Source organism: Pinus tabuliformis, chromosome 1_2, assembly GCF_031772625.1.
Source record: "Pinus tabuliformis cultivar Carrire ecotype Pingquan chromosome 1_2, CPIR1, whole genome shotgun sequence".
In the NCBI taxonomy this organism is placed as follows: Eukaryota; Viridiplantae; Streptophyta; class Pinopsida; order Pinales; family Pinaceae; genus Pinus; species Pinus tabuliformis.
Genome location: NC_142298.1, coordinates 93,025,019 through 93,097,107, shown reverse-complemented (window position 1 = coordinate 93,097,107; position 72,089 = coordinate 93,025,019). Strand labels below are relative to the sequence as shown.

Below are 72,089 nucleotides of genomic sequence, written 5' to 3'. Positions count from 1 at the left end.
CCCCTTTTTCGGGCTAGGAGGCACTATTTATGAAAAAGGTACTTCTTGACTGAAATGGTCAAGCGGTTCTCTCAAGTATTGTTTTCTACCTTTTCGCGCTCGAGAGACACAAATGTACGAAAAGGGACCATATGGATTTCTATTTTACGTGTCTTTTTCAAACTCTCTAAACATGAGAAAATAGAAATCCCCTTCAAGCTTGCGATTAAAAACAATTGGGGTACTCGCCAGAAATGGTGGGGGGGAAATTTGGAAATCTATCAGTCTTATCGGCAGCTCACTCTTTCACGTGACACTCTTTGCTTTGTGTCGGATTGGGACATCCTCCTCTGTACCGTTGACCTTCTTGGGTTTGGGCCATTCATTTTTGCCTTCCATTTGATCTCTGCCACGTCATCATGACCACCGATCCCATGGATCCAAAAGCTACCAAACTTCTAGTTGTGTCACCGATATGTTCAAGAGTTGTCCTTCTGCAGTTACACTTACCTCTGGTTCTCTGTATCATCCAAAATCATTTTTCAACCTCTCATCTCGTGTCGATGATGTGGGATTCATTATGGCCCTCCTTCGACATGAGCGCTTTTCGTCAACTTCAACTCATTATCCGGGAAGTTGACCAAGAGACTCCTTTCCAGTACCTTGGAACTTACATGCCCTAAAGGCAAGTTCTTTGCACTCAACTACAAGTTCACATCATTGGCTTTCGATCGAGTGATTTTGCAGGTGTGTTCGACTTCAGTTCCTGTATTCACATTCCATGAATTGTGCTAATTGTACCTTGAGGACCATTGACTAGTAATCAAGCAACTTTCTAGCATGTTCGACGTCAACACATCTATTCGCATGCTAGGATCTGTATTTTGATTGAGTTGTGTTGGAGAGCAAGACCCTGGATTTAGATCGCAAAAAGTCTAGGTTGCGAAGTGGTGTGACATGATTATGTTGATATGCATGTCTCTTTCAAATGGATGGCTACAACCAAACCATGAGTTATCATATGTGATCCTTCACATTTTTGGATGGCTACAACCATACCTTAGTTTCATTATGATCCTCTTTGACGGATGGATATGCACATACCTGGATCCATTTACATGATCATTCTCTAGATGGCTACGTCCATGCCATGATTCATTTATCATTTGACAGAGATCTCAGTCTATGTATATGTATCTGTACTTGCTTGCAGGTTTTCTGATGGCAAACCAGTTCCCGCACTGATTTATAAAGCATTTCATACCTCACTCTAGTTCGACCTTCACGCTTTAGCGGGCATCTGTTACACAACATTTCGGCACTGTCCCTATACTCCCCGTTCCTTGATCCTGGAGGACCTCTACAATGAACCCCACATGATTTTCCTTCATGAAGAAACTCCCATTGTGTCCCTCTTCATGGGTAGATCAATTCCCTTTTGCACCATTTCCCCTGAAACTTCTGTTTTGCCTAGTTTACAAGACCGGCGCTAATGTCCCTTGTCTCCCCCTCGCCGATGTGGAGAGATTAGCACTACTCCCTGTGCCGACTGGAGCGACTGGGCTGTGTCTCAGTCGCGCTGGTCCTATTATGGAAAGTTTTTTAAATTAGAGCCGAAGCTTCGAGCTCTAGAAGCTCCGTAACGAAAGTCTGGTAAATGGTTTGGCCGAATGGGGTCAAGGATGACAGTTTGGGATCCTTTCCCCTATAATGATGGAACTACCTCAAGGGATAAGTCCTTCCCCCATGAGAAGAGGATCCATCTCCCATCCATATTTCCTATATAAACCTCCCTTCTTCCCAAGCACAAACTAGTCACAGTTGATAGTTTTGGCTGAGTGTGAGAGTTATAGTTGCAGTCATAGTTTTTGGTTGAGTGTTGATGCTATATTGGTTTGGAGTAGACAAGCAAGATATTACTAGTTGTAGCTATCCAGTTGTGTGAAGGATAAGTGTAATTTGGTTTGGAGTGAAGCCTAAAGGGAAGAGCTTTAAAACTATTGTTGTTTGAAGCCATTGTGGAATGCTAGTAGAAGTGTGTGGGAACCTGGTCTTGTTAGAGGAAGATTGCAACGTCAGGACGAATGGTTGTAATCTATCTTTGATATTAATATATGCAACTATCGATTGATTTCCTACATGTTTTGTAATATTGCATATCAATTGCTTAATGTTTCTTGACTTGTTAAGTACATTGAATTGCAATTTGTCAATTGTTATGTTTGTATGTTGTTGTTTACTACTTGTTACATGATCTTGAAGAAGGAAGCAAGAGATTGCTGGAGCAAGCAAGCGAGGGCATCATCAAGCAGGATAAGTGACCAAGAGGTAGGCCCTCTTGATTGATTCTAACCTAAGGAAATCTTCCATAAATGTATCTGTTGTGGCTAGACCCATTATTGGGCTATAGGAATTCGTTCATGTCTGCACTTATAATTTTACTTCACCACAGGTCTACATACACAAATTTTCCTATGGCGTTGCCAATATCCATGAAAACTTTCTGAGTCTAGAATTTGATGGGTAAGCCAGGCAACTTAACCCATATCAACTTGTTTTGGGGAGTCTCCTTCAGAGGGTTGAAGCCAATGTACCAAGAGTGCAATGCCAGAAAACTTTGCCCGTTAATCCAAGGAATGGATTTTATTTTCATGAGATCTTCCTGGCAAAGGAAGTGGAAACTATACCATCCGTTAAGGAGGAAAACCACTATAGGCATATAGCCTAACAATGTTTTCCATTTGGTGTTTATCCAAACCCGCATATCAGTTTCACACAATTTTGCAAGATGCCACTTACCCACGAGAGCATGCTTCTAAAGACCAGTAACTCGGTCGATCAACACGTCATGGTAAAAAACCAGAGCAGGAGCAGGAGTAGAGATTTTGATAGATCTATTGGGGTGGCGGGATCGACATTCGTGAATCGTGTGGGAAAGTCCATGCAAAATCTGGTGTGCTTGTTGACCATCTGTAAGGTGCATCAATGGTTGAGACGAGTGCCAAGTGTCGTGGGTAGATGGGACCCTCCCCTCGAATTTAGACTCCGCATCCATCGTGGCACAGATGAATGCCTCGTGTGTTGAGGTGTCAGATTCCAAAATGTCCATAGCCACATATGTAGGAAAAAGACCCAAATACAACCGGGAGAAGGTGTGGGAAAGGAATGTGAATTTAATGGTTGATCAGATGGTAGGTCGAAAAATAAAGTGAAGCAACAGAGGATCACTGACGAGAATTTCTTGAAATCAGCAGAGTCTTAATCACAATGAACTGAGGCCACGGGGGATGTCACTCACATAAAGCCAAAAGTGGAGGGACGCCATCGAAAATAAATCCAAAAGAGGTAAGTAATGAGGGTTAGGAAAAGAGAGAATAAATGATATGATAAAGGATGGTGGGGTGGAGGTCCTAATCCAAATACTCAGATGGAGAATGACAGAGTAGTATGTGTGATGTAGACCCTTGTGACATCGCAACAGAAGTAACCAAACTACCCTAATCGAAAATTCAAACACTGCCGGAAAATAATGCAGACACTGGTGTTGGAAAATCGAACTAGTCTGAAACTGAACCAAAGCCGATCAAAAATCATGGAGAGAGCTTCCAAACAAGAATAGCATAGAAAGAAAAATAGTTATAAGCCTTCACAACAGCAGCAACAACAACATCCCAAGCATGTCCACCATCAATTACAAATCTGAATACCAAAACATTACATGGTTGTGAAATTATAAAAGAGCTATACCACCAATTATATAGAATTTTATAATTTGCAATGCTAAAACAAAATCCCTCCCCCAATGAAAAATGTTGACAAAAGAGATTAAGGAGCTCAGTCCAGTGGGGCATATGGATGTCTCGAGGGAGAAAGTATGTGAGAATGAAAAATAAAAATAAGTAAGTATGAAGCGATACAAAGGAGCACTATAATGTGGAAGATTTATGAGTGGAAGAATGAAGAAAGAGAATAAGGAGGTGAAAATGTCATGATATGAGAAGCAATGAAGTTAGCAGGAAAGGGAGTGTATCCAGTGTTAAAAGGATCTTTATGGACCAAGAAGCATCCATAATACACAAATAGGAGGGAAAATGTAGTGGATTGAGATTCACAGAAAAAATACCAAGAAGCATCCAGAATAAGCAAATAGGAGGGAAAGTGTAGTGGAACGGGTTTCACAGAAAGAAATAGAGAGGAGGAGATACAAACCATAAGGAAAATGAAGGATCATACCAGAATCACTTTGGGGCAATCTAATGGCAAATAGTGTAGGCATAACCCATCACAGAGTAGTAGTCGTGCATTTGTTGTTGTCGCCCCCCAACCATCATTTTTCTACTCCAAAAACCAACTGCAATCAACACATTTTCTTTTCTTCCATATTATTCAGTCATTAACAGGCATGTTGCCTGAGCCTTTTGTGTACTCTATCAATGGCTAAGAATTTTCTTCAAGCCCAAAAACAAATTGAGAAATTCTCATAGTAGCACTTTGCAAATGACATAAAAAGATCAGTAATCTTGGTCAGGCTGAAAGATTCTGCCAATTTGTTCGCGTGATCCTGTTTCTCTTCTGACAGCCGAAAATCTTGGGCAGTGCAATTCAAAGCATTATGGCTCTGCTTTAATGGGTGGATGAACATGATGGGAATCGCATCGGCCTCCTTCAACTAAAGTCGTTATATAGATTCTCGGTCTCTATCGAAAGAAGTTTTTACATCTATAAACTCTAGACTTATTTGGAAGAAGGGCTAGGCTAGGCAAAGACACTAACCATAGAACCTAGATTTGGTGCAATGTTCCAATCCCTCCTCCAAACTCAAGTGGAATTTCAACGCAACTGTGATTTTGATAGTTATTTCTGTGGGATTTCAATGTCATGTTTTGTGAGCGGTTGTTATCTGAATGAGAGAAGCCAAATGCATGAATTTTTAAAGATTTTCAGAGTTACATTGTTGTTGGATATGGATGTCACTCTTTGTGATGGGTTGGATATGATAACACCTTCTCCTATATTTCACATTAGATAAAACTTAAAAATTATTCTAAAGGATATTAATGTTTCCACTAATTTAGTCATGGATTAGAGTTTAAGTGAAATTTTTTTAATATTTTATTATTTCAAAGTTTCACATTATACATTGAGTTTGATAGTAAAAAATTGAAATATAATCTTAGATTTGAGTGAATCAATATTAAGTACACTATTGATCTACATTTATACTTAATTATGAAAACCATTAAATTTATTTATATTTTTTTATTTTATTTTCAAATTACAATTTTCTATATATTTCATCAATATCTACTTGATCTATTAGACTAGAAATAATTGGTTTAGGTAAAGATATGCTCTAAGTCAGAGCCAACCTCTCAGCTCACATTACATCTTATACATTAAACTAAATAATTGTCTAACTATAAAAATATTTATTTTATATTCTAAATTTACTCTATATTTTAAAAGAAATATAACTATATATATTAAATTACATATTTTATTAATTATAAGTAAATTTATCACTGGAAAAATTACAATATATTTTTTAGAATATTTTTTATTTAGAAAAAACAAAAATATAGTAATTAATTAATTATATATATACACAAGCATGCAGTTTTATTTCAAAATAAATGTTATTAACGAATAGAAAATTTGTGAAATCATATATATTTGTGTTAAAAAAATTATTTTAAATTTAATATATATAAATTTTTATTTATTTCAGTAAAATTATTTCTTAAATTTATATATAAATTTTAAACCAATTAAATATTATAAAATCCAACTACATTCCTAACATGTAATGTAACAATGAAGTGTCCCTACATTGCCAAGTATGAACAAGGGCTGCATGCAGTCGAGAGTCCCTGCATATAGTAGCCAACACAGAATGGACTTTGTCATACACTGAATTGATAACTAGGCCAGTCGGGTCTCGAATGGAAATAAATTTTAAAATAGGATTGACGCCGTTAGTTGATAACAATAAATTATCAGCTAAAGCCAGCTGTCTAACATGAATACCGATTATCAACTAAAGCTAGCTGTCTAGCACGAATAAATTATAGAATGGGATTAGGATACCGATTATCAACTAAAGCTAGCTCTCTAGCACGAATAAATTATAGAATGGGATTAGGATACCGATATAAATCCAGTTGGAAATACTTGGCATATGGCTGCATGCAAATATCTCGGGTTGGGACAATGTTTATATTTGTTTTCATAATTAGTAAAATTGTTTATAAACAAGTTAGGCAACAAGGTGACACATGGAAAATTACGAATACATTGAATGCCTTGACTGCTGGAATGGTTGTTTACTAGTGTAAATATTATGTTTATTTTTATTAGTGTTGATGGGTGGACTGGTTGTTTATTAGTGTAAAGATAATGTTTTTTCTTATTAACGTTGACGACTGACTGGTTGTTTATTAGTGTAAATATTATGTCTTTTTTTAGTGTTGACTGCCAGAATCGACTGGTTGTTTATTCGTGTAAATATTATGTTTTCTTTCATTAGTGTTGACGGCTGGAATGGTCGTTTATTAGTGTAAATATTATGTGTTTTTCTTACTACTTTATATAGAAATCTATATAAAGAAAGTTTTATAGGAAGGTGAGAAAGAAAAACAGAGTCTATATAAAGGAAAGTTTTATAGGAAGGTGAGAAAGAAAAACAGAGGCTACTTTTCGAATACATACTTTGGAACTAAAGACATACATAAACTAAAATAAGTATCCGGAAGTTATAAGGTAAGAGACCTATTTAAATAACTAATTTGTGAACGTAATTTTGGAGTTATATATATAATGTAAGAGATATATTTAAATAATTAATTTTTTATTGTATTTAATTAAAGTTTTATTAGTTGCACTAGCGCAGTAAAACAATACCTATATTAATTCAAGAACTACAAGATTCAAGAACTACAAGATTGGCACATGTCAGATATATGTTATTTAGGTTCTATTTGATAGTTATGCATCTATATTTATCATTTATTGTTTTTAATTGGTTTCATGTTTTAGAATATACAGGAAGACATGAAGTTTTTCTTTTCCACTCGACCGAGTGGAGAAGGTAGCAAAAAGGAAAGAAGGGAAGGCACTTCTGGAAATGTAGTATAAAATGTATATTAGATATCATTTTTGGGTGAATATTAGATATCAGTTTTGAGATTCAACTAAGTAAATCATTCATCATATTTAATGTTTATTTGGCAACTTTAAAGCTAAAGTTGCCAGAACATTAGAGCCGAAGTTTATTTGACAACATTAGAGCCGAAGTAAGTAGCAAGAAGTAGCATGATTATTAAACTAGGTTATAAAGACCTTCAACAATGTTAAGTAGCTTAGTAAGGCCTTCAACAACGCTTCTTAAAAATTTTCTTTCTTACTCTTTTATAAATCCCTATGCCAACCCATTTATGTGACATTGCATTTTAATGAGCACGGGAAACCCAACTTATTTAATAAAAAATTACGGTTCAAAAAATGTTTTGCGTATTTCAACATGTCGCTGAAATTTCTGGTGAGACAGTTGTGATGCACCCAGAAAAAACTATGTCGTCAGAGATCTCAACCGCACACTTGTCCACAACGCCATCGAACGGTGCAAAGAATACATTGGTGGTTTACCTCACCTTGCTCTGCCCTTCCTACCTAGGCTACCCATTTGCACAGCCTTCCAACAACAACGATGCCTGGAGATCTGCGTCTGCGTGTTTTTTCCACCAAAGGGTTTTTTCCCTTCATTTTCTTAACAAGGAGGCCTTTCACTAAACGTGTTTTCATCAGAGACGACCATTTTTCCCACTAGCAGCCCCTTCCTTGACAACAATACATGGCACCGACAGCTTGGGCGAGTTTCTTTGTAAAAAGTCCATCCTAGTTGCAACAATTTATTATCCCTTGTTTTAATTTTTCCCTCTTTCAGAAATTTAACTTGGCCATTTTTTCTTTCTTTGCACAAGGCCCATTGCCATTTTCCATGGACCTGTATATTCAGCCATTCTGCTCATCGCTGCGGCTAAGCTCTCAGCCCATCAATGTCGTGCCTAGATCTGTCTTGGTCGCCCCAAATTTTCCAACCGTTGAAACTCCATTCATGGGATCTCACAGCCACAACTCGATAATCCGGGTTTCGCACTGCCTGCAGGGTTTCCCGCCGAAGCACAAATACAAGATTTGAACAACGCCTCTATCAACCAACATTGACACTTAGAATTGGTTGCTTTTACTATTTTTCCTAGCACACACTGCAGTCATGAAATTATGAATCAACCCAATCATTAGTAGGGGCTCACAGAATCAAAAAGATTGTGACCCAATGTCATTAGTAGGGGCTCACTGAACCAAAAAGATCGTTCAGTAAATTCAAAATATAGCAAGTTTATATACTGAAATAAATTCCCCATCCCAAGAGTGTGAGGTGCCAAGGAGATTTGTTGAGCTCCCTCTGCTCCCCTAAGGTTTTAAAGATCATTCAGTGAAGTCTATATATAGCAAGTTTATATACTGAAATAAATTTCCCATCCCAAGAGTGTGAGGTGCCAAGGAGCTTTGCTGAGCTCCCACTGCTACCCTAAGGTTATAATGCGAAGTATTATCTTATCAGAATAGGCTTTAATTTGTGGTTAGTTTTAGTTATAGAAACAATGGCGGTTCACATCATGCACCAAAATTTATTTCGTTCAACTATACTTTATTGCATTCAAAGCATTCTTACGTTACATATTTTTGTATTCAAAGCATTCTTACGTTACATATTATTGTATTCAAAGCATCCTTATGTTACAGATTATTGCATTCAAAGCATTCTTCGATTAAAGATTTTGCGTAAGGTCAGTGGAAAGTATAGGTAAAAAGAAAATCATGTATTCTCAATTTGATAATGCTCTATATTAGATATTATTTTTCTCTCACATTTTCTTGTTTTTTTTTTTTTTACCAATTTGAAAGCTATCCTTGGTTGCAAGTCCCTGTATCATTATGACAACCATCTTCCATCACTGAGAAACTACTATGAGAGGCAGTTACAATATTAGGTAATAGAATTGGGCTAGTATATTACAATTTATGATTTAAATCATGTCATAGAAATTTATTTTTTCTAATGCATTAAGAATCAGATTTATTTTTTTCTAATGCATTATGAATCTAAAACATGTTTATTAGCTTACCTTCCATATATATCTTGAGTATATCTTGTTGGTGTCTGATTATTTTCAGCATAGTTTGTCAACATCGATTCTGCAATTTCCTACTATTTTAGTAGTATTTGTAACAACATATATAGCAAAATATGGTATACTATTTGTAACAACCTGACAATGCAGGTACAGTTTTTGTTTGTAACATGTCGATGTAGGTACGATTTGTAATAACATGTCAATGGACCTCCAGTTGAAGCACTAACCACAACAGAGGTGGCAAAATCATCAACGTAGGTAGCAGCTATGTTCAAAGTAGCTATGTTCAGAGTTGTTGTGGGTTCCCTGTCCATTGAGGTTCCACACAATGGAAGAAACAAAATGGAGAGACGCTAGCAAAGACGCATATGGTGGCAACGAGCAGTGGAGAGGTAGCCATTAGAGAGGTGGTGGAAGCTAACAATAAGAGAGGTGGAAACAGCTCGCAGCTAACAATAAGAGAGGTGGTGGAAACCAACAATTGGCAGCTAGTAGCTAATAGGTGGCAAGGTGAGGTGCAGCTAGAGACATTGAAGACAAAGGCATGTATATCTACTCAAACTTGGATATGCATAAATTATATGCATAAATTTTGGCTAAAAGCAGGTAAAAACTTTGGATGGGAAAAAAATTGGATTTGAAAAACTATGGAGAAAAGCAGCTAAAAGCTTTGGATAAAAGCAGCCAGCCAAGATGGAAAAACTTTGGATAAACGCAACAAACTTTGGGTAAAAGCAACCAGCCAAGATGGAAAAACTTTGGATAAAAGTAGCCAACCATCCAAGATGGAAAAATTTTGGGTAAACGTAACGAGCCAAGATGGAAATATCCTAAGTTTTAGGAAAAGTATACAGTCAAGCCGACAATAAGAGGTCCAAACAAAAACATTAGATAAAAGTTTGTTGAGCAGAATATTTTATTTAAAACATTGGTTTAAACCTGGAATGTATGGAAATATATTAATTGGTCAAAGTGATTTAATAGTAAGTCAATGCTTATCGAGCGCAATAGTCCCTGCTATGCCGAAGGCAGGGACTAATAAAGAGCTAATTAAATGTGGATGTTTTTGTTTTGACAGTGTTAAGAACCAACAAGAAGCATTTTTGTATGATTAATGAAATGAAAACTGAGTAGAGAGAAAAAACGCCATCGATAAAATTTGAGATATATGATTGGTACATAATATAAATGAGAAGGTAATAATAATAATGTTAACCGAAATTATACAAAATAAAAAAATTACACATCCATAATAATAATAATATCAAAATAATAATGAAGATGAAATTTGAACCTCTAACGAACAAAGCTACATGGAAGTTGGATGGGTGTCAAAAACTTAAGGTGGCCAACAGACCCAGTTTCCCTTCGGGGCGGGTTGAGGCCACCATGAAAATGTACTGGTTTCAATTCGAATTAATGGAAAAATTATGATCCCTCCTTAGCTTACAAGAAAAATATCAAAATAATAATGACGACCACTCACTGAAAAACCAATATCATATTATCAATATGTTGCCATGCACATGTTACGACAAGATTGTTAGAGAAATCATGATTACCAAATAAGGCTTAAGCCTTATTCACCACCTATCAAAACTTAAATAAATAAAATTTAGAAATTTTAACAAATAAATTATATTTATTTTATAATGTCGACCTTAGATATTGGTATTTTAATTTTTGGTCAAGCGACAATAAAGCCATCAGTTTGTGCGTGAAGCAACTCATCGTATTTATTAATTGATTTTTAAAGGATTGCATTATCGTGTCTGGAAGTTGTAAGAAGTGATATCATTAGCATTTAAAAGTCTCGGTATATCCACCCACTCTCACTTCCCAAGCGGTCGCTTATCCCGCTTAGTTCTTGACTTACCCTCCACGATTTCTTTGAATGCGTACAACTTATTGTGCAGCTTATTGCAAAGATAAATTATACTGATATATATATATTTCTCTATTTAATTCATTTTTAAAATATTACGTTTTTTTTTTTAATTTATAAAAATATAATTAAGAGGGGGTTATTTTCATTACGTTGTACGATAGCTGAACAAAGCTTTATGGCTCTATGATTTCTAGAAGAGATCTTTGGAATTCGATTGCCTGGATTGTGAAAACGAATGGGTAGGGTTGAGAGCAAAATAAGCAAGAAGTTTATAGCTGGATTCTTTTGCCTCAGTAATCTCATAACCAGATTTGAAAGCGGCACACAAGTGGAAAATTACTCTCTCATATATATATATTTCATTACATTATTATTTTTAAATTTTTGCTATCGGAATTTCATTTGCTGGAGATATGTGGAATTCTTTGTGTTTTTTTGCATTTGTGTAATAACAACTATGCATGCATTTATTAATTTTGGGTATTCATGAGAGATTTTTTTGTTTGGCAATATGATGATTTGGTTTCTGAAGATGGAGTTGTGATGTTATATTTAGTGGTTACCCATTTTACCACTAAGAATGTTAGGACATTTGCCATAAATTGGTGCTCAAGTTTGATGATGGATAAGTATGTTAGGGCATTTCCTATGTATTGGTGCTCAAGCCTAATGATGGATAAGTATGTGTAGTTTGTTTAAATGGAATGAAAATATTCATCATTTTTTGTTCATTTGAGAGTGTTTAAACTCTCTCAAGAACTACGTAATAGACATAGGGGAATTAGGTATGCTTAATTTTATAATTTTATGAGAGACTTTACCTATAACATTTTAATTCCATGAATTTCATGATGATGAGACATTGCTAACTCGTAAATAACTCTCTACTTTAAAAAGGAATTAATAGAGACACTGAAGGGAGTTTAATTTAAAAGAAGATTCATAGCAATTTAGTGACCTCATATCTTAATGTGATACAGAGCATTTTTTCCAAATAACTAAAATTATGTTGTAAAGAACAAATTCATAGTCAAACGTATTAATTACAGTTTGGAGGAAGTAGTGACTTAGTTCTCTAAGTGGTTGTATACAACTAGGAATTTCTCCAATAGTGAGAGATTGAAGTCTCTTGTTCATATTGAACCATTTGCAATTGGATTGGGGGTATAACTTTTCCATGAAGTCTCTTGGCATTTGGAAGAGGCTTAAGAGGGGTGGCACCCATTTCACCATTGATAATTAACATTCATCTCATGGAAAGCATGTGGAAAACCTAGATAAAAATGATAAGGGTTTCTTATCCAAGTGTAAAAGAAGGTAGTCGAGGAGCTAAGGAAAGTAGGTTCCAGTTACTCCATAAGGTAATAAACACATGCCATGAAGAAGCATCGTAAGGCTTATGACCATTGAACAATATTTGGGATTTATGTCTAACAACCATTGAAATTTGACATTCAACCTATATGTGCACTTTGGTTTAAGCTTTTTGAACTATATAAGATGGACGAAATCATCTATGCAGATTTAGCCCACGGAAAATGTGGAGCTATCAAAATGGATCTTTATACCACTAGTAAAAAGACAACGCATGATTATCATGGCATAAAAAATCAAAGGAAATTGGCTTAAATCCACAAGGTTTTGAATTAGTAATAGCATGTAGAAAACTAGGGAGGTTTAGTGCAAAACTATGCCAATTTAATAAATAATTTACTAAAAAGAATGTAGGGTGGCAATGGGGTTATCACTCCCTTGACCGAGTAGTTTCCTTGAGAATTAGAAAATCTTCATAATAGTTTTTTATTCTTTTAAAAATGGCAATGGGAATGTAATGATTCTTTTATTTCATTTGAGTATCACATGTAAAGTATGTAAGATATATTGGAATTATTATTATGATGATTTTTGTTTTTTTTTTCAAGAACGAAAAAGCAAAATATATTATATTGAGGCAATATAAAGTAGATATTACATCACAACCTTTAAGGTGAGCTTGAGAAAACATATAGGATACCCTGTGCCTCACAGATGCCAAAGGGCAGTATCACAAAGTAACAGGACATTCCAAGACAGCAGCATGTAGACAAAGACAGAAGTCACCACATATGAATCATGCTTGTACTAGAGATATAATAGGGATATCATTTACATCGATCACAAAAAAACAGAAACATACCAGGAAAAAATCAGAGCAGTTAGAAGCCAGGGAGGGAGAACTCCTGTATGGGCAATGAAACCCCCTCAGATAAGACCTTCATAGACCATTTACCTATGGGAGCTAGCAAACCTTCCTTGGATAAACAGTCAGCATGTTGATTCTTTGACCTGTAGATATGTTGAATGGAACAACCCTGTAACTTACCCCACAGGTACATAATTCTATCCATCCAGCCTGTAGATGAGGGCAACTGATACAACATTTACCCATAACATGATCAACCATAATTTTAGAGTCTCCATATATAGACATAAAGTGAATATCGAAAAAGATGCAAAAAGACAGAAGACCCGCCAAGGCAATCGCCTCAGCAAAACTGTTTGTTCCCTTTCCAGCATTCCAAGAGATAAGATAATGAAGATCCCCGTCCATGATAATGTGAACCCCGCATCCACAGGAGTCATTCAGGGCTGCGCCATCGAAAAAATCTCTTGGGGCACTCGAGAAAACAACACCTTGCCTGTTCCCATTGACAGCTTTGTATTTCCTATTCTTTGCCGGAAGCGCCTCATAATAGGAAACAACGTTTTGAAAAATAGCCCAAAAGGGCTCTTTTCTGGCTCTAAAGATAATATTGTTTCCGCACTTCCAGACAAACCAGATGACTATGATGATAATTGGTCTCCAAGATTCACGTTTCCCACTCCACCAGATGAAAGCATCCTGTACAGAGACATGAGATACAACAGGGAAACCAAAATTGACAGCCAGTTCACTCCACAGTAAACGCACTTTCTGGCACTGGAAGAACATGTGGAGTTTACTTTCCTCTACTGCTTCACACAGACGACAAAAACCCGGTCCATGCCAGTTTCTTTTTCGCAGATTATCCTAGGACAAATTTTTATTGTGAAACACCAACCACCCAAATAATATTATTTGTGAGGACATCCGGCTTTCTAGAACATGGAAGGAAAGGAAAGGCCAGCCTGTGATGGTTTTAACCCAATAAAGCTAATATAAATGTTTTTCACTCACACCAGGGAACTTGCATTTGGCACTGTCCATACCAAAACATCGTGAGGTAGAGAGCGATATATGCCACTGCTAATCAGGGAAAATTTTAAGAACTCCCCCTAAATTTATAAATATAATAAATGGGCGAATCTCCATGGTATATAGGAAAAATGGAAGGCGATTTTATCAATAATATAATATGTGTATATAATTTTTTGGCGAATCTCTCACCAGGCATGACGAATATTTTACTCAATTATAAAATCTTGTAAGATCTTGGCGAGTCTTTCACTAAATAATAAAACTTTGTAAAGTCCTAGTGAATCTTAGCATAGGCTACATGATGGTTTAATTCCCCCATTTAAATAGGCTACATTCCAGGTGAATACCATGGGTCAATACCATGTGCCATTTTGGTGAATACCATGGGTCAATACCATATGCCATTTTTATTTTTATTAATTCTAATATTAGGGTTAATAATGGTTTTTTGCATGGTATTAATAACAATCTAGTCCATGGTATTTGTCCCATAGTATTTTGGCCATAGGTTTCACCTAAATATAACCTATTTTTTGAGTGTTCTTAAATATAAGGGTATTTGTCCCATAGTATTTTGGCCATAGGTTTCACCTAAATATAACCCATTTTTTGAGTGTTCGTAAATATAAGGTGACTTATGGAGTAAATATAAAAAAATGTTTTATTTGTTTACCATACCTCTCGTTTATTTATATTTTTATTAATTTACCATACCTCTTTTATAAATATGGTATTTGGCCCATAGGATTTACTTAAATAAAACCTCTTTCTTGAGCCTTCATAAATAGAACGAGGGTTATGGACTAAACATAAAAATAGATTTTATTTATTTACAATACGTCTAGTTTATTTATATTTTTATTTATTTACCATACCTTTTGAGTAAGTATAAAAAGACGTTTTATTTATTTACCATACCTCCACTTTACTTATATTTTTATTTGTTTACACCCTTACATGTATATAAGGTGACTTATGGAGTAAATATAAAAAATGTTTTATTTATTTACCATGCCTCTCATTTATTTATATTTTTATTAATTTACCATACCTCTTTTATAAATATGGTATTTGGCCCATAGGATTCACTTAAATAAAACCTATTCCTGAAAATGGGCGAATGGATTCACTTAAATAAAACTTATTCTTGAAAATGGGCGAATGGAAGGTTGTAAGTCCTAATTTCAAGGGCTAAATTTACCTTTTTTACCCTCTCCCTTAAAATAAGGTGGGCTATTTGAGGTGATTTGTAAAAATGTACTATGATACAAAATATTCACCCACTAAAAATTTAAAACCCCTTAATTTCGCCAAAGGGTGAACATTCGCCCCTAAAATTATCCTTGCTGCTAATCAAACCACCTCTGATTAAGTTCCATTAACTAGCTAAAGAATCACACATCCCCATGGTGTCAGCTTCTCTCCACAGTGGGATTGGACCCTGCCACGCTATAATGAGTTTATCCCAGGTGAAGAAGCCCTTACAATGGAAAAAACTGAACAGATTAACAGGAACAAAAATTTGCTCACGCCCACTTATAAAAGAGTCTATTCCAATGAAAATCTTGTTCCCTGATTGAAAGCTCCATATCAGGTTCTTCAAAAAGTAGAATTCAATCTTTCGGAAGCTGAGCCAGATAGCAGACCCATACTTGGAGCCAATCCTCCCAATTAGAATTGTTGTTGTGCACAATTCTTGCATTTGAATTTAGATATTCAAAGCTATGACAACATTGGAGAATTTACAATATGTAATGAACTTATAAAGTTTATTTGACAATTAGCTCCATTATTTAAATAGAGAAAATTTACAATGATTAGAAAGATATTTTAGTGAGAAGAAAATTAAGGATTCAATTCTAATCGCTTATAGAAACCCTTATGATTTATCGATATAATAGAAATGACTCAATTTAAAATTCACAATTTTTTTATGATTTTGAAGAAAATGTTATGGGTGAAAACTTACAAGTTGGAAATTTAAGAAAAAAGTCCAATAGATGTAGGTATCAAGAGACACTTCTAAATATTAAAGATATTATGAGGAGCTTAATGGTAAAACTTCGAAATTGCACAGAAGAAAATGAAAAACTAATTAAAACTCACAAAGAACACAACTAGCTAATATAGACAACCCTTCTTTCATGTTGTACCCCTAAAAATAAAAATAAAAAATTCTACCTGCGTTGTGTCCCGGGTGGTTGGGACGGAGCAATATTGCCCTCCCCACCTGGGTTCGAATCGCGCTTACATGCTGGGATGCTATACGCATCATATGTTGACTATTGCTAGGTTGCTGTCAGTATGATGCAACGATTTGTAAGAATATTGATTGTACAAAAATTGTAAATAATGTAATATATAATGCTTCTTCTGCGAAGCCCCCTTTTTAATATACAAAGAAAAATGCATGAAGAATCACTTGTAGAAATTTCTGTTTTCACACCCCGGTTTTCAGTTTCTTCTTATTTCTCCCATATAGTTAAATGCCCTTTCCCATAACCATACATTTAACAAACTGAAAAAATAAATTTGCTGAAAACACAAATTCTGGAAATTTTACAGAATGCTGGAAATTGCAGAAATAAAAATCAACAGTAATAAACAGCCATTAAAACACATTTAAACACTGAGATTTTTGGTCATTGTGACCCTGGAAAAACCCCCTACAACTCTTGGGGAAAACCAGTTTGAGAGCTCTTCTTTATTTCTGAAATTTTCCTTTTACAGTGAGAAATTTTCAGCAAAAAATCAGCAAGAAAATTTACAACTTATCTCTTTTCCCATGCTTCACAGCAAACTGAAAATTACAGCAACCACGACAACAATAAATGTTGTACGGTCTCCTCGATTTTCGTGCCCACTTTCAGCATTAAATGCTGCTGTATGGCCCTCGTTTTGTGTGCAGAAAAAACAGCAAACTGCTCCTCAATTTTTGTGCAAACCTCTCCTCGAAATCGTGCCAAAATCTGCCTTTTACTCTGTGTTGAATCAGCTGTACAAATCTGCTCAACTGCTGCCTTGGAATGTGTGCCAAGCTGCTGTCTCCTTCTCCTCCTTGCTCATAAATCTCTCTTGCTCTCTTGCTCTCCTTCTCCCAATCTGCTCATGAAAGAATTGAATCGAATGTGATCTTTTCCTCTTTTTCCTCCCTTAATATAACTCCAAATGACTTTTGGGTGACCCAAGTGACTTTTGGGTGATCTCTAAATCGAATGGCTGAAATAGATTTAGATCAATGGTTGAGATTAAATGCTCATTTAAATCTCACTTTTTATTTTTTAATTCACCCCAATTTAATAAAGACCCACTTAGTCATTTATTTCCAAAGTCACTTTTCCTTTCTAATTTTTCATTGACTTTATAAAAGTCACTTTAAAATTAGACTTAGTAACTTTATCACTTAAAGTCACTTTTAAATTAGATTTAACTTTATAAAATTACAAAGTCACTTTAGGAGAAAAATTAAATTCTTTTAGACACTTTTCCCTAGGCCAAAGATCAAAGCCTAAGGGAACCACCTGTCCTCCGGTACCAAATTTCAACACTCCCTCTTACCGAGGAAGGTGTTCCTCACCACACCCATCTTGTCTCTGAAGTAGACATGCTTGCCCCGTGGTAAGGCTTTGGTAAGGATATCTGCAACCTGCTCATCAATGGAAATATACTCAAGCTTCACAACTCCCTTCTGAACATAGTCTCTGATGAAATGATATCTGATCCCGATATGCTTTGACCTATCATGAAATACTGGATTCTCCGTGAGTTTAATGCAACTCTGATTATCATAGTAAATCACTGAAGGTCTCAACGGTTGACCAAATAAGCCAAACAACATCTTGCGAAGTCAAATAGCCTCACAACTAGCTAGACTGACTGCCATATACTCTGCTTCCGCTGAACTTAGTGCTACTGACTGCTGCTTCTAGTTGAACCATGACACTACTGTTGAACCCAACCCAAAACAGCACCCTGAAGTGCTCTTCTTATCAGAAGCACAACCTGCCCAATCAGAATCAGTGTATCCTGCCAATCTCACTCCATCTCCCTGCCTGTAGTCCAGACCATAATCCACTGTCCCCTGCAAGTATCGCAAAATGTGTTTTGCAGCCACCCAGTGAACCTTCCTAGGCTCACACATAAACTGACTCATCGTGTTGACTGAAAAACAGATATCTGGTCTAGTGTTGACCAAATACATCAAGGAACCAATCAGCTGCCTGTAGAATGTGGGATCCACCAACTCGGAATCCGAAGCATGAAGCTTCTTCCAGTTGGTGATCATTGGTGTCGACATGGGTCTACAATCCTCCATGTGGAATCTGCTAAGGATGTCCACAATATACTTCCCCTGCCCTAGGAAGAAATGCCCCTCCTCCTGCCACACCTCCAAACCCAAAAAGTAATGCATCAAGCCGATGTCCTTCATCTCAAACTCCGTCGCAAGATCTCTCTTGCAGTGCTCTATGAGTCTCTCTGCACCTGTAATGATCAAGTCATCCACATACAGCACCATAATGAGAGGCTCCTCACCAATCACAATAAAGTAAAGGTTCGGATCTGCCTCACTCTTTGTGAAACCCATCCCCTGCAAATATGTATCTATCCTGGAGTACCAAGCTCTGGGAGCTTGCTTCAGGCCATAAAGGGCCTTCTTTAGTCTGCACACATGGGACTCCTTCCCATGCACCTCAAAGCCCTGCGGCTGCTCAATGTACACCTCCTCCTGTATGAAGCCATTGAGAAATGCAGTCTTCACATCCATCTGGTGGATCTTCCAACCCATCTATGCTGCTATCGATATAATGGAGTGGATCGAAGTATATCGAGCCATGGGAGCGAAGGTCTCCTCATAATCAACTCCCTCTACCTGGAAGAACCCTCTAGCCACAAACCTCGCTTTGAATTTCTCAATGCTGCCATCTGCAGCATGCTTTACCTTGTAAAGCCATCTGGAAGTAACCACGGATTTGCCCTCAGGCCTCGGTACCACCTCCCAAACATCATTCTTCATGATAGAAGAATACTCCTCCTACATGGCCTCTCTCCAGACTTGCTGGCTAGCTGCCTCCTCATAGCTAGAAGGCTCAGAGTCAAGGATGCTGGTAACTATCGCCATATAGCTACAAAACCTCTCAGGTGGTCTACTCTCTTTGACTGGCCTCTTCGGCTCAGCAACAGATGTGGCATCTCTCAAGGTGTCCTGAAGCCACTTGGGCTTCCTCTTCCCTGAGCGTACTTCTCCCACTACAGAATGAAACTCCTCCTCATCATCATCATTAGGAGCCTGAAATCCTGACTATCTGTCTGTTGTCCTCCTGCCTGCACCTGAACCTGTAGATGCTGAGGTACCGTGTGAACTGTCCATCAGTGGACTCCCTAGTGAACTGCTTTGTGAACTGCTCTGCATGCTGCCCGGAGCACCACCCCTCTGGATCAGCGAGCCACTGCTCACTGACGGACCTGACATCCTCCTGATCCCTATCCACTGGATCCCTGCGACTGACTCAACTGCTGCTGAGGGTCTGGCTGATCCAGATACTTTAGCTCCCGTGACCTCCTAAAGGCCCTGTCCTCCTCGAACTTCACATCCCGTCTGACAAAAACTCTCCTCTGTGCAGGAATGTAAATCCGAAAGGCTTTTGAGGTTTCACTGTATCCCACAAAGATACCCTTCTCTGCGGTGGGCTCTAGTTTGGTCCTCTTCTCCTTGGGTATATAGGAGTATGTAATGCATCCAAAGATATGAAGATGACCAATATCAGGCTTCTTCCCATAGAAAGCCTCCTCCGGAGTCATGTGCACCAAGGCACAATGCGGACTCCTGTTCTGCAAGTAAACAGCTGTGTTGCAGGCCTCTGCCCACAAGAACAATGGCAACCCCTGATCATGTAACATGGCTTTGGCAGCCCCTATGATGGATCTGTTCTTCCTCTCCGCAAACTCATTCTGCTAGGGGTTGTAAGGAACAGTGAACTCCCTCCTAATGCCTGCCTCCGCACAATAGTCAACAAACTCTCCAAGGGTGTACTCTCCTCCATTATCCGACCTCAAGGACTTGATCTTTCGACCTGTCTGAGTCTCCACAAGAGCTCTGAACTCCTAAAACCGCTTGAAGACCTCACTCATGGTCTTCAAAAAATAAATCCAGGTCCTCCTGGAGTGATCATCAATGAATAAAACATAGTACTCATATCCACTCAAGGAAACATGAGACATCCGACCGCTCACATCGGAATGAATCAAATCAAGTATCCCCGTCGCTCTGCTGTCACTGCTGGGAAAAGGGGATTTGGCAAATTTGCCCATCGCACAACCTCTGCAAGTATCAAAGTGATCAGTACTGAAATCTGGCACACCTGTAGTGATCTCCCGCAATGTCCTCAAGGCTCCATGATACATATGTCCCATCCTGCGGTGCCAAATCTCACACAGCTCAGAACTGCTAGCTCTGCTGTCGGTACTACTGCTCAATCCCAAAAGGGGCTGGAATGCAAACTTGTACACCTTTGCATGGCGTACACCTATCACTCTAGCTGAATCAGCTGGAGTGCCCCTAGGATACATCAACACTTGTCCTCCCCTGAACAGTACCTCATATCCTCTATCCTCCAAAGTTGAGACGGATATGAGGTTCTTCCTCATCCCTGGCACATAAAGAACCTCTGACACCTTCAAGGGAGGTTTGGACTCCCTCTGAAATGTCACTGTCCCCACCCCGACTGCTCTAACAACTCTTTCATCACCGAGTACTACCTCAATATCAGTGCCACTCTCTGAAAGCTCTGAGAAGTACTCACGGACTCCTGTCATATGACGTGAAGCCCCACTGTCCACATACCAGATACCTGAAGATGCTCCGCTAATCGAGGGAAAAGCATGCTCCCTCTGAACCTGTGTGGCAGGTGATCCTGCACTAGAGGACTCACACGTAGTGAACACAAACTCTCGATCAAAACGACCAGCAAAGTCCTCAATCTCTGCTGAAGCTGCCACGTCCTGGTTCTTCTCCTTCTTCTTCTTCTTCTCCAGACACACAACTGCATAGTGTCCCATCTTTTGACAATTCCAACACTTCACCTTGGAATAGTCCTTCTGTGTGTTCCCCTGTTTACCTTTACCTTTGCCTTTGCCCCCACCACTGCTTGTGGAAGCCTGTTTCTTCCCTTTCCCTTTCTTGCCTCCTGCCACCAATGCTACATCCTCATCCTGCTCAACTGGCTTGGCTGCCCCAAGCTGACCTTTCCTGATCTCTGTCTGAATGCAATCATCCCAAAACCTCTCCCATGTGGGAAGGGTCTCACGTGCACAAACCCCATCAGCAAAGGTCAACCATGAACGGGGGAGGCCATTCACTGCAATCCGCACTAACTCAGTGGGTGGAATGGCCTCTCCAATCGCTACCAACTCATCTCTCACATTAGTAATCTTTGTGAGATATCCAGCTGCACTATCATTACCCATCTTAATGTTCTTCAACTTCTCCTTCAGGACCATCTTCCGGTTCTCATTGGTACTCTGGTAGAGATTGGACAATGCTATCCACATCTCATGGGCATTGCTCTTTCCTCTCACATGAGGAATGCAATGGTCTTTGATTCCGTCTAGAATCAGCCTCTTACCCTTGTTGTTCTTTTTATTATAAGCTGTCAACTTAGTAGCATCAGTAGGCACAACAACAGGGTTCTGTGTGGTATGCACCATGATATCTCAGACTTCTGCCTCCTCAAAGATACTCTGCATTCTCTCCTTCCAAACGCTGTAATTTATATGCCCATCCAACCTATCCTCCACCCTCAATCCCAATGACATCCTGCTGTCCTAAAACTGAAAAATAGCACTGCTGTAGTAAAGATAAAACTGTTGTTTATGAAAAAATCAGCATGCTGGAATTTTCTGAGTGAAAAATCAACAACTGTAATTTTTGCTTTTGCTGTCCCACACTGCCCTTCAGCACTCAAGCTCTGATACCATGTAGCAATTTCTGTTTTCCCACCCCGGTTTTCAGTTTCTCCTTATTTCTCCCATATAGTTAAATTCCCTTTCCCATAACCATACATTTAACAAGCTGAAAAAATAAATTTGCTGAAAACACAAATTCTGAAAATTTTACAGAATGCTGGAAATTGCAGAAATAAAAATCAGCAGTAATAAACGGCCATTAAAACACATTTAAACACTGAGATTTTGGTCAATGTGACCCTGGAAAAACCCCCTACAACTCTTGGGGAAAACCGGTTTGAGAGCTCTTCTTTATTCCTGAAAATTGCCTTTTACAGTGAGAAATTTTCAGCAAAAAATCAGCAAATAAATTTACAACTTATCTCTTTTCCCATGCTTCACAGCAAACTGGAAATTACAGCAAACAGGACAGCAATAAATGTTGTACGGTCTCCTCGATTTTTGTGCCCACTTTCAGCATTAAATGCTGCTGTATGGCCCTCGTTTTGCGTGCAGAAAAAACAACAAACTGCTCCTCAATTTTTGTGCAAACCTCTCCTCGAAAATCGTGCCAAAATATGCCTTTCACTGTGTGCTGAATCAGCTGTACAAATCTGCTCAACTGTTGCCTTGGAATGTGTGCCAAGCTGCTGTCTCCTTCTCCTCCCTACTCAGAAATCTCTCTTGCTCTCTTGCTCTCCTTCTCCCAATCTGCTCATGAAAGAATTGAATCGAATGTGATATTTTCCTCCTTTTCCTCTCTTAATGTAACTCCAAATGACTTTTGGGTGACCCAAGTGACTTTTGGGTGATCTCTAAATCCAATGGCTAAAATAGATTTAGATCAATGGATGAGATTAAATGCTCATTTAAATCTCACTTTTTATTTTTTAATTCACCCCACTTTAATAAAGACCCACTTAGTCATTTATTTCCAAAGTCACTTTTCCTTTCTAATTTTTCATTGACTTTATAAAAGTCACTTTAAAATTAAACTTAGTAACTTTATCACTTAAAGTCACTTTTGAATTAGATTTAACTTTATAAAACTATAAAGTCACTTTAGGAGAAAAATTAAATTCTTTTGGACACTTTTCCCTAGGCCAAAGATCAAAGCCTAAGGGAACCACCTGTCCTCCGGTACCAAATTTCAACATCACTTTAACACGTGTTTTTAATGTATTAATTTATTCTATTTTAAATTTATGAAATCTCATATCAACTTACCTGATGCATCCAACTTAAAATATACCATATGAAAAAGACGAATTGGTGCCTTCCTCACCTCCTTACATACACTCTTGCTGAGTCAATTATATTTGTTAATTAATTATTAAAATATTTCATTCCATCACGTTTTGAAACTGTAACGATAATCGATAATTAGTATTTTAAAATATCTTATTGATTTTTTTCTCATGTGTTTGCGGTGCTCATATATATTATTGATATAAATTATTTAAATATACCTTTATGAACACAAATCGATAAGTACACTACGGCAATGTCAAAGTTGTATTTGTTTATTAATGGTTGAGTCATTGCATCCATCATCACGTTTGGAAAATTGTAAACATAGTCGTCCTCCTTCTTCCTCTTTCTTTTCTTTTTTTTTTAATTGAAAATTTTAATAAAATTCTAGGGTATTTTAATTTTCTATTATTTAAATTATATCGTAAAATAATTTTTAAATATAAAAAAATATTATTAATCTGTGTAAAATAAATAAATAAATTAAATCTCCAATTTCATTAAATTTATATTAAATTTCAAAAACATATATATAAATTATATTTTTCTTTATGAAATATTCTATATAATATTTTTTTCAAAAAGAAAAGAAATTATTAAAGTATATCCTCATGTGTTTAAAGGCATTCAAAAAATAGCACGAGGTTGAAAACAAAGATACGATCCCACACGGTCATAAGTAAACTATCATAAGAAGTCTATAAAGTCATATCATGACAAAATATACATATCATGCTAAAAAAATGTATCAATTCATATGGAATCTATCGAAAAATCATAAACCTACTCATGATGACCTGTGTACTATCATATATATAAACAATCCAGATATATGAAACTGATAAATTGATGAAGGACAAAGCTATCCAATTTTGGCCCAGTGAGCATGTAAAGAGTATGTTTTACAACCATATTTTTCCTCTGCGATAAGTCCAAGTCTAATCCCATCTTTGAGAGGGAGTCTCCATGTTGATTTTGTGCCTAAGAATATGGTCATACGAGATTATAGTGAAATATTGAACCATACACTTAATATTTTGAGAAAGTGGTTGAAGCTTAAAGTTTTGTAGATGTTATTCGCCCCTCATCCATTTGATCACCAAAAGAGAGTCCCCATAAATATGAATATTTGAGATGTTATGTTCGAGATCAATATGTAGGAGAAAATTGAGCATCATAAGTTCTGCATAATTGTTGGTAACCTGGACCACACCTACACAGAAGGAGATTGTGTGACCTTCAGAAAAGAAGAGGAGACCTCCAACTCCTCCTTTTGGGGATTTTTCTAGGTAGCTCCATCAAGGAAGGCCCACAAGGAGGATGTTTGTATGATGGCTTCATGGATGGTGGAAGGCTAGACAGAATAGAATGGCTTGAAGCTTGTATTAAGTACAACAATAACCTTGGATAACAACCTTCATAATGTAGGGTGACTTGCCTTCAAGATAACTTGATTTTGTTCAAGCCAGATTCCCCAGGAAATCGATAATGGGAAGGCCTTGTAGGCCTTTTCAACAGGCGAGGAAAGCCATTGTTTTATAAAATCTTCAATGGAGACCCCCACCTAGTGAAAAATTACACCTTTTAGCTTAGAAATCCCCCCCCCAAACCTCCTTAGCAAATGAGCGGTTGATGAAAAGATGGTTGATAGAATCCAGTTGTACCTTATAGGGAGGGAAGTTATCAGGCCCATGAAAGGATATCTTTTGTAGGTTGTCCAATGTGGGAGCCTTAGTTTTGAGGAGATTCCACATGAATAACTTTTCCTTAGTAGAGAAATGAAATTGCTTGAGCATCTTACCCCACCAAAGTATTTGGGAGATGGAAGCTACCTCCATAATACATTTATAAATGACTTTTGACAAGTAGTTTCCAGATGAGTCCCAAATTCAAATAATCATGTCCATCGTATTTGATAAGGAAACATGAGAATTATGGAGAGTCCATATGTATTAATTCCATCCATCCACTATCTCCCCTTCAAAATTTATATCTTCACTACTCTTCCAATTATGAAATCGATGGTGTCCTAGTTTCCTCAAGATTTGTGATATGTAAAAGAAACCTGCACTATTAATTTGACTAATGACAATTTCAAGGAGGATGTGATTTCTAATAGAACCCATCTAGGGATCCCTCCTAATGATAAAATGACCTCCATTCCCTGATTTCCAACATAATTTGGGGGAGAGTCTTTGAAAATATTGAATGAGGGCCTTCCAAATAATAGAACTAGAGGATCTCGATTTATTCATATCCCTAACCTAATCCATTAGAGGAGTAGGGCTAGTATATTTCTAAAAAGTGTATTCTTCCCATAAACCTTCACTTTAATAAATATTCATCTAGATTTTTCAGCTAACGTTGAAGCAAACCATCTGAGATATTTTATGCCCCAACCATCAAGATATTTTGGGATGGCGATGGACTAGCAAGAAAATGGGGAAAAGTGACTCTTGTCTTCCTTGCCTGCCCATAGGAACGGAAGAGATTTTTATTTTATATTATCAAGAATCCTTATATGAATCTAGGCTAGGGTGGCCCAAAAGACCATAATAGCTTCAATGACAGATTTTATAAGGACTTCATGATAAGCTTTGGAGAGCCAACTATTGCACTAGCATTCGATTGTCTCTTGAATCTTCCCTATCATTGAGAACCAATATGGTTTCCTGTGGTTATTTGGTTTAAAAGTAAACCTCAAATATTTCATTCCTTGATTTAAGTCCCCAATTGGTACCTCTAAAGCTATAGAGAACCTTGGCCAATCTTGTATCTATAGGAAACATGTGAAAAATGAAGGTTTTTCTTTATTGATTTCCATTCCGACCAAATTGCAGAAAGCTTTGAGGAAAAAGATAAAAAAATCCAAATTTGAAATATCAACATCATAGAAGATGACAATATCATCGACAAATAAAAGGTGTGTTAGGGAGCAAGTTGCCCCAACTGGATTCCTTTGAATGTATGTTTGAACAAAGCTTCTCTGATGAGTAGAAGGAACAAAAGAGGAGACAAAGGACATCCTTATCAAAGATAGTGACGTGCATTGAAAATGGTGGATGCAACACCGTTTATGAGGAGGGAAAATAATTTTATGAAATACATCACATAATCCATGAAACAAAAGGTTGGTGGAATCCTATATGTAGCATAAGAAGTTTGACATATAACCAATTTACCCTATAAAAATATTTTTACAGATCAACTTTAAATACCACATTCTTCTAATGTTATTTGTGAATAGAGTGAATCCCTTCCTGAGCTAGACTAGTGGCATCATGAATATGTCTACCACAGACCAATCCAAATTATTCGAGTGAGATATTCTCATACAGTATTCTCTTAAGCTTCAACGATATAGTTTTTTCAATAATTTTGTAGAAACAATTGCACAATGAGATCACATGAAAAAATTCAAAAGATCTGGGGTTATCTAATTTAGGGATGAGGTAAATAAAGGTGGATTTGAAGGGGGAAAGGATTTTTCCCTACAGTTTTGAGTACTCCACCACCTTTAAAATATCCAACCCTCGGAAATCAAAGAATTCAATATAGAATTCAATCAGGAGTTCATCTAGGCCCGTACCTTTGCCTTTCTAAAATCCATGGTGATTCTTTTCCAATTCGTCCAAAGATAGTTTATCCAGAAGATAATTGTTGTCTTAATCCTCCACAAACAGAGGGAAGGAAAATGTCACTGTGAGGATAAGATCAATATTTACCATTTCCTTACCTTAATAAAGCTAATGAAAATGTGATACACCTTCCAAAGCAATGTCCTTAAAAGTAGTGTCTTGGGAGCCATTACTCTTTTGAATAACCCATACAACATTAATAAATTTCTCGTGGTTTGCAAAAAGATGAAAAAAATAATTTTTTCATTCCCATCATGTAATCATAGAGCGTTTTTTTTATTCTCCATTACTTTTTTAAATCCTAGAGCATTAACTTTTGTTGAGCTTCAAGAACTTTAATAATTTTTATCTAAGCTTCATATTCCATCCCACGATCCTCTCCCTTAAGAAGAAACTTGATATTTTCTTCGATTTCAATGAGTTTTTGAGTATCCTTTGTGCAATGTTTCTTGCACCAGCCAAAGGCAACAACTTTTTCTCTTTTGATATTTTATTTAAATTGTAAGGGGGGGGGGACTCTCTGGCTAATGGGTCGAAGGGCCTCCAAACATTTTTGATGCAGGGGAGGAACAAAGGGTCTTCAACCAATGAGGGTTTAATTTAAAGAGACTTGGATGCTTTGATTATGAATTGTTTAATTTAAAGAAAACTGGGTAGTGGTCCAAGTAGGAGCTTGAAGCTACCCATTGCCTCATCCTCAAGTTTTCTTCCATCAAAACTTTTGAGATCATAAATTTGTCCATATGCTTTGTTATGCGATCTTGACCTACTTGGTTGATTCTTGAAATAGGAAGCAACTTTATGGGTTGAGGGTCTAGGAGACTCTCCTATTCCATGCCTTCTAGAAAAAAGTTAGATAGAGGGTCAACTCTTTCCATTGGCACCCATTCTCACCATGCTAATAGTGAAGTTGAAATTTACTCCACAAATAGACGAACCTTGTGCTAGGCTTGGATGTGAAAAAATATTCCTTCAGAATTAATCTTGCTCCAAGTAAGGCTAGTAAATGTTTAGAACATAGAAATCCCTTTGCAGATCCCTGGAAAAAATATCAGTCATCAGGCCATTTTCTATTGACCAAACAGAAATTAGTTTTAAATCTACCTTCTTCCATTCAGTTACAACTACACCAAAATTCCCAAGGGAATCTAGAGCAACACATACCAACACTAACCAAACTAAGGACAATAATTTTTTCACTGAACTACCATCCATCATTGATTCTTGTAGCAACAAGATTTGAGGACATATTACATCCACTAGTTGCTTCAGAGCTAATATTTTTGTCAGGCTATTAAAGCTCTGAAAATTGAGGGAAAGAATCTTCATGTCGATCCTCTATTGGTGGTTGATTCTCTAAGAGCCCCATATAAATATTTCTTCTTACCGAGGTGGATCTCTTCAAGTTCAATTTTTTGTGCCCAAGAGAAATAAGACTTTTTTCTTCAACCCCTTTTACCAATCAGATGGGAGTCCACCAAGGCCTCCCTCCAGAATTTTGGATTTGTAATACTTATCATCGGGGAGGGAAGGGGAGAGACATGATTATGGGTAGAGGTTGTAGGAAGGCCAAGGGTTTGAAGAAGAGGAACCTGAGGATGAATCCTTGTCTTGAATCAACAAAACCAAGGGATCAATCAACTTTACAGAGGGGGATGGGGAGAGAGAGAGATGATCAAGGGGGTGGGCGGGGGGGGGGGTTGGTGGGAATGATAAGAGAGTGCTCCAAAGACTGGATAAAGTCGATATTCAATAAATGAGAGGAAACATTATAGAGGAGGGGGGAGGGGGGAAATAATCCATACAAAAATTCGCATCCTTCGATGAAGTAGACAAAAGATGAAAATTTGTATCAGGAAGGGCAAAGGAAGGGACTGATAACATACATGGCGCCACAAATATCAATCTCATAGTTGGGTCCTCGTGATAGGTAGACACATGCCCATTAGCGAAGAGGTTTGACCCCTGAGCCCTGAAGAGGAGGGTCTATGATAATCTTCTCCCTTGAGAGATTGCCTAGAGAAGGAGAGGGCTAGAGTTGGGTCTTTGGAACCAACCCTTATTCCAACATTCTAGAGGGAAATCCAATCAAATATGACCATAATAATGATAATGACTACATATCAAGGGGATACCTTCACAGTTCATGGATTTCTTGTAGAACTGATTGCCATAGATAATAGTGATAATGTATGCTAAACCCTTATCCATATTCAGTCCTACCTGAATTGTAGCCATACTCATATATCCCAAACTTTTTTAGGATTCATGAGCTTCATAGAAGATCATTCCTAATTTGTTTGATGACTGCCTAGGATCACAATACTAGTGGAAGGTCGGTGAGCCAAACCCATATCAGAAGGAAATTAAGTTTTTTAGTGCAAACATCAAACTACAAAAACCAACATTTTAAGAATAAATCATGTGAACTGTAGAACCAATGACCCTTGGGAAGGATATGAGCATCTACCCTAGAGTTTTTCACCCAAGCCATCCAACCTTTAGCTAAAATCTCGAATTTTTGGCTGTAACTCAGTGGTAGCAAGATATATTTTTCGGTCCACCAACGTAGAGTGTCCATGTGCATCCCATGAGGGCTTCACTGGGTGAGAAATAACATACCACATGCATTCATATTAGGGGATATATGTTGAGAAAAAAATGACACAATATATTCAGCATATAATATGTAGTAAAGGGTTTTTATATTGACAAGTATAAAAAATGGAACTCAAAGTTAATGAAAATTTATAAAGGGGTATAAAACATGCTAATGGTAAAATGGATACCTATAATATCTAGTGAAAGTAGGGGTTTTTAAAATTGGGAAGGAGTATTGGGTTTGTATTGGTATACGGTTAAATAATGCGATGTTTAGAGGTATTTTCCAATATATAGTCTAATTAAAGGTATTGTTTGTATGCCAGGAACGCACGTGATATGTCATAGGTTCATTGAGTGAAGCCCCTTTGGTTCATCCTTCATATAGAAAACTAGAAAACCATAGTCGTTTCCTCCACATGATGGATATTGTTTAGCATGACTTCTTATCCCAAAACGAAATTTGTTTCATTTAGCTTCTTCTTACCACATTTCTCATTTTTCCTAATCGTCTCATTTTCTAACATCTTTCTTGAAACCAATGTTAATGGCCCTGACTGAGTTGTCAGCTCGCCACACAAAATATTCAGAGTTAGAACACTGCCTATGAAATTGCTAGCTTGAGCCGACCTTGATGAACCCTAAAGGGCTAGTGAGAATCTGATAGGTTAGATATCCTTAGAAAATGGTGTGGATACCTATAGAGGATAGACAAAAGGGTCTAGACTTTGCCCATAAGAAGTGACACATACAACCTTTTGAGTCATGATCAAAATTGTTGGTTTTGACACTCCCAAAATCATAGCTATCAGACCAATCTCGTGACTGGAGCATTTTGGTGGACATTATATATTAGAGCATGAGTGAGCATCCATCACTAGGGAAAATTTTAGTGGCAAAATTTCACAAATGGGTTATTTTTTGTACTTTTCTGAAAAAATTATTCGCCAATTTTACATATATATGAAGATTCTATTAAATAATCGCTAAAGAGGATCATTACATATATATTTGAAGATTCTAACATCATCACTAAATAGGATCATTATTTCAAACACAAAATTAGAGAAGCATTAGAGATCATCAAGCACCCTAGCAATTTAAACATAGATGGTGGTACTGAGGTAAGCACTAGCTAAATCCCGTTAATCTCACATATCCAATGATTGTTTACTTCCTTTCCTTTCTTCCCTCTCTCTCTCCTTTGTTTTAATTTATAAAAAAATTGGTTATCTTGTTATTTTATTTTATATTTTTATTCATATTCTTATTCTTATTTTTATGTTTATTATTTTATTTTATTTTGTTATACTTTTATTGTATTTTTATTTGTTGTAATCCTATTTTTATTTATTGCTTTCTCTGGTTTATTTTCATTTTTCCCTCTTCTTATTTTTATTTCCCCCTTATTTCCCTTTCGTTTGATAATTTCCTTTGTTATTATTCTCATTTATTCCTCTCTGTTCTTATTCCTCTTTCATCAAGGCTCTTTCCTCTCTCATTCCTTTTGGATATTCTCTCTCTGATCATTTTCCATTTTCCTTATCCTATTCTAATTTCTTCTTTTAGTGTGCCTTCCTTCTCTTATTTTATTTTTATTTCTTTTTATTTTTATTTTTTTTAATATTATTTTTTTGTATTTCATTTTATTTTGTATTTTTATTTTTTATGCTTATTTTATTTTATTTATTTTTATTATTCTATTATTATTATTTTAGTATTTTTATTAGTTCTCTCCCTTCTTTTTATTTATTTCTTCTTCCTTTTCATTTATTCATTCTTTCCTTTTTTGTGTTCTTTCTTTTGATTTTATTTATTTCCTTCTTCTTATTCCTCAAAATTTTCTCCTTAGATATTTATTATTTTTATTTGTTTTTCCATTTTTATTTGATTTTTGATTTATATTTGTTTGGTTATTTTTCCCTTCTTTCCTTCTCTCACATCATATCCTGATTGTGAGTCTTGTTTGTGACTCGAAACGTAGATATAAAATAATGATTATTGTAATCATTCTTCCAAATTCTCACCTACATATATATGATTAAATGGATGCTATTCACAAAAAAATTATAGATTTTAATAGTAAATTACATTTTTTTTAATTCGCCTACATTTTATAAGTGTGAAATTTCAAACCAGAATAATAATCTAAAATACTATATATAAGAAAATTATTAAATCCTTAAAAAATACTCTGTCCACTACTTCTGGCATGACATCACTAGCGGAATAGACTTGGAGATCGCTAGTGCTCGCTGAAAATCCAATAGGACGACTTTGGGTTGTGGCGAGATAGGGATGTCATCCAATGGGTTTTGTGAATATTTGACAAGTTCCGCCTCGTTGACCCATCCATTGTGGACCATCATCCTACAAATCCGCGCATACAACCAGACAAAAAACCCTAGCTATGTAGCCACAGAAATACTCTATAATTATTATTAATATATGTTTATTTATGTATTCTTTGTAGTAACTAATGAAAACACTAAATTTAAAGTTATTTCTATTTAATATTGAAATATATGATTACAGTAAATTATTTTCATCTTTATTTAAATAACAATTTAAAAATTAATTAAAATTTTACAATAAAAAAAATAAAAATAAAAATATTTTAAAATAAAATTTCAATATGTCTTTAAAAATAAACTCTAGGATATGCATTTAGCCTTTGGATCCAGGACCGTGGAATGGAGAAATAAGAAAAATTGATTATTTCTTTCTCATTAATGAAGTTGAGTGCAAATCTTCATGCGTTTCTCCCTGTGAAGTATTTTGGATCAAGCAAGTTCTTGAAGATGTGGAAGAAGTTTATAAAACACTAACTATTAATAAATGTAACAATCAAAGCATCATCAATTATCGAACAATCCTATGTACCATGCAAGATTAAAACATATTGAAACACATTATCATCTTTTTTGGGGAAATATGCAGTACAAGGAAATTCATTTAGTATGTTGTAATACCAATGAAAATGTAGCTCACATCTTTACAAAGAATCTTAGAAAGGCAAAATTTTAAGTATGCAGGAATCATTTCTGTGTGGTATAAAACACATTTCTCCATTAAGTGGGAGAGTTGGAATAATAGGGAAATCTACAAGATTCTCCTCAATATAGAGTTTGGCTGAGTTGTTTTCCTAATTAGTCTTAGATATATTTTCAGTTCCTATATTATAGGAATCAATTCACTAGATTGCAATCCTATATATGTAAGTGATTTTGGACTCGTGAATGCAAGAAAGTGAGTGTTGTGGTGCAATCTCCTCAATGAGCAATTGTCTCACTAGAGAGTTGCATCCCTTCTTCAATTTCATCTTTCATTTTTTTAGTGGATTAGATTGCTCTATGTTAACTAATCTGTAAATCAATATATTTTATTAAAAAATATTAAAATATTTTTAAGGTGTGCGGAGGAATTTCCTTATGTTATAGGGTAGGAAAATAAAGTTTTATAATTATTGGGTAGTAGATGAAATATTTAGAATTACTTGTAATTTATGAGATTGTCTAAATTATGAGAATTAATAGGTTGGGTTGATTGAACAAGAAGTTTACAATTTCTTTCCTTTGCCTGAAATTTAAGATTATTTTGTAGATGAAAAATATGTATTTTTTTATGATATATGTCAGATTATGTTTAGATATTTTTGGTAAGAATTTGAGTTTCTTGGGATATGTTGAACCATAGTTGTTTTTGTTGCATTTTTATTATTACAACTATGCATGCATTTATTAATTTTGGTCATCCATGAGAGACCTTATTATTGGTATTATGGTGATTTTATCTCCTAAGGGATGGAATTGTGATGTGCCATTTAGTGGCTACCCGTCCTACGACTAAGAGTGTTAGCACATTTGCCACATAGTGCCACTCAGGTTTGATGATGGACAAGTATGGGTAGTTCATGCATAGGGAATGACATTACCACCATTGTGTGTATTCATTTTAGGGTGATTAAAATATTGGGAAAGCTACATAATATATGTAGGGGAATTAGGTATAGTTAGTTTTAGACTTGTGTCAGTGACATTACCCATGACATTTTAATTCCATGAATTTCATGGTGATGAGACATTGTGAAATAGTGTGTAACTCTTTGATATAAGAAAGAATCAACAAAGACACTTAGGGAGTTTAATTTCCAAGAAAATCCAAATAATTTTAGTGACTTCATCCCTTAATGTGGTGGTGGGCCTTTTTGTACAAATGATTTATATTATTCTCGTAAGGAACAAGTTCATAGACATGAGGATTAATCACAATTTGGAGGAAGTAGGAAGGATTAGATCTCTAACTTCCCATTAGCACCTGGGAATCTATCCAATGGTGAGAGGTTGAAGTTTTTTTTTCATATTCAATAATTTGCAATGTATTGGATTTGAGGTCCAAATTTTTGTGAAGAGTTGAGGTTTAATTCACCTGTTTATATCTATGGCCCACAACCTCTTGTGGCATTTGGGACAGGATCAAGAAGGGATGTACCCATTTTACCATTGGCAACTAACATTCATCCCATGAAAAACACATTGACAAACTAGATAAAATGATAGGGGTTTCTCACCAATGTGTAAGAGAAAGTGGTTGAGGAGTTAAGGAATGTAGATTCCTAATACTCCATTAGGTAATAGGTGCATGCCATGAGGAACCATCAAGGGGTATAATAAGGCTTAATTCCATTGAATAGTAGTTAATGGTTTTTTGTAAGGCCTTTCACATTTGATGTTTAACCTATATGCATGATGTTCTTGAAGATTTTTTACCTACGTAAGATGGATGGGATCATCCATGTGGATAGTTTCCATGAAAAATGTTAAGTTATTAAAAATGGAGCTTCATATGACTAGAAAAAAGACAACATATGACCATCACGGATTATAAAATCAAACGAGTTGGTTGAAATCCATAATGTTTTGACTCAGTAATAACATGTAGAAAATTAGTGGGGTTTAGTGAAAAAATATGTCAGATTAACAAAGAATTTAATATAAATAAAAGTAAGGTCGCAATGAGGTTATCGCTCCCTTGACCCTCGTATTTTCGTTGAGAATTCGTAAAACACAATGATTTTTTTTCCTTTTTTTAACGACAACAATGGGGAATGTAAGTGTTTTGTATTTCTTTTGAGTATCATAAGAAGGGTTTGATAGGCGTGGTGGAATTACTATGATAATGGTTACTTTTTTGTTTTTGTCTAATAGAATTGGTGTTGTGCACAATTATTGAGCTTCAATCTAGGTATTCAAAGCTCTGAAAAAATTGGAGAAGTTATTAACATTTTGTGAACTTGTAAAGCTTATACCATCTAGTTCCAATATCCAAATTGAGCAAAATTTACATTGATTGGAAGGCTCTTCTCATGGAGAATACAATTAAAGATTCAATTCTAAATTCCACTTCTAATTTATTAATACAATTGAAATAACTTGGAATTAGTCTTGGTTGGGAGGATGAACATAACCCTTAGGGTTTTGAAGTACATTCCATCAGTGAAAACCTATAGGTTAGAAATTTAGTAGCAAAGTTTAATGTATGTAGAAATCAAGAGACACCTCTATAGAGAGCCTATTAGGATATTGAGGGTAAAACTTCATAGTTTCATAGAATAAAATCAACTAATTAGAGCTCACAAAGAGCAAAACTAGCTCATAAACACAAGTATGCTTTAAATTTTTAGAAATATACAAAAGTAAGTGCGTAAATAACATAATTCAAATAATGCTATTAGATGTAGAGATGGCTCAAAAAATTTGAATGTTATCTTTTGTCAATGGACTTGTAATTGATCCCTTTAAGATTAACTGTTAGGCCAGGAGGTAACTCCTCAAATGAATTATGTCTATTCATTAAGATTTATCATGGTTATATACATGAGGGAGTGACTCTTGGGCTTCACCTCCCAATGGCTCTTTATTTTCCATTATTTACTATTTACATTATTTACAAGTGTTCACCCAATCCCAATGATTAGGTGTCAACATTCCCCCCTTAATCTGAAGGGATGTTGGTGAGTCCAATCATCGTTCTGAATCTTTCAAGATTTTCTCTTCCAAACGTTTTGGTGAAGATGTCTGCAATCTTCTCATTAGTGGAACAATGGCATAGATGGATTGTCTTTGCATCAACATGACATCGAATCCAATGATATTTTGTATTGATGTGCTTCGTTCGATCATGGAACTTTGGGTTCTTGGCCAACTTTATTGCAGAGGTGTTGTCAATCATGAGTGGAGTTGAATGTACTTGTTTTACTTGCAAACCTTCTAGAATTTTCGTGAGCGACACAATTTCTTTTGTTGCCTCAACCCTGCCACAGATTCTGCCTTTGTTGTGGAGTCTGATGGAACTGATTGTTTGTGTGATCTCCAGGAGAAAACTCTTGATCCAAGACCCATAGAATAACGTGAATTAGATACCCCAGTTTCTTTGTCTCCATTGAAGTTTGAATCAGAGCATCCAATTAAGCTGAAGTCACCCCGCTTGTGTATACTTCAGTCCAAACTCTTGGGTTCCCTTCAAGTAATTTAGAACTCTTTTTGCAATAGACCAATGTCCCTCACAAGGCTTTTGCATAAACCTGGAGAGGATTCCAACAACAAATGAAATGTCTAGTCTAGTAGTAGTCAGGTAGTTGAAACGTCCTACAAGTTGTCTATACTTTGTTGCATCCTCTAATTCTTTTCCTTCAATGGATGTGAGCTTTAAGTTTTCTTCCATTGGAGTAGTTAGAGGATTGCACTCAGCCATGCCAAACCTATTCAACAAATCTCCAATATACTTTTTTTGAGAGAGGAATATAGACTTTAGATTTTGAGTTACTTCACTAGCAAGATAGTAGTGAGGATAGTCAAGTCAGTCATTTCAAAACCTTTCCTTAATTCTTTCTTTATGGATGCAATGTAGCTCTCATTGTTCCCTGTCATCAAAAGATCATCTACATATACCACACGATATACAATTGTTTTGCCAAGTTTCTTGAAAAACAAAGTTGCGTCATCAAGATCATAATGTTTGAAGTTGAGTTTTAGAAGATGCTCAGTTAAATTTTCATACCAGGCTGTTGGTGCTTGCTTAAGGCCATACAAGGATTTCAAACATTTTCATACTTTATGTTCATGTCCCTTGATAGAAAATCCTTCAGGCTGGAACATAAAAACATTCTATTTTATATCTCCATTCAAGAAATAAGTTTTTTCATCCATTTGATGGCTTTCCAACCATTCTGATCTGCTAGGGAAAAGAGTGTCTAGATGGTAGCCTATTTTGCTATGGGGGAAAAAGTTTCCTCATAATCGACCTTCTGTGCAAAAACTTTTTGCCACAAGCCTGACTTTTTGCTTGTCAAGTGGGCCATCAGCTTTATACTTGTTCTTGTAGACCCACCTGCAGCCAATTGGTTTGGATCCTAATGGAGGATCAACCAACTTCCAAGTGCCATTCTTTATCAAGGCATCATACTCCTTTTGCATCACTTCTTTCCATTCACCATGAGAAGCGCTTCTTTGAAGGAAGTTGGTTCAAAATTTGTAGACAAATTTAGTTCACAATCATAAGAAACATCCATATGAACAAGTGAATCAGAATCATCTACATCACCTCCATTTTTCCTGGTTGAATTTCGTGTTCCTGTCTTTCCAACCTCATGAGGATGAACACTTTCAAGTGTCTTTGTCAACCACTTTGGGCGACATTTCTGAGATGGTCTAGGTTGCTCAATTCATTGAGTTTGGACTAACTAAAGATTAAGTCTCCCAATTTTGTCAATCAAATCACTCAAAGTATCATCAGTGGTTGGAGTTTCATGTGGGGGAGAGTGTGATTTAGAAGAAGATTCCACAGATTGATCCAGTATACGAATCCCCCTTCAAGATGTGGAATCTAATTATCAAATTCTTGAAATGATTTTTCCTGCCCGAATCTATCCAAGCGATCAAGTTTCCGCTCAACAACATTGTTAGCTTTGGAAGATTCAAGAAATATTACATCTATAGATACAAAAAACATTTTATTAACTTCATCATATAGACGGTATGCTTTGGAGGTATTTGAATAACCCAAGAAGATACATTTACGACTCCTTGCACCAAGTTTTTTCTATGTACCTTTGGTATCAAGGCATAACAGGTGGAACCAAAGACCCCGAGATACTTTACCGAAGGAATGTGGCCATACCACATTTCATAAGGAGTCTTGTTTCTAATATCATTAGATGGATATCTATTCTTTACATATACATCACATAGAACTGCATTAGCCCAAAACATCAATTTTACATTCTTGAAAAACATCATGGAACGTACCATATTTAGGATTGTCCTATTCATTCTTTCAACTACTCCATTTTGTTGGGGAGTATAAGGCACAATTGTTTAATGTTTGATCCCATGTTTGCAAAGATAGTTTTCAACTTCATTTGAAGTGTATTCATTTCCATTATCAGTGCGAATAGAGCTAATATGAAATTGTGCATCATTTTCAATCCATGTATGAAAGTTCTTGAATGTTTCAAAAGCATCAGATTTGTTCTTCAATAAATAAGCCCAACACATTCTAGTGTAGTCATCAATAAATGTCATCATATATTTATTTCCATTTGCAAAAGGAATAGATATTAGACCGCATAAATCTGAATGAATGAGTTCAAGTTTTCTATGTGCTTTGGAATGTGAATCATGAAAAGACTGTTTGATATGCTTTCCTAGAATACAAGCATCACACTACTTAAGTTTCCTAGGAATTGTAGGGAAACCAATAACACCATTTTTCTTCAACAAGTGAAGGTTTTCATGGTTCAAGTTTCCAAATCTAGCATGCCATAATAGACTTGATGGAAATGTACCTTCATCATAATGAGAACTATATAAGAACTTTTGTGCATGAGCAGAGGTACCTTGCAGCTTGAGAAGTCTTTCTTCTTTTATCCCCATCATGACAAGTGAGTGATTTGATGCTTTTCTCACCTCAACCTTTCCGTCAAACATATGAATGGAGTTTCCTTGCTAGCAGATGTGGAGCAAGGACAAAAAGTTTCTCCTCAGCTGTGGGAGATATAAAACATCATGCAGAAGAAAGTCTAGAAGACCAGGCAATTTGAGCCTGATTGTGCCAAGCCCTGATGGCTTGAGTTTTGATTTGTATGCAAAGTATACTGCTCCATCAACATTGTCAGTAAATTTGTCAAAAAAATATTTTTTAAAAGTCATGTGGCAAGTTGCTCCTGAATCAAGAAACCAATCATTTTTCTAAGAAGCAAGTGAATCATTAAACAAGTCTTCATTTACTCCAATATTACAATGTGACACAAAATAATGAGTGGATTCAGGTGCTTTACCTTTCTCTTTGTCATTGGTTTTACCTTTGGGCTGATTTCTTTCCTACTCAATTATGTCCCATGGAAACTTGCATGTGGATGCATCATGTGATCCATCTCTATTGCAACGTATGCAATGAAGGTCATAATTTTCTCCTTGAGAGTGTCTGGCCCCCCTACCTCTGAAATATATTCTTCCTCTTCGTCTTCGACCACCTCTTCCTCTGGAAGAATATTGAGCATGATTCTTCTTTCTTTGTGCAAGACACACAACTTCTTCTGGAGACTAAGGAGTTATCTTCTTCCCAAAATCTTTTTTCTCTCTCAGCAAATTTATTTACAAGGGAGTCAAAGGTAATTTCTTTGACGTTTCCATTTGCTTGCAATGACTCAAGATAATTTGAATAAGTGGGATAAAGTGCCTTGAAAAAAGCTATGAGAGGAATGTCTAGTTCAACATTAGTGACTTCGATATCATGCATAATAGATTTTACTTCTGATGCAAAAGCAAGAGGATCATCATTTTGTAATTCAAGGCTGAACAATTTAATCATCAATTGGACAACTTCAAGCGTAGAGTGAGTCATAGAGTTACTTCAATTTTTGTAAGGCTTTAAAAGCATTTGAAAATGGTGACATATGGCAACTCACCTCTTCATTTCTAGATGTTGCAATCAAGGCATAGGCCTTGCTATTCTTGTTTCCCAAATGGTGAATTCTTTGTCTGAGGTAGGCTTTGCAGGTTCACTATCTCCTTCTCCTACACAAACTCATTTCCACAGCTCATTGAAATGAGAGTGTGTTTGATCTTCTGAGACCACTCAGGATATCTCCCCTTCCTGGTGAGGACCACTCCCACAATAGATTTCAATTGATGCATTTTAAAATCTGTGTACTGTAAAAAAAATTACTTCTACTGCCAATGTATAAAACTTGCACTCCTAGTGGTAAGAAAAATACAATTATGGTGTAAAATTGTCAAAAAAATAAACACTGATATATAGGACAGAGCTAAATGGCACTAGAGAGGGTACCAACAAAACCGACAACTGGATTGCCTACGATTTAGACCCATATCGCACCTCATGGCCCATCTCGGAATAAAAGGTTAACCCTTTGAAGAGTTGGTCGTGGAAGGCCTTCCTCAGTGGGTTGATCCTGATGGGTTGGTCTTGATTGGAATTCCAATGCTTTCCACTCAGTATGCTACTTCTTGAAAGGCCTTGCTGGGAAGTATTAATGCAACTTGGGCTCTAAGCTAGCGATTACAATTACAATTTCTAACACCCCCCCTTATTTACGACCATATGACACAACATGAGTCAACTATGTCTGTTAGGCTTATAATAACAATTGATTCAATTATCACTGGAACATGCCCGCTGGTCTATGCCTCAGCTAGGTTTTCAATGACTTAAGACTTTTACAACTTTTCATTTTCTTTTTCTCTTCTTCCAAATTTTAAATCCTCGAAGTTGCTTCATTCTTTGTTGCAGATTCTTGTTGTAGGCTCCATATTTCTTTACTTGTTGTTGTTGCAATTTTTCTTTGACTTTCTTGAATTTGCACTGAAACATAATCTAATCTTGTCTAGTACACCTTCCTCTTCAAATATTCGTTCAACCATGGATTTCTGCCACAACATTGCATCTTCAAGCTGTCTTCCTTGCTCTGCTTCTTGCACTTCATATTCATGACTTTCTTTCTGCCATATTTCTTGATAGCACATTCCTATCTCTTCTTGACTCCATTGTTGAAAAACGGTTTCAATGCATTCATCTTTGTCTTCAAAAACATCCATATCATTTTTTTCACTTTCATTATTAGGTACTGTTGGTTTTTTCTTGTAATTTGCACACTCAAGATCATTATTCACCTTTTCATTCAATTCTTTTATTCCAACTGCTGATTTAAGACTCGAATCAATTTGTTCAATTAGTTTTTGAATCCATTCTTCAATGAGCTTCAAATCTGCATCAAACTTATTAACAACCTTGCTTTCAACTTCTTTTCCCATGCTATTCTGAACACCTCCATATACAAAAACAATGTTAAAAACATCTTTATTATGCTCTTTAGTGAGAGCTTCCTGCTCTACATCTGCCTTCTTTTCAACTACATGGAGGTTGTCTTCCACTGTCATGTTGTTATTAGATATTCTCATAAAAAACTCTTCAATCACTTTATCCTGTTCTTTATCATCGACTGCTGCTAAATGACATACTATTTCTTGGCGAGTTCCAACTGCTTCATATCTCGCTGCTACAGTGGCAGCTTCAACCTCCAATGTTTCATCAAACACTGCGCTTACCATATTTCCACAATCAATCACTGTTTCAAAAAAGAAACCACACATATCATCAACATAATGTTCATCCACATTATGGTGGGATATCCGAGCATGCATGTGATCATTATCAATTTCATTAACAATTTAAACGTCACCAAATCCATAAGCTACGACTAGACTCATCGATTCACATCTAACTTTGTAGTCATCATTGACATGTGTCTCAGCACAGTGGGATTCACCATCATCTGTGTCATCAACATTACAGTGGAGTCCTTGAGCATTTATTTGTTTTTTCTCTGTTTCACACACAGAGGCTTCAACTTCTCTCTTTGCAATCTTTGTTGCACTTCTTCATCCATATGCATGCTTGCATAATGGGTTTCAATTTTATGGTCTTGACAACCATCATCCACTTTTGAGTGGGGTTCTCCAATCTCTGTTTTCCTCTCAGATTCTTGCTCATATACTCTCATATCTATGCCTGACTTCTTTGCTTGTGACATAACCTGATGTTGCATGTCACTCCCCCTTGCGCCAAATTCTTCTTCCACGAACTTCCATGCTTCCTTGGAAGTTTAGCCTTTGCTACCTTGCACAAACACTTCTCATCCAATGTGTGTTTTATAAAATTCAATGATAAAGCATCACATACTTCATCATATGGGTTATTAGACCCATACTCAATTAACTCTTTAGCTCTACGAAAAGTAAACAGCTTGATAACCCAATGATCAAAATATTTACCTGTAAACATAGGAGGTGGTAGTAGATCAAAGCTACACAAATCACCGTTGATTTATTCTTTGTCTTCTGCTAGACTTCTCAATTCCTCGGCTACAGCATGAACCCCTCTACCCATGGAAATGATCTTTGCCTATTTTTTTTTATTTCTTTTCTTAATATGCTTCAGTTGCGCTTTGCGACCTATGACTGTGGTCTTTCCTCTATTTTATAGATTCTTCTTGATTGCATGAGGTTGTCTTCCATATCACCAAAAAAGATAAAAACGATTTTCAATATGCACCCCCATAGGGTACAATCTTTACCCAAAACATTGTCATACTACAATTTTTTTTTGCAAATTAACAGATTTTACAAATCCCAACTCTTTTTCCATTTTTTTTTAATACCATACACCTTGTTTCTTAAAAAAAAAAAATTTAAAAGAAAAACTCTCCACCAGGATTCTTATCCCTCCTTATAAAAAAAACCTTTTAAACTTGCCCATGGAGGGTCTTCGGCTTTAAATTTCAAGAATCATTTTTAATTTGTTTTTAATAAAACAAATAAAGCTCCCAAAAATGTACTTTAAATTTCAAGAATCATTTTTAATTTGTTTTTAATAAAACAAATAAAGCTCCCAAATATGTAAACGTTTTTTCATAAAATACCAATCCACTTTAACCAAAAGCTCCTCTACTTTAACCAAAAGCTTTCATACCACTTAGTTGTAAAGAGAGAGGAAATAAAACACAAATTCACACATAAAATACTAGTTGTTGCTCTTTTATTGATCACAGAAAACATGACTGATACAATGAACCCAATAAGAGTATTTAAACATTTTTGGACTAACTACTTGCCCAAAATAACTCAACATGCACACACACTTAACTCAATTAACTCACACTCTAAATATACACTGCACTTAAATTTTTATCCTTAACTCAACACTCAATTATCTCTCTAATTTTAACCAACTCCCACATCCCTAAATAATTACCATTTTGTAACAAATTTAACACAACAACTATTATCTAAATATTATTTTAGCCTCCTCCCTTCTAATTGCCAGCGGGTGGCGATGTCAATTTCGCTTTCATCTCCGAGACAAGTTCAAATAACTTGGCCGGATCGGGCAAAACTTCTTTCACTCCCTCCGCTTTACAAAATTTGTGGACCCATGTACTTAATAGCGGCAATTTTTGTGTGTCTATTATAACACTATCGGTAACCCTCTCGATCGTTTGGACCGTTGCCAATAGCCCGCCCAATGCAATGTCAACCAACCCTATCTCGTCTCCTCCAAAATACGCTTTCCCGGACAACGCTTCCTCCAACAGAACGAGGTTTGCCACCGATTCCTCCACCGCTTTCTGTTTCTCCTCACCCTCGCCCTTGAAAACTCCCAGAATACTTGGAATGAACTGCAGGCGCCAATAATTAATGTCAGAGGCAGAAATGCGAAAAACTAACTGCAAATCACAAAAGCCCAAATAGCAGATAACGAACAAGTGGGTGAAATACCTTATCGTCTATGAAGGCAACCCAGAAGCGGGCAATGGATTGGTCATATGGATCTTTGGGCACAACATTGGGTGCCTTTTTTTCCCATTTCTCCTCAATGTATTGCACAATAATCATCGATTCACAAACAGACTTTCCGTTGTGGATGAGCACCGGAATCTTCTTGTGAACAGGGTTTGATTGCAGTAGCAGCTCGCTTTTGTTTTGAATGTTTTCTTCAATTAACTCATAATGGATCCCTTTAAGAGCGAGTGCTATGCGAACCCGCACCACGAAGGGACTGTAAGCCACACCTAACAGCTTTACTTGCCCATCTTCTCCACAACCCTCCATTGTTATGAAATCTGTTTTTTCAAATGTAATGCGCTTCTCTTGCATGTGTACCTGCCTCTGGTATCTCTAGTGCACTTATTTATATAAGTATACACAAAACTTGTGCCGCAAGTCACGCTTCAGCAAGTGCCGATGGTGGGAATCAGGACTTGGTTTGTAGTACTCCTTGGGATTTGGTGGAAGGATGGGTTGCTTCACGCACAAGTTAGCTGCAGCAGCCATGAAACTACGTCCTTTGACCATAGAATCTTCGAGAAGAGTTTGCAGTGGTGTGGACCTGGCAAGGGGTGGGTTTTTTTGGTTGTTAGTGTCTAGTCTTTCTACATGGTCATGTGACCTGGAACATGGAATACTTCATGAAATATTAGATGGTTGTAGTGGTTGTATTAGAGCGTTTGAATACACAGCTAAATATTTCAAAACACTAGATGAATTGATTGAGGCTGCCCCAATGATTAGTGGCTTGGGATTGTCTTTTGACTATGTACAGGGCATTCTGGCATTTGGCACACCTCAATGGATCGCTGCAAACGATCCGTATGCATATGCCCCAACTGCAATAATAACACCAAAGTAAGTAATTACGCCATGGAAAGGATAGTTTTATTACCATTGTTGGCTCTTGAGTAAGTGTAACAGGCGAGTTTATATTGATGGATGCAACTACATCCCCTTAACACTGGGCTCAGGACAGAAACGATGAGAATGAAACACAAACTGCAAAAAGTAAGAAATTTGGTGTTCTGGTAGCCATGAGACACACACTGTAAAACAGGAAGGAATTTGGTGTTCTGGTGGCCATGATGGAAGATTTCTTCACAGGTAGAATGTCAAACATCTGACAGCAAGAACTCGTGCTAATTTTTTTAATATGTAACACACAAAAAAGACCAGTCATAAATTTACTGAAAACGTAAATTGACGGGCATGGAAAACAAACAATCGTCTCCAAAGTTTCAATCGACAGGAAAAAAATATTTGAAATTCCAGGCCAGCATCGAGGAGTCTTCTGTCGCCTCAGTCTCGGCCTTGATCGCAACATGATAGTATGTAATCCAGTCTGTCGACATTAATACTCATATACCTATTTGATTTGAATTCAAAATTGAATTTTGAAGCGCGCCATTTCCAAAGAGAAGCGAGGAGGCCAGTCCCGTGTCATATACCCATTTGATTTGAATTCAAATTTGAATTTCGAAGCGCGCTATTTCCAAAGGGAATCGAGGAGGCCAGTCCCGTGTCAGAGCAGATCATCAACTGTTTTGAGTTAGCCTTAACGGGTTACAGAAGAATATTGAAGATGATTAGATCCCCTAGCTGTTCAAAAGAAGTCTTAGCCGTGGGGCTTGGTCCGCCATGGAGGATATGAATCTCTCTGAATACATTCGAATTCATAGCGGCAATGGATGGAAAAATATCCCTAAAAAAGCAGGTGAGTTTCAATAAAATTCTAATTGCAATTTTTATTGCAAACAAAATGTGCATTGAGAGGCTAAATGAGCGGGTAGGTTTTGTTTTGCAGGTCTTAAGCGATGTGGAAAGAGTTGTAGGTTGCGTTGGCTTAACTATCTTCGCCCCGACATCAAACTTGGTAACATTTCTCCCGACGAGGAGGAGCTCATTATTCGGTTGCATTGTCTTCTTGGCAATCGGTATGTAGAAAATCAGTGCACATGACGCTTTCGGTTTTCTTAGGTTTTGAAATATTTTGGAAATCTTTCATTGAATTAATCTCAACTATACAATGTATTTGCAGGTGGTCTCTAATAGCAGGACGACTGCCTGGTCGTACAGACAACGAAATCAAGAATTACTGGAACACTCATATGGGCAAGAAGCTGTGCCTATCTATGAACAAATCTCAACCCAGGACTTCAGAAAATCGAAGAACAAGATCAAAATCTCCTGTTCTTGTTCAAAATCCATGTGTTCAAAGCCACTACTGTTAAAATAAAAATATTCGTGCAACACTGTGGAATTGTAAGAGCAAATGGCTATAACGATGAGGGCTCCAGTAATCATATATCAGATGAAGCCTTCAAATTATGGAACATTCAAGAAACCAGGAAATCCTCATGGCGCGACCTTCCATCGGAGACGAAGAATTTGAGCGTATTGGTTTGCCATTAGCTGATAATGCCGTCGAAACAGCAGCTACACATTTTCCCTGTTTTATGTCGAGTTTAGGTTACCGGCAATCTCCTCATTACGATTATTCTGGTGGAGATGCAGTTAGTTTAGCCGAGAGTTCATTGTTTCCGAACAAGCAGTCGTCTCAATACTGTAATTTGCTCCCTTCTCTGTTGGTCTGTTCAACAGATTTTACATCAGAAGACTTGTACAGAGCAATGGAAAAAGACTACAATAACGAGCAAGACAAAGAATGTATTCATGAATTCAATTATTTACAGAAATGAAGCCCGTTGTAATCACTTACGCATGGGTGGAGAGAGCTTTAGACAAAGTTGGGCTGCAACATCGTGCGGAAGGAATGAGCTGTAGACAAACTTTTTTCTGGAACACTCTGAATAAATCCTGTGACAGGGAATGGAGCCAATAAAATTTTAGGGATTTCAATCTAAAACTTTCCACCAAGTAGAGTGGCAATCAATGCATTCCACAACTATAGTAAATGTTGTTAAGAGAGGTGTGCTGCATTTTTTAAGTAAAAGTATTATTTTCATTAATTATTACTTTGTGTTTGATAACAAAAAGAAAATTGCAGATTCTCTGTAATATTTAAAATTATTTATCTATAATATGATTGATTAAGTTTTATTTTGTAATATTTCTATTGTAATTTTTGTTTAACATAATAACCGTAATTTACTTATATTTGTGTGATAATTTTTAGATACAGTTGTAATATTTATGTCATGATTTTAGGATTAAACTTTTTCATATTTAAATTTCATAAGATATCACTATATTAAAATCCTTGCAAATAGCTCATATTCATATTCATTTAAATACTATTAATTACCATTCATCATAATTTAATCAAATATTTGCATAAAAATAGATAAGATCAATATGTAAATGTAAATGTACAGAGTTTTTAGTAATTACTACCCACCAAAATTTTTGCAAGTCTTAGTTAGGCAATTAATTTCTCAATTTCATATAATAACAAAATAAAATCTTATCAACCATTAATTAACTAAAACATTATTTAACTATTTTATAATATTCAAATTACTTTTATAATAAATATTATTAATTAAGAAGTTCAATATTAACAAATATGGGTACATGCAGGTTTTATTAGTTGAAATAAATAACTATATTCATAAACTCATAAATAATTAAATGAAAATTGATTCGAATAACAAATTTTTATTTAATATATATTACAAGTAGTTTGACACTTAGAAAATTGATTTTAACAAATAATTTTACTTATAGTGAAAAAAAGTTGTGATTTTACTTAATATTAATAACAAATAAGTATAAAATTATTGATAATAAATTCAAATAATTTTCAATTCAAATAAGAAATAACTTAGTAAATAAATCAAGTTCAATTTTAATATATATATTTTTAAGGAATATATTCAATCTATGTTTCATAGATATATCTGGCAAGAACAATATTTATTTATACTTTGGCAAGAACAAGTACCCTTTAAAATATATCTATCTAACTTTTTTGCAGAAAATGTAAAACCTTCTAGACAACCTTCATGACAAATGTACTACTAGTACAATAAGCTATTATTATTGTTGGGTAGGATTGGATTCTCCACCACCATAATGCAGCTATTAACAAAACACTCAATTTACCAATCAATAAAATGTAAATTAACTAGATACTAAACCTTAACACTAACTTAAATTTAATACTTTTACTTTTTGTTTAATTTATTAAAGCTAAACAACATATAATAGCTACTATATAACACTTGTTTATTAATAATTTCTTTATTATTATTGCAATTATATTAATAAATATAGTTGATAAAACTAAATTACTATGATTTTTTTAATTGATTATTTTAATTTACATTTATATTATGTTATTTAATAATTTAAATAATAATTTTATAATTATATAAAATAAATGTGATTTAAAATTATATCATATATATATATAAACATTTAAATTGAAAAAAGTTACTCTACCCACATCTATCAACCTAAATACTCTTCACAGCATTTCTTAATTATTGCATTAATTTGAATCGTTCATGCTATTCTAATTATTTTTATACTTGGTCCTTACCGACGAATTGATGACGACCATGTGATTAGTCAAATATTTTGGAAACGTCATATACTCGGCAAGCCTTATTTCCACCCCTATAGGATATTTATTACACCTTAAGAGTACGAGAGACGGTACCCTGACAGTGGGTTTTGGCCGCCTCGATATGGGGACTCCCATCTCCGTGGTTTCTTGGCAACAAATAACGCGATTATTTCTGGCGACTGCTCCGTGACCATACAATATCAACGAGAATGCGCTTCATGGACATAACATACATGATAGTACGTAATCCAGTCCGTCGACATTAATACTCATCTACCCTTTTGATTTGAATTCAAATTTGAATTTCGAAGTGCGCTATTTCGTTCTAGTATGGAAGGCAAGCCGAGGATGACAGCCAGCTAGCATACTTTGGAGACTGTATAAGGCTTGCCCACAGAGCTTGAATCCGTGCCATTGTTGGTTTGGAATTTGAAATTGAATCGATGATCCTCGACTAACCATGGTTGTGAACTAGCGCGCAGTGACTCTTTTACTAATGATGAAACCAGACGCCTATATTCCATAGCTAATCTCCCTTGGGCCTTACCACCATTGGAGGATGGAGAAAGATATTGACTCTCCTTGTGCGGAGCTTTCACAGGTGAAGAGGTACAAGATAAAGTTCGCGACCACATTCTCGCATAACCTGTGCCAAGTTCGTTTCGCTCTCACAATTTCGGTGAGTATTCTCAAAACTTCACTCTAATGATGGTTCATAGATTTATCCTTCCTTTTACAATCATTAATCCTCGCATCCTCCTCTTCTATATCAATACATAGCTTAGACTCTAAAACAAAGGTTTTTGTGTGGCTTATTACATGCGTATCATGCACTATATTATTAAATTGGAGAATCAGATCCCGCTGTGTGTGCTGAAGGGAGTTTTCGACTACATGACAGAGATAAGAGACGCTCAAAGCTTTCCATTCAATCATCTATTGTTAGATATGTGCCAGGGGGTTTCTCCTTTCCCATGTGACATTTTATGCCTTGGTGTAGCTGAGCATGAGCTTAAGATATTGATTTATGAAATGGAAAATGAGCCGCATCCTCTCGGTTGCATCCATACATCCCTTTCTAAAGCCCTGCTGATGCAATCTGGCGATGAAAGCCAACAAAGGTTAATGGGAATACCATCGAATGAGTTTAACGACATCCTCGACAAGTCTGTTATATGGATCCGGCATTGTCTCTCCATTGTTTGAGGATTGGGGATGTTGTTGCAAATATGTAACGACGCCATTCAACAAAAGCTTTTTATCTACAAGAGAGCCCCAAATGGTGATTCAATAACAACGACTCTATCTTTCTTTTCCTCTCAAATTTTGTCTCTATTAATGATTATAAATATGGAATTTTTTCCTTTTCTTCCCTAAGTTAAGGCCTTGGTTGTCCTCTCCAAAAACAGTATGTGGTAATTTTTTAAATGTGACAATTAACAATCTTTAGTTCAATGAAACGTTTTTTGTATTTTAACAATAAATTTGATGGTCTACATTATATATCTATCAAACTTTTTTTTTTCAGAGGAAAAAGCGCCATAGATTATATTAAGTCAATATAAAAACCATGATTAGATACAAAAAGATGACTTGAACAGCTCCATATCAAGACATCATTGAGAAAACAACACATAAGAGGGATGACAGATAGCATAGCTTAATCATGGAGACTGTGGAAAAAAAGTGCAGACCAATATTCAAAACTTCTAGAAATTGGTTACAGATCGAGAGAGGAAGAACTCATCGATACTTATGCCCATCATCATAATCATTGAGAAAAAAACAAAGACCACTGATAGCCAAGCCCAAACTTTAGGCCTGTTTTCTTGGAACAGAGTCAAAAATTGAGCTGATGTGGTGCAAAATGGACTTATAAGGAACCTTGGAATCTCTGAAGATTTTATAGTTCCGCCACTTCAAAGCGCACCAGATCATGATAACAAGAAGAGGGCGCCTAGACTCGCATTGAGAACACCACCATTGAAAGGCTGCATGAACAGAAACAAAGACAATATGAGGAAACCCAAATAAAATGGCAAGATCATACCAGATTTCCAGAGAGGAATTGCATTGAAAAAACATGTGTAGATTAGTCTCCTCTGCTGATTCGCACATCGAGCATCTGCTAGGACCATGCCAACTTCTCTTCCTCAGGTTGTCCCAAGACAGATTCCTATTATTGAACACCAGCCATGCAAAAAAGATCATTCTAGGAGGGCAGCCTGATTTCCATAGAGCCATCGGAAAATTTGAGACAGAGTTCAAAGCCTTTGAGCATATGATATAAGAGTAGATGTCTTTAACTCGGGCTGGCGCAATAGCATTTGACATGGACCAAATTAGGTGGTCATTTAGCCCCCCACGAAGAATCTTGCTTGCTTGCAGAGAAGCTTTGACCGCATTCCATGTAGAAGAGAAATCGGCAGGCAGACCAATGTCAACAGCTTCTTTCCATATAGGGGTAAGGCCAGACCAATCAGAGATGAGTTTATCCCATGTGAAAACACCGAATCTGTGCAGGACGAACAAGATATCTTCTAGGAAATAGGGGCTACGACTACATGCAATAGGATCAAGTCCAATTATGAGCCTGTTTCCAGAGTGAATTCTCCATCTTAGCTTTGACAAGAAATATTTCTCAACTTTCCTGAAGCTAAGCCAAATAGCCAATCCTTTTTTGATTCCAATTGCACCATTTCTGTACCAGGATTCCAGGCATTTACCTTTCAAATATTTTTGTTTTATAGTCTCGCTCCAAGGCCCAACCCCAAAGATCCCTCTCCAAAGCGATTTACACAAAAGAGCCTTGCCAAAAATCCTCAAATCCTTTAATCCCCATCCACCCATATTCTTTGCTAATGAAATTTTGTCCATTTTAGATAGATGAAACTTCCTTTGTTCAGAACTTCCTCCCCATATGAACTTTCCATAATCATGGTCATCTTTTGGATAATGCTTACCGGAAGGAAGAATAGATGAGCCCAGAAAACCACCATCTTCAATAAGACAGCTTGAGAAAGTGTAACCCTGCCCGCCAAAGATAGACTCCTATATTCCCAAGCAGATATTTTTTTGTAAAGTCTTTCTGTTAACCATAACCAGTCATTTTTAGAGTAGCCTTTTGCTTTAAGATGAAAGCCCAAGTATTTGAGGCCTTGCTTGAGCACATTGTATTCTATACCAAAGAGATGAGAAATCCAATGCACCGTCTCCATGTCGACATCACTGTGATATAGCAATGATTTTTCTTTGTTTATAAGGAGTCCAGATGCTCTTTAAAATCTGTCTAGAATACCTTTTAAACAAATCCATGATGATCTACAAAGCATTGCAAATAAAAGAACATCGTATACGAAGAGGTTGTGAGAGATGAAGATGTGCCTGCAGATCTTTATGGGTTTGCATCTATCTTCAGCCACTGCTTTGTTGATATGAATACTAAGTGAATTCATGGCTAGGATAAACAAGAGAGGCGAGAGAGGACATCCCCGACGCAGGCCTCTCTCAGCTTGAAAGTAGTGAGAGGGAAACCCGTTGACAACGACCGCATAGTTCACATTCTCGATACATGCCATTATCCATCAGATGTTCCTTGACTTCAGGCCGATCTTTGCTATTAGACATTCAATAAATCCTAAGCAGTCGAACGCCTTCTGCAAATCTATTTTCATGATGGTCGTTGATGATTGTTGAGCAAACATAGAGAAGAGGCATTCCTGTGTATTAGCTACAGTGTCCAGAATGTTCCGGCCTTTTAGAAAAGCATATTGATCCTTTGTTAAAAAGGAAGCCAGTGTTCCTTTAATTCTTTCAGCAATAATCTTCGTGATGATCTTGAAAGATATATTGCATAGAGATATCGGCCTGTAATCATTAAACGATTCTGTCTCCACTTTTTTCGGAATAAGGGCAATCAAAGTAGAAGAAGTAATATGATGTATATTGCCAGACATCCTCGACGCCTCCACCATCCTTAGGAGATCATGCTTAATGAGGTCAAAGAAATGAGTAAGAAATTCAATTGTCCAGCCATCAGGCCGAGGACTCTTATCTTTCTTAAAAGACTTCAAGATTCCAAGAAGCTCTTCTTCTCTAACTGGCTGGAACAGTGCCACATTATCATCTTCATCAAACATTTGAGGGGCCAATTCAATTCCCCACAGAATATCCCGAAAGGCTATATTACTCCTTCTGCTGTATTGATTCTTGAAATAATTTACAGCCTCCCGAGTGATGTCTTTCTGTGTTACAAAGGAGTCACCATGATCATTCGTTATTTTCCAAATGGAATTTTTGTCACGTCTGGCACTTGCAAACTTATGAAAAAACTTCGTATTCTTGTCCCCTTCTTGAAGCCACGTTGCTCTGCTTTTAAGCCTCCAAAAGGACTCCTCTTGCTTTAATAACTCAAATTTTTTCCTTTCAAGCTCTCGGATGCTACATTTCATGGAAAAAGAGAAAGTGTTAGCATTTGCTTCTTTCAAAATGTTATCCAGTTCCTGTTGAATAGACTGCAACTCCTTTTTATCTTTTTCCTTTTTGTCCGCTTCCCACTTCTTCACAATCTTCCTTATAGAGCCATCTTATCTCGAAATGTGAGGAATGGGGGGAGTATTGCTTTTGCTGACATCTCCTTCCATGAATTTGAGATAAGTTCATTAAAGGCTGGATCCTATAAGAGAGTTCTATTGAATTTGAATGGATATCCCTTTTTGATACCATTCTCCGGCCAGGATAGCAAAATTGGTCTATGATCGGACACTAATACATTCTCCACTGATGAGTGAGGCATTCCCATCTTGTCTATAACGCTAACATGCACAAGAAAACGGTCAATCCTTTTCGCAATAAAAGGCTTATCAGTTCTGCCATTCATCCATGTCGGCTTCATTTCCCCAGGGACGACATCCACCAAGTTCTTATTTAGGAGTTCAAGCCTAACGCTATCTGCAAGAGAGTCCTTTTTCCTTTGAGACGAGCGTCCACTGTGAGCGAGAGCGCCAGAGACCTCGAGTGACTGAGTAACAGCATGCAAGATTTTAACAATACCAAAATATCAGCGAGCGAGGGGGTGATAATTCAAACTAAGGTGAATGAACAATCGATCACGAGCCCCCCCATCCCAGGTGGGAGGGACGACAAGCCGGATGGTCAAGATCGCTCACGAGAGAAAGGACAGAGATTTTATTCCTGCCCACAAAAAACATGCATGCATGTTCCTCAAGCTTGTGACAGATAGCATTTAAGGCAACGTGGAAGATAGATGCAGTAGCCTCATGCGCAGACTAGGAGTAGCCATGGCTGGAATGGAGGTAGGACGTGGCGAAAGGGTAAGGCTGCAGGTTAAGAGAAGTCATCCATCATTGGACCTAAAACGGTGGCCTCTGATTCGTCCCGCAACTCAGTTGTAGCTATACATAGGCGACTCCTTCTGGTGTTGAGAGCTGGTTGGTCCCGGAGAAGGTGCTCTCGCTGCTGTGTGTCGCTCTCGCTCCTAATGAAATTTCCACTAAAATTTCAGTGGTCTACATTATATATCTATCCGACGAGTCTTTTTCAATTTATTTTTATTTATATTTTTAAAATCTTCTAATTAGCTTTTTAACTTACATAGTGCTAAGTTTTTGAGAAGAATTTTTTTTTTTTTTGTTAATATCAAAATTATATATTTTGAAATGAATATTTCATATAAAATATTTCAAAAATTTAAAGTTTGAGTAAAAATGTTTTCAAAACTTTGAAAAACCAAACATTTCTAATAAACATTAGAAATTTAATGGCATTTTTATAAATAGCTTACATGTTTTAATTTAACAGTTTAATTGTGGTTTTTTTCATCTTAATAACTTAATCATTAATGAATACTTTTTAAAAATTTATTAAAATTTTATGTTTTAAAAGAAGATATTTCAAAAATTCAAAGTGTGGTTAAAAATGTTTTCAAAATTCAAAATTTGGTTTAAAATATTTTTAAAAAAATTCATAAAAAATAAACATTTTTGATAATATATTCAACATTTAGTGCTATTTTTATTTATAATATATATTTGTTAATTTATCATGTTAGTTTTTCTTTCAATGAACATTTTTATAAGTTTTAATGAATATATAGATTTTTAAATATTTTTGAATTAATATAATTAAATTAGTTTTTAAATTTGTGATATATAATTTTAAAATAAAAACTAACTATTTTATAACTATTATTCTTATTTTACATATTTAAATTATACATATATTAAATAATTAATTTAAATTCTCTGACAAATAAAGAAAGAAAATAAAAGATACTCAAAGCAGCTTTGTATAGCATTATATTTTTCATGGTCTCAAAGGACTTGTTATTGGACAATCAAATATCATTATTTAATTAAGTTTGAATTTTTTTTAATAGTTTATTATTTCACTCAAGGACAAGTAACAAATATCCAATTACAAATTATTCATGACAATGTATATAGTATTTATACAATAAAATTGAGATATATATAATTTAATGTATATGTACAAATATTGATGGCCCACATATTATTATAGACATTGAAAAAATGTTTATTACCATTTTGTTTGATGGAAAATAATAAAATATGAGCGAAATATATATGTGTGTGTACAAATACATAGTAGTATATAGTTTTTTTCCTTCTAATTATAATTTTACTATGATCAACAAAAATTACATATATGAGATTTAATATTTATAAAAGAGTCTCAATGACACAATAATTTATTTATTTATTTATTTATTTTTAATTTAGTTTTTTAATGAATACTTCATTCTAGTTTAATAGAACATGAAAAACTACAACCATTATATTCCTTATACAAACATATAGCTAATATATTATCTTATTATCCCAAACAAAAACACTTATAGCCTTGACATAAACACTATCTAGATAAACTAAAACTAGTAAAAGGTAAGACGAAAATATTAAGAATATGGCCATCCTTAGAGTTATGAAATGAATATGCCAGTTTCTCGATACTAAATCCAACCTTTGGAAGAGCATGAGAACTTTCCCTTTTCAAATATTGGCATTAAAAGATATTTTTCTACAATTCTAAGCCACTTCATCCTATTCACAACAACCAATTATTCGCCAATTTTTTTTTATAGTAATAAGCATAATTAATAATTGAATTTCTGAATGTTTAGCTTTATACAGTTTTTGGCTTCAAATCTCTGATCTGAACGAAACACTTTGCTATTTTTGGGTTAGAAGTTCCAATAAGAGGTCTTTCTAATTGATGTTTGACATACTTTTGGTGAAGCCCAATCCACTGAGATGTGTGTCGATCTGAGTGTACCATGCTCGAGGTGCCTATTTGAGACCATACAAGGCTCTCCTGAGTCTACACATGTGTCTCCCGGTCATATGTCTCAAATCCCTTTGGCTACTATATGTAAATTTCTTCCTCAACAACATTGAGAAAGGTGGTTTCACATCCATCTAATGGATCTTGTAGCCCATTTGGGCATCCAATGTTAGAATGGTTCTAGTGGAGGAATATCTTGCAATTGGGGCAAATTTTTCTTCATAGTCCACTCCCTCTAACTGAGAGAATCCTTTGGCCACAAATCTAGCCTTGTACTTTTTGATGCTCCCATGAGCTGCATGCTTCACTGTAAAACCGTCCTCCCACATCCACCCAAGTTACAGTGCCATCCGGGGTAAACATGAGATGAGAGGCTACTATAATTAGATTCAATCTCCTAGGTAACCTTAAGGAAGTGGAATCGACAAAATATCACACATAGCCATCCAACACCATCAACAGAACCCTCAGGAGACAAGTCAACCACTCAGACAACTTGTTCTGGGGTCCCACTATTGTTCTTGACAATTTAAGGTTCAGTCGCTCTCATGCTATGGGCAAGGGAGCAACCAGAGACCTAAAGTCAATCTCATAGGCCTGCATGCCAGCAACTTTGGATGAAACTTACCAATTATGTGCCAGCGACTCTGAGATTTGAGCCACTTTTTTAGGCCCAAAGCCTAGGCCACTACCCAGAATGGAATAAAAGCTCATAATTAAGTAAAGTATAGGGAAACAATGATGCAAAAGTAAATAGTTGATCAAGGCCTTAACCATACCCCTACTAGCCATGACAGGAATTTCATCAAACATATCATCGACATGTAACCTACAGGTGTAAACAACATAGTTAAGTGTAAATTGGCAATTCCTCTTTCAGATGCTGGAAACCATTGTATTTTCTTAAGACTAGATATGATGGACTAGATCCATGGTAATAACCCCTTTCTTTTATATTATTCTCAATAGATCTCCCTAAAGCAAATTCCACTGCATCCAAGGCTTGAGGTAAGGCGCTTCCTTATCCCCATTCTTGTTTATTATCACAATAGAAGACTTGGTCCATTTTCTTCAAGAGGCAAAATGAGAGGGTCACATCAAAGGAAAAAGATCCCTGAAACTAATCTCTCGGCGACACTTCAAAATAAAAACTATCATATATGTCTATGTACATTTACAAAAATATTCATGTTTTTTCAGTAGTAAAACAAAAAACAGCCAGTGATCAAGGGCTCACGGCCCTTTGGTAGTGTTGGTCTATATATGGATGATGGAAATAGCGGTATTCATTTGACCCCCGCTGCTCCTGAATCATCCACTCTCCGCTGGGTAGTGCCGAGGCCTCCTTGGATAGTTGGTCAGCACTGTTGTTATGCTCCCTGTAGATATGATTGCAAGAGATGTTGTTAAATTGTGCCTTGAAAATATTGAATTCATTCAATATATTACTAAGTGTGTGTATGTGACATGCATTAATATCATTGAACCAATTTATGATGATCTTTGAGTCTCCAAATACATTTAAATTGATGCAATGGTGTCCCAAGGAGAAATGCAATAGGTTTCGGAGGGTAATGAGTTCAGCGAAGTTATTGGTTCCAACTCCTAAACCCATATTTACTTTATAGAAATGTTGTTCACTGATATAAAGAATGAAGCCTCCACCACAGCTCTGCTGATTAGCAGCGCCATCAAAAAACCCCCAAGGTGTACTTTTGTCAATGATAGGAGGTGTGTGTGGTTTGCGCTCCTGGGGTGGCAGAGGGTCGGACATTTCATTATAAGCTGAAACTATACTAGCCACAATATGTGGCCAACACGCTGGTCTATTATCAAATATGGATCGGTTGTGGGCCAACTAGATATACCAGCTGACAATCAAGGGGAGGCTCTGTAGTTTGGATCCATTGTGTCTATTAGACCAGTCATCCCAAGCTCTAGCAAGATCACCGCCATCCCATTGCCCAGTAAAACGAATGGAGGAGGATAAGTTTGCCATAGAGTATGCAGGGCGGAGCAGTGCAGAAAGGTGTTCCCCCGTGGGCACTTTATCTCTAAGAATACACCAGAATAATAATATGATTCGAGGAGGTGCTGTGAGTTTCCAAATATACTTCCACCAGAATGAAATCTGTTCTGGTCTTTTGTGGAGAATCAAGGATATATATCTTGATTTTGGAGAGTAGATGTCGTTCTCCACATGACACCAAACTAGTTCATCAGGGCCCTCTTTAATCCTGATGTGTGATTCAGATAGGGCAAAGATGTATTCCTGCCATTCTTGATGCCAACATGGGGGTAGATCAAGTTGACGAGCAGATTTCCATGCTTGGGAAAATATACCTGTGTTTTGTTGATCTGCTATATTTGCAATTACCCTGATCTCTTGGGAGTGAAGATATTGTATGAGATCTCTAGATAGCAGATGTCTCCCTCCTCCTCCATTCCAAGGATCTAGACCTATACGAGCCAAGGAACCATCATTAATTCTCCAAACCAGATTGTCCCTGATGTGAGGAAGGGAATGTAGCAGTGCCTTCCACACTAATGAGATGCCTGCAGTCAGCCAACTTGGCAGTCGAACCCAATCCATAATGTTTTGTGGCCAGATATACTTGTGATATGAGATAGAGGTCCATAGATTCTGACCAGTCAGCAGAGTCCAACCCATTTTTGTAGCAAGGGCTTGCGCGAAAAGAGGGAGATCTTTTAAACCCCATCTGCCCCATTTCTTTGGAATTGCAATCTTTTTCCAGCTAATCCATGCAAAAATTATTTTGTCTTGATTCCCGTTCCAAAGATATCGATTGCACAGTTGCTGCAAACGAGTTAGGATATTCCTGGGAATCCATGCAAGTGCCATCTAGAAAACTGGGGTGGCCTCCAGGACAGATTTGATAAGGACGAGCCTGCCAGCCCTGGATAAATATTTATGACTCCAGATGGATAATATTTTCTCCAGTTTTGTAACAAGCCAGAACCAATTTGCAATCTTCTGACAGGTAGGTTTTAACCAAAATCCCAGATATTTGAGTCCCCTATGTAAAGGATGGATACAGTAAGGAAAAAGCTGATGTGCAAAATGGGACTCATGAATGGAGGTTCAAGCAAAAGTGATGGTAGATTTAGATTGATTAGCTAACATCCCAGTGGCAGACGAGAAAAGGAGGAGAGTTTTTTTGAAAGTATAGGAATCTCGAATGCTACCATCCAGTAAGATAAGAACGTCATCCATAAAAAGGAGATGAGTAAGAAAGCAATCATCAGAAATCTTGAGGCCACAAAGGTCTCCATCCCTCTTAGCCATTGCAATTAAACGACTAAGTCCCTCCATGACAATCAGGAAGAGGAGAGGAGATAGTGGGCAGCCTTGTCTTAGCCCCCTTTCAGAATGGAAGAAATGAGAAGCCGAGCCATTTATGAGGACACTGAAGGTGGGGGTAGTAATGCAGGCCATAATCCAAGTGATGAAATTATGAGGAAATCCCAAATGGGTGAGAAGCATCTTAATGTAAAGCCAGCTGACCCGATCAAAAGCTTTTGATAGGTCGATCTTGAGAATGATGCCCTTTTGGTGTTTGGTCAAGATAGAATGAATGGCTTCTTGAGCCGATCCAATGGCTTCATGAATTTGTCTGTGTTCAAGGAAGGAAAATTGTTGAGGTGCAATATGCCGGGAGAGAATAGGCCTGAGTCTGTTTGCAATGATCTTAGATATAATCTTATATAAGCAGTTGCACAAAGATATAGGCCTATAATCATCGAAAGAGGATGGAGAGTCAGACTTAGGAATGAGGGCAATGAAAGTCGAGTTGATGGCATTGTATATAGATCCTATAATTCTACTCTCTTCCACAACTTTCAACAGATCCTGCCCCAAGATCTCATAGAAAGCAAGATAGAATTCAATGGTCCAGCCATCCGGGCCTGGACTCTTGTCCTTCTTGAACCATTTTAACGTGCTTTCAAGTTCCCCAGAAGTTACCGGTGCAAATAGCTCTTCTGCTTCTTCCTCATTGACAAATCTTGGGAAATGGCCAGCCACATTGATAATATCAACAAGATTTGCTCTAGGAGGGCTCTTATAAAGGTTCCGAAAATGAGAAGAGCCAAGGTGGGAGAGCTTGTTGAAGGAGTCAACAAAAACTCCCTCAGGTAGAGGAAGATTCCAAATGGTATTTGAAACCTTTCTCCCCTTAGCATAGTTTTGAAAAAATCTAGTGTTGTCATCACCAGCTTTCAGCCAAATGGCTCTACTCCTTAATCTTAGGGATTCCTCTCACTCCTTTATTATGTTAGCCTTTTGGTTTTCCAACTCAATCAAATGAGACTTGTCTTTAGCATAACTGAATCCTAGACTTCTTTCATCAAGCAATGAGCTCAACTCAAATTCGATTTGGACCAGTTGAGAGTTCTCCCTTATATGCTTCTCCCTAGCCCAAATGATAGAAATTTGTTTGAGCTTGGATAGATTATTACACCTCAACTTTCTATTAGATCTCAACACCTCAAATTTCTATTAGACACACTCTGAGGGTCAAAATATGCGCCTTAACCCCTTATTTTCTATTTTTTCCAATTTTCAGCAAAAAATTGGCAATTAATTAGCCAAAAATTAGCCAGAAAATAAAATGAGAGGAAACTAAAATTCTCTCCAAGTGAAAATGATAAAAAAAAAAAGATGGAAATTCCCAAATATTAAAGTCAAGTAAAAAATTTGTGGGAATTCTATTTACTAAGAGGAAAAGGAAAATTTTGATGGTCTAGAAAAAAAGGCCCATGACCTAACAAAATCAATGTTTTAAAAGGATGGTCCATGATTATTATTTTGAATAAGAGATTCTCGATGAGAAAAACTATGAAAAATATTTTTGTGGTCTGGGATCAAAATTTTGGTCAATCCATCTCCTCCTTCAAGGCAAACAGATTCTCTCATAGAAATCTACGCAGTTCATCTAAGGATCAAAATGTTTTGACATGGATCAAGCCTTGGATCTAGCTGTTTTCTCAAGGAACCTATTTGTTTTCACTTGGAGGCTCGCCTCCCTCATTTTTCTATAAATTGAGCCCTTGACTCCTTATTGTAATGCTAGTGGGTTTTTGGTTGAACCCCTAGTCTTCATTTTCATTGTATTATCCAATCCCATTTGGCTCTAACAATATATTTTTGGAGGTGTGTAGAAATCTTTTTTTTGAATTAGATCTCGAGTGATTGGGGATGTTTTCAATTGAACCAACCAACTCTCAAGCATAGAAGTGAAATAACCCACATTAATATCTTCCAAAGGCTTATAAAAAATGGGCTTCCTATATGAATATTATAAAATAATAATGGAAATAATAAAATAAGATTAGATTAACTCATCAAGTTTTGGAGGGAAAAAACAAAAAACTACTTTTTCAACTTATCTCCATATGATTTTACTCAAATTTCGACCAGGAGCACTCGTTGGATGCATAATTTAATTGTGCATCCAAGGAGTACTCGTGTTGCATACTTTCGATGGACCCTACTACACAAAAAAATGTGAAATACATGAAAAAACATTATTGCAACAATGTTTTTCATGTATTTCACATTTTTTGTGTAGTAGGGTCCATGGTCAGCCCAAAATTCAGAAACCAGGGGTCCCTCTTAAACCTAGTGTTAGTTTCTTAGATCCCCTACCCATCCTCTTGGTTGATATTTAGCAATAAAGCTTCAACAATTTGTAGGCTCCACCCCCTTTTATATAAAAGATTATGCTAACTTTATTCATAAAACCAAAAACTTATGCCTTAAAGAAAATAACATTTTGGTTAGTTTCGATGTCGTATCTTGTTGGGAAAAATACTGGGGGGAGGCTGGGGGAGGTGAATCAATATTTTAAATTCAAACTGTTAATTTTATATTCTACAAAATATTCACTACTTCAGAGAAGGAAACCAATGTATATATAGTATACTGAAATTTTATGAATTATATCATATGATTATCCTTAATCAATGGACATTTGTACTGATGCAGACTCTTGTTAGTATGGAGGCACCCACCTATAGAAAACTACAATCTCTCTCATTTTCCAACACCCACTAGAAGGGAGTTATAAACCCCTTCAACTCATTTACCAGCTCCTACTGAAAGGAGCTCCTACCCCTTTTCTAAAGGCTATTACCCTCATCTCCTTGTGAACCACTTTTCATAATATTTCAAAATAGATTCATGTGTCAAACAATCATAACACAACTTGTATATCACCTTTAAAATTGGACGCATACAAACCATAAACCCAAAAAAATGAATCACTGAATCTGACACACTTTCACATTGTAAATCAACTAAAATATTAAGCATCAAATCACTCAATGTAGAACATAACCAAAAATAACAAATATCTAATTATGTACGCATATTTTCTAAATAAGACTCGCATATATACAAGCATTCTTTGTGTCACATCTGCATACAGATCTCAAAATAGCGAGCATTGAATCATCAATCACTAAACTATACTTATATCATTCGAGGAGTCACATAACATTTGAACCAATAAAAAAAAAGATCAACATACTATAACATCATTACCAATTCATATACCATTCATCATTTAACCCTGGTCAATATTGTTAGATACAAGTCACTATAATAGAGACATCATCGACAGACAACAACTATCAAAACATAACTGATCAAATAAATCATCATTAGGGCATACTACAAAACCCTAGAATGTTTATGACACTTCCCTGAAGCAAACCCACGTATGTATGTGCTTACCATACATAACACTCATGTATATATATGCACATATTGAAATTATTTCACATTATATATATGTGACCCTAGAAATATGGATCCATGTATGTACGTGATTATCCTAAAACAAACTTGTTTTAGCTCCCATTTTCCATTTGAATTTGGGCGCACCTCTTCCTTCCTTAGCCTTGGTTGTTGTTGCTAGGCATCCTATGAGAAGAACATTGATATTCCATTTCTAATCTCCTAAAAACAATGTTTTTGTATGATTTCCATGTTTCTCCAAGCCAAATTCTAAATCCCCAATCCTTTAATTATTCCTGACATATGGACAAGGTCTTGCAAGTGTCAACTATGTGTGTATTTCACCTTCCATAGCAGGGCCCAAGGTGGTGAACCTTCCTTTAACCAGTGCCACCAAATTTTAGCTCCACATGCCCTCTTGACAATCTTTGGGTCCTGTAAACCTAAGCCACCTAAAATTTTTGGTTTGCATACCTTGTCCCAGGCTACTAACACCCATTTCCTCTTGTCTTTCTCTCCTCTTCATAACAAATTCCTTTGGATCACCCTTATCTTTTGCAAAACTCCTTTGGGAGCCAGGAGTATTGATAACAGATACCTTGGAATCACTTGCAGTACCCTTTAGTCAAAACTAGCCTTCCAACTAAGTTTAAGGCTCTATAGGTCCAACATTTAACTCTATCTTCCAGATCTGACACAATATAATGCTATACAAAGCTGCTTTGAATAATCTTTTCTTTTCTTTCCTTATTTGTCAGAGAGTTTAAATTAATTATTTAATATATATATAATTTAAATATATAAAAGAAGAATAATAGTTATAAAATAGTTAGTTTTTATTTTAAAATTATATATCACAAATTTAAAAACTAATTTAATTATATTAATTCAAAATATTTAAAAATCTATATATTCATTAACACTAATAAAAATGTTCATTGAAAGAAAAACTAACAGGATAAATTAACAAATATATATTATAAATAAAAATAGCACTAAATGTTGAATATATTATCAAAAATGTTTATTTTTTATGAATTTTTTTAAAAATATTTTAAACCAAATTTTGAATTTTGAAAACATTTTTAACCACACATTGAATTTTTGAAATATTTTCTTTTAAAATAGAAAATTTTAATAATTCTTTAAAAAGTATTCATTAATGATTAAGTTATTAACATGAACAACCCACAATTAAATTGTTAAATTAAAACATGTAAGCTATTTATAAAAATGCCATTAAATTTCTAATGTTTATTAGAAATGTTTGGTTTTTCAAAGTTTTGAAAACAATTTCTCTCAAACTTTAAATTTTTGAAATATTTTATATGCAATATTCGTTTCAAAATATATAATTTTGATATTAAAAAAAAAAAAAAAAATTCTCAAAAACTTAGCACTATGTAAGTTAAAAAGCTAATTAGAAGATTTTCAAAATATAAATAAAAATAAATTGAAAAAGACTCGTCAGATAGATATATAATGTAGACCATCGAATTTATTGTTAAAATACAAAAAACGTTTCATTGAACTAAAGATTGTTAATTGTCACATTTAAAAAATTACTACATACTGTTTTTGGGGAGGGCAACCAAGGCCTTAACTTAGGGAAGAAAAGGAAAAAATTCCATATTTATAATCATTAACAAAGACAAAATTCTAGAGGAAAAGAAAGATAGAGTCGTTGTTAGTGAATCACCATTTGGGGCTCTCTTGTAAATAAAAAGTTTTTGTTGAATGGCGTCGTTACATATTTGCAATAACATCCCCAATCCTTAAACAATGGAGAGACAATGCCAGATCCATATAACATACTTGTCGAGGATGTCGTTAAACTCATTCAATGGTATTCCCATTCACCTTTGTTGGCTTTCATCGCCAGAATGCATCAGCAGGGCTTTAGAAAGGGATGTATGGATGCAGCCCAGAGGATGTGGCTCATTTTCCATTTCATAAATCAATATCTTAAGCTCATGCTCAGCTATACCAAGGCACAAAATGTCACATGGGAAAGGAGAAACCTCCTGGCACATATCTAACAATAGATGATTGAATGGAAAGCTTTGAGCGTCTCTTATCTCTATCATGTAGTCGAAAACTCCCTTCAGCACACACAACGGGATCTGATTCTCCAATTTAATAATATAGTGCATGATACGCATGTAATAAGCCACACAAAAACCATTGTTTTAGAGTCTAAGCTATGTATTGACATAGAAGAGGAGGATGCGAGGATTAATGATTGTAAAAGGAAGGATAAATCTACGAACCATCATTACAGTGAAGTTTTGAGAATACTCACCGAAATTGTGAGAGCGAAACGAACTTGGCATAGGTTATGTGAGAATGTGGTCGCGAACTTTATCTTGTACCTCTTCACCTGTGAAAGCTCCGCACAAGGAGAGTCAGTATCTTTCTCCATCCTCCAATGGTGGTAAGGCCCAAGGGAGATTAGCTATGGAATATAGGCGTCTACTTTCATCATTAGTAAATGAGTCACTATGTGCTAGTTCACAACCATGTTTAGTCGAGGATCATCGATTCAATTTCAAATTCCAAACCGGAAATGGAACGGATTCAAGCTCTGTGGGCGAGTCTTATACAGTCTCCAAAGTATGCTAGCTGGCTGTCATCCTCGGCTTGCCTTCCATACTAGAACAAAATAGCGCACTTCGAAATTCAAATTTGAATGCAAATCAAATGGGTAGATGAGTATTAATGTCGACGGACTGGATTACGTACTATCATGTATGTTATGTCCATGAAGCGCATTCTCGTCGGTATTGTATGGTCATGGAGCAGTCGCCGGAAATAATCGCGTTATTTGTTGCCAAGAAACCAGGGAGATGGGAGTCCCCATATCGAGGCGACCAAAACCCACTGTCAGGGTACTGTCTCTCTTACTCTTAAGGTGTAATAAATATCCTATAGGGGTGGAAATAAGGCTTGCAGAGTATATGACGTTTCCAAAATATTTGGCTAATGACATGGTCGTCATCAATTCGTCAGTAAGGACGAAGTATAAAAATAATGAGAATAGCATGAACGATTCAAATTAATGCAATAATTAAGAAATGCTGCTAAGAGTATTTAGGTTGATAGATGTTGGTAGAGTAACTTTTTTCAATTTAAATGTTTCTATATATATATATATATATTATATATATATAATTTTAAATCACATTTATTTTATATAATTATAAAATTATTATTTAAATTATTAAATAACTTAATATAAATGTAAAGTAAAATTAAAATAATCAATTAAAAAAATCACAGTAATTTAGTTTTATCAACTATATTTATTAATATAATTGCAATAATAATCAAGAAATTATTAATAAAAAAGTGTTATATAGTAGCTATTATATGTTGTTTAGTTTTAATATAATTAAATTAAACTAAAAGTAAAAGTATTAAATTTAAGTTAGTGTTAAGGTTTAGCATCTAGTTAATTTAGGTTTTATTGATTGGTAAATTGAGTATTTTGTTAATAGCTGCATTATGGTGGTGGAGAATCCAATCCTACCCAACAATAATAATGGCTTATTGTACTAGTAGTACATTTGTCGTGAAGGTTGTCTAGGTGGTTTTACATTTTCTGCAAAAAAATTAGATAGAGATATTTTAAAGGGTACTTGTTCTTGCCAAATTATAAATAAATATTGTTCTTGCGAGATATATTTATGAAACATAGATTGAATATATTCCTTAAAAATATATATATTAAAATTGAAGTTGATTTATTTACTAAATTATTTCTTATTTGAATTGAAAATTATTTCAATTTATTATCAATAATTTTATACTTATTTGTTATTAATATTAAGTAAAATGACAACTTGTTTTTACTATAAGTAAAATTATTTGTTAAAATCAATTTTCTAAGTGTCAAACTACTTGTAATATATATTAAATAAAAATTTATTATTTGAATCAATTTTCATTTAATTATTGATGAGTTTATGAATATAGTTATTTATTTCAACTAATAAAACCTACATGTACGAATATTTATTAATATTGAACTTCTTAATTAATAATATTTATTATAAAAGTAATTTGAATATTATAAAATAGTTAAGTAATGTTTTAGTTAATTAATGGTTGATAAGATTTTATTTTGTTATTATATGAAATTGAGAAATTAATTGCCTAGCTAAGACTTGCATAAATTTTGGTGGGTAGTAATCACTAAAAACTCTGTACATTTACATTTACATATTGATCTTATCTATTTTTATGCAAATATTTGATTAAATTATAATAAATGATAATTGATAGTATTTAAGTGAATATGAATATGAGCTATTTGCAAGGATTTTAATATGGTGATCTCTTATGAAATTTAAATATGAAAAATTTTAATCCTAAAATCGTGACATAAATATTACAACTGTATCTAAAAATTATCACACAAATATAAGTCAATTACCGATATTATGTTAAACAAAAATTGCAATAGAAATATTACAAAATAAAACTTGAATCAATCATATAAATAATTTTAAATATTACAGAGAATCTGCAATTTTCTTTTTATTATCAAACACAAAGTAATAGTTAATGAAAATAATACTTTTACTTCAAAAAAAAATGCAGCACACCTCTCTTAACAACATTTACTATATTTGTGGAATGCATTGATTGCCACTCTACTGGGTGGGAAAGTTTCAGATTGAAATCCCTAAAATTTTATTGGCTCCATTCCCTGTCACGGGATTTATCCAGAGTGTTCCAGAAAAAAGTTTGTGTACAGCTCATTCCTTCCGCACGATGTTGCAGCCCAACTTTGTCCAAAGCTCTCTCCACCCATGCGTAAGTGATTGCAACGGGCTTCATTTCTGTAAATAATTGAATTCATGAATACATTCTGTCTTGTTCGTTATTGTAGTCTTTTTCCATTGCTCTGTACAAGTCTTCTGATGTAAAATCTGTTGAACAGACGAACTGAGAAGGGAGCAAATTACAGTATTGAGACGACTACTTGTTTGAAAACAATGAACTCTCGGCTAAACTAACTGCATCTCCCCCAGAATAATCGTAATGAGGAGATTGCTGGTAACCTAAACTCGACATAGAACAGAGAAAATGTGTAGCTGCTGTTTCGACGGCATTATCAGCCAATGGCAAACCAATACGCTCAAATTCTTCGTCTCCGATGGAATTGTTCACAAGTAGGTCGCGCCATGAGGATTTCCTGGTTTCTTGAATGTTCCATAATTTGAAGGTTTCATCTGATATATGATTACTGGAGCCCTCATCGTTATAGCCATTTGCTCTTACAATTCCACAGTGTCGCACGACTATTTTTATTTTAATGGTAGTGGCTTTGAACACAGGATTTTGAACAGGAACACGAGATTTTGATCTTGTTCTTCGATTTTCTGAAGTCCTGGGTTGAGATTTGTTCATTGATAGGCACAGCTTCTTGCCCATATGAGTGTTCCAGTAATTCTTGATTTCGTTGTCTGTTCGACCAGGCAGTCGTCCTGCTATTAGAGACCACCTGCAAATACATTGTATAGTTGAGATTAACTCAATGGAAGATTTCCAAAATATTTCAAAACCTAAGAAAACCGAAAGTGTCATGTGCACTGATTTTCTACATACCGATTGCCAAGAAGACGATGCAACCGAATAATGAGTTCCTCCTCGTCGGGAGAAATGTTACCACATTTAATGTCGGGGCGAAGATAGGTAAGCCAACGCAACCTGCAACTCTTTCCACATCGCTTAAGACCTGCAAAACAAAACCTACCCGCTCATTTAGCATCTCAATGCGCATTTTGTTTGCAATAAAAATTGCAATTAGAATTTTACTGAAACTCACCTACTTTTTTAGGGATATTTTTCCATCCATTGCCGCTATGAATTCGAATGTATTTAGAGAGATTCATATCCTCCATGGCAGACCAAGCCCCACGGCTAAGACCTTCTTTTGAACAGCTAGGGGATCTAACCATCTTCAATATTCTTCTGTAACCCGTTAAGGCTAACTCAAAACAGCTGATGATCTGCTCTGACACGGGACTGGCCTCCTCGATTCCCTTTGGAAATAGCGCGCTTAGAAATTCAAATTTGAATTCAAATCAAATGGGTATATGACACGGGACTGGCCTCCTCGCTTCTCTTTGGAAATAGCGCGCTTCAAAATTCAAATTTGAATTCAAATCAAATAGGTATATGACACGGAACTGGCCGAGACTGAGGCGAGAGAAGATTCCTCAATGCACATCCATAATTAGTGCCTCGTCCGCATTTGGATGCTGGTCTATGGTCATCGACATCGTCTGTATTCGGATTCATCAGCATACCATGTTTATTTAATTTAGGCGATTCTTATTTCAGACTTTATAGCATTTTAAATGTGACCGGATATGGTCACTCGATACCCTGATATAACACGTCGCTATGCCATTGTCATTGAAAAAGAAATTGAGATCAATATGCTCTGGATATTGAGCGGCCATGTTAAGCCGCATTTAAAATGCTATAGAATATGAAATAAGACTTTTTATTTATGATGAAAAGGATGACGGCGACGTCACATCGGCTGGAGAATGGCGATCAGGAATCTCAAAAAATCGCATTATAGACTACTCCGGATTTAATTAGCAAGTTGTCGGTTATCAATTTAATTTTCCAACATTATACTTCGCCAGTGTGTAGAAACAGGTAAAGAAGTGTCAAAACTATCAGATTTGAGAGATAGTCTCACTTTGAAATTTAATATTTAATCGAGTGAATGTGGATTGCCTACAGGTTTATGTAGTGTATTCTTTTTCTTAATTGAAGTGGATTATTTTATTAAATGAATCATATTTATATTTAAAATTGACATTTTTTTAACATTTTAAATATCTTTCTATTATTAGTCTTTGCCTTTTTGGGGACGCAGGGAAATAGCTAGACACAGAAACCAAAGAAAGATTTTCCCTTTTTAAGCATAGTGTTTTTCCAATACTGAAATGAATATTCCTTATCAACCAATGAAAGGTTTTACCATCTTATTTGACCTTATATCGAGGCATACCAACCATATAAATAAGATAAATTTGAAAATTTTCATAAATTCTACTTCAAATCTATGACATAGAAGTAATGTTAGCATTAATTCTCGAACATTTAATGTTGAAAATGGAAAATAAGGAAAAAGACATAACCCATTTCTCCATAATTATCTTGTAACCCAAATGGTAGTTACAGGGTAGAAAATAGGGAAAAAGACATAACCCATTTCTCCATAATTATCTTGTAACCCAAATGGTAGTTACAGGGTATCGTGTAGCCAGCTGTTCGCATGTTAACCCAATGTCAGGCTACTAAATCCCTGTCTTCCACAGCTACTAATCCCCCGTTTGAAGCTCGGTTCAAATCCCCTGTTTGGAAGCATATCTATCAGCACGGGTCAACAGATTCTAGATACGCCCAATCTCAGTTTGAATCAGAGCCAACTGTGGGACTCGATGGCTTCCACTTTGTTTGATGCAGATTGGATTGTTGGTGAAGACTTTCATAGTAAAGACATATTGATGCAGATTGGATTATTGGTGGAGACTTTCACAATAAAGACATCTTAATTTCTGGCATAGTCAATTTTCAGTACTTTCCCTAAACCTCGAATTATCACTCGCCTCTTTCCTTCCAATTATGGACGAGGCTCTTCTCAATCGATGCCATCACGTATGTAGAGGCTCGCACCCTTCTCAGACACTTTGTTGGGTGACGTTCTTGTGAAAAGTCGGACCTTCCTGAGTTCAAGTCAAGGTCCAACCCAACCTTTTATTATTTTATAGGGTAGCTCGTGGTTAGGAATGGTCTTAATAGAGCTAGCCCAAATTGATCCTGGTATAGACTTCCCATAGTGTTTGGTCAGGGCATGCACAAAGTTGGGACGACTAACAACTACGATACGACACTATATAGGAGGTATGTTCAAGCAGGCCATCCATTCTATACATTCCATCCAATTTAAGCCATTACAGAAAGACGTAAGATGTTCACTGAATAAGTCTAGATGTAACAAGTCTGTTGACATGAAATAAGTGTTCTCCGAAGGGAATATGGCTAACATTACTGAAACTGTCCCCGTTAACATCTCTATAAATCTCATAGAATAGAAAAGAGCATATTTATCGGAGCAAATTGTTCACCTCCAGAAATTGACACACCATTTTGAAAGAGTTTCGTTGTGTGTTTGCCTAAACTTACGAAGATAAGCCAGTCATCGATCTGGTGAGAAAATTACGCTTTTGGGTTACATACCACCTCTTATCGAATCAACGTACCTATTAAGCTCACTGGGTGGGTGAACGCTTGTGGCTAGTGTTAGATTGTTTGTTCCCTTCCCGCCGCTCTAGTTGGTCAACTGATAATTCCTATCGTTGCTAGTCTACCATCCATGACTTGCAAGATACCTCTTACACAATGTTAGGAAGAATTGCAAGATACCTCTTACACAATGTTAGGAAGAATTGCAAGATACCTCTTACACAATGTTAGGAAGAATATGCTAGTCATTGGTGGATCAAACCGATATCAATGCCTCGCTAACTCCTTATAACAATGGGTTCAATACTAATGAACGTTGAACCACTAGTCCATCATATTCAATCACTAATGTAAGTTCACAGTCCATCATATTCAATCACTGATGTAAGTTCACATCATAAATGATTAGGCAACATACTCATGGAAACACAAAGCTATGAAACACATATCTTGTACTAAACTAACCCTATATAAATCCGTGGAATTTCTAAGAAATTTGAGATGCATAGTTTGGCTACCCCGGCTAAAACATGTGTGGAATTATGCACCGCTAAAATATATCTGGAATCATGCACAATTAATGGTATTCCTCTTCCATTTCGACTTCTCTGACATTCAATGTGAAGACCATAAAATCTTTTATAGGAGATCAGATAAGTTGGTTAGTGAGCATCATGATCTTAACCGTTGGGAGATTGGCCTTAATGCGGTGAATCCCTAACCTGCGTCAAAAATTTCTTGTCCTGCAACATTAACTCATGGACCATTGTGGTGACACATGGAGCACTGACACTTCCAGCGGTGAAAGATTGGAACTTGCAGAAATATTGGAACTTGTGATGGTTGTTGTGGCCTCTTTCAATCCCTGGAACACGTGAAACCAATGCACGGTCCTTCTGACAAATCTTTTCTTTTTATTTTAATTTTACTTTATTTATTATTTATTTTACTTTCTAATAAATTTTTTAATTAACATGTAGCCGGCTAGCAATCTCGCTCGGACATTCATTGCCTCGTATTTTATGTGGATGACCTGCGTATTCTTGTCCATGCTTTATCCTATGTGTAAGAAGTTATTCTTAAAGTTTATCATTTTCCACCATTCAAATGCAGCTTAATAATCAATGGAGTAAAATATGAACTCCAAAAGTCTTCAATGAATGTTACATCCCACGCAACGGTAGAAGATCTTCTCATTCAGGGTTTACTTCCACAGTTTGAATTAAATTTGAAATCTACGCAAATGTTTAATTTGTTTATTAAGGATATGCAAAGAATTGATTTCATTTTTTAGTTTACATTCCTTTTGATTTTACCTGATATGGAAATATATTTAGCTTATTTGTTTTGGATATCTGTCTATTTATCTATTGAATATAAGAAGTAGTCGTAAACTTCTTTAATTATAATCTTTGGTAGGAGACCAGACTATCCAAAAAGGTTCTTGATTAGCTGGGTCAAAAAGAGATTGGCTTTTCCTATTTATCATTTTACAGTGGAGGGATATGCACATTGTCCCATCTTCAATGCCGCTGTGCAGATTAATGGGACCTGTTATACTGGAGGACCAGCAAAGAGTAAG

General features: G+C 35.9%; 2 protein-coding genes across 2 annotated transcripts; one reads left to right on the top strand and one right to left on the bottom strand.

Moving 5' to 3' along the window:
• Window positions 1-42,798: 42,798 nt before the first annotated feature.
• On the bottom strand, window positions 42,799-43,974 carry LOC149204599 (glutathione S-transferase U17-like). Its single transcript, XM_089393324.1, has 2 exons — window positions 43,569-43,974; window positions 42,799-43,468 (listed from the first exon to the last, which is right to left on the bottom strand). The coding sequence occupies exons 1-2, from the start codon at window positions 43,944-43,946 to the stop codon at window positions 43,106-43,108; spliced, it is 741 nt and encodes a 246-aa protein (XP_089249450.1). The 5' UTR covers window positions 43,947-43,974; the 3' UTR covers window positions 42,799-43,105.
• Window positions 43,975-45,257: 1,283 nt separating this feature from the next.
• Window positions 45,258-67,187, top strand: LOC149204598 (transcription factor MYB123-like). Its single transcript, XM_089397162.1, has 5 exons — window positions 45,258-45,333; window positions 45,424-45,553; window positions 45,658-45,741; window positions 58,723-58,759; window positions 67,128-67,187. Exons 1-5 carry the CDS (start codon window positions 45,258-45,260, stop codon window positions 67,185-67,187), a joined length of 387 nt encoding a protein of 128 aa, XP_089253288.1.
• The last annotated feature ends 4,902 nt before the right edge of the window (window positions 67,188-72,089 follow it).

Excerpts from the sequence above, each read along its gene's own strand:
- LOC149204599 (XM_089393324.1), bottom strand. The coding sequence starts at position 43,946 with ATGCAAGAGAAGCGCATTACATTTGAAAAAACAGATTTCATAACAATG. Across the intron at positions 43,469-43,568 it reads TTGCCTTCATAGACGATAAG|TTCATTCCAAGTATTCTGGG; the intron begins GTATTTCACCCA and ends TGGCGCCTGCAG.
- LOC149204598 (XM_089397162.1), top strand. The coding sequence starts at position 45,258 with ATGGAGGATATGAATCTCTCTGAATACATTCGAATTCATAGCGGCAAT. Across the intron at positions 45,334-45,423 it reads AAATATCCCTAAAAAAGCAG|GTCTTAAGCGATGTGGAAAG; the intron begins GTGAGTTTCAAT and ends TTTGTTTTGCAG. Across the intron at positions 45,742-58,722 it reads ACTCATATGGGCAAGAAGCT|TAAGAAAGCAATCATCAGAA; the intron begins GTGCCTATCTAT and ends AAAGGAGATGAG.